The sequence below is a fragment of the Canis lupus genome, chromosome 7, assembly GCF_048164855.1.
Source record: "Canis lupus baileyi chromosome 7, mCanLup2.hap1, whole genome shotgun sequence".
NCBI lineage: Eukaryota > Metazoa > Chordata > Mammalia > Carnivora > Canidae > Canis > Canis lupus.
Genome location: NC_132844.1, coordinates 69,408,983 through 69,477,961, shown reverse-complemented (window position 1 = coordinate 69,477,961; position 68,979 = coordinate 69,408,983). Strand labels below are relative to the sequence as shown.

General features: G+C 53.0%; 2 protein-coding genes and 1 long non-coding RNA gene across 5 annotated transcripts; 1 reads left to right on the top strand and 2 right to left on the bottom strand.

Moving 5' to 3' along the window:
* Nucleotides 1-13,567: 13,567 nt before the first annotated feature.
* Nucleotides 13,568-31,180, bottom strand: LEMD2 (LEM domain nuclear envelope protein 2). 2 transcript variants are annotated; one of them, XM_072833412.1, is made up of 9 exons: nucleotides 30,397-31,180; nucleotides 28,763-28,803; nucleotides 25,656-25,731; nucleotides 22,328-22,404; nucleotides 21,253-21,332; nucleotides 19,497-19,642; nucleotides 18,313-18,414; nucleotides 18,128-18,230; nucleotides 13,568-15,134 (listed from the first exon to the last, which is right to left on the bottom strand). In XM_072833412.1, exons 1-9 carry the CDS (start codon nucleotides 31,142-31,144, stop codon nucleotides 14,984-14,986), a joined length of 1,524 nt encoding a protein of 507 aa, XP_072689513.1. In that variant the 5' UTR covers nucleotides 31,145-31,180; the 3' UTR covers nucleotides 13,568-14,983. The 2 variants fall into 2 exon arrangements, with proteins under 2 accessions (XP_072689513.1, XP_072689514.1); XM_072833413.1 differs by lacking the exons at nucleotides 28,763-28,803; nucleotides 30,397-31,180 and adding an exon at nucleotides 26,457-26,626.
* On the top strand, nucleotides 30,062-33,807 carry LOC140637190 (uncharacterized). Its single transcript, XR_012034438.1, has 2 exons — nucleotides 30,062-30,337; nucleotides 32,798-33,807. It is a non-coding gene; the product is annotated as an uncharacterized lncRNA (long non-coding RNA).
* A 2,990-nt stretch (nucleotides 33,808-36,797) lies between these two features.
* On the bottom strand, nucleotides 36,798-43,578 carry MLN (motilin). 2 transcript variants are annotated; one of them, XM_072833414.1, is made up of 4 exons: nucleotides 43,286-43,578; nucleotides 41,332-41,448; nucleotides 37,793-37,901; nucleotides 36,798-36,991 (listed from the first exon to the last, which is right to left on the bottom strand). In XM_072833414.1, the coding sequence occupies exons 1-4, from the start codon at nucleotides 43,400-43,402 to the stop codon at nucleotides 36,984-36,986; spliced, it is 351 nt and encodes a 116-aa protein (XP_072689515.1). In that variant the 5' UTR covers nucleotides 43,403-43,578; the 3' UTR covers nucleotides 36,798-36,983. The 2 variants fall into 2 exon arrangements, 1 of the variants encoding a protein (XP_072689515.1); XR_012034437.1 differs by lacking the exons at nucleotides 41,332-41,448; nucleotides 43,286-43,578 and adding an exon at nucleotides 37,972-39,615 and having other exon boundaries at nucleotides 36,808-36,991.
* Between the last annotated feature and the right edge of the window lie 25,401 nt (nucleotides 43,579-68,979).

The following is a 68,979-nucleotide window of genomic DNA, read 5'->3' as shown; positions in this document are numbered from 1 at the left end:
TAGGTCACACAGCTGTAACAGTGGCACATAGTGGCAGAGCTAGGATTTGAACCCAGAGCCCCCACTCCTAACGACTATTTTATTTCCCGGGCAGCCCCATAGGTGCACTTGGTTGCAAGGACACAGCCCAACACCAAGGGGAGAAGCACAAGGTGATCCCTCCACTCCCCCAGTCAAGCCCATGGGCCAGCTATAGGGAGGGGAGGCCTCTGGAGGGAGGTGTCAGCTTGTCTGTGAGTGTGGACACAGCTGGGGAACTGGGCCCAGGCCTGGTGTGCCCTGCAGCACGGGGTTACTGGCTGTGTCCCCCTGCCCACATCTGGCTGAGGCACAAAGGGTTCCTTCCCCACACAGCTCTTGGGAGAGGCAGCTGGTGTGTGGCACAGATTGCCCAGCTACAGGCGATTGGTTCTGCTGGGTGTGGTTCCTCTGCCCTGAACAGTCGTGGTCCCATTTAGCAGCCGCCATCAAAGGCCATCAGAGAAAGGACCTGCCCTGCCTGAGAATGCCCAGAGCACTTTGCCACCATTGCTAGATTCAGGAGCTGCCCTCCTTGAGAGGATGGGCTGCCACCTGCCTTCCTGGCCCATGGGAGGAGCCCTGGCAGTGCCCTGCCCCAGAGCAAACCCCAGGGGATGAGCCTACCATCCCAGCTGTGTTGGTTCACCAGTGTGGCCGCAGCAGGTGCTTTCCAGAAAGAAATAGAATCCCAGAAGATCAGGGCTGGAAGGTCCCCCCAAGGCCACCCATTACAATCTTTTCATTTTACTGCAGGAGAGGGACAAGGAGAGGCCGCAGAGAGATGCCCGGGTCGCACAGAGGCCAGTGAAGAGCTACACCTGAACCCGAGTCCTGAGACTGCTGGTTCTGTGGGCCTCCTGGGGAGAGGGCCGGCAAAGAGCCTGGCCTGTGGTGTGGACGCACCCAGGTCTGAGTCCCAGCCCCACCATTTCCCGGGGATGTGAGCTTGGGCCAGCATCCTAAACTCACTGAGTCTCTGTTTCCTCATCTGTAAAGCCAGGATAGTTTTCTTAGGGTGGTTGTGATGGTGTAATGACATAATGCAGGTGAGAACCATTTAGCACAGTGTGACACCAGGCCTCCAAGGTCCTGGCTAATTGTATGAATGGCTATAATTATAGATGGCTGGCAAGTCCTCATGCGGACGGCACTCAGGGAGGCGGACTGTGTACCTACCCTTCCCAACCCTGAATTGAGATTCGTGCCCTGACATGGTTATGGGGACATCGGCCCAGAATATTTGATCCTGGGACTGGCTCCCAAATCAGAACCCGTATGTACCACAGAGGCACACAGGGTGCTGTGGGAGCCTGAGGAGGGAGACGTTAATACACTTGCCATGGGGGCAGATGTCAGGCCTCCCAGGGGAGCTGGCATCCAAGCTGGGCCTTATGGGGTGCTAGAGGCCCCAGGCTGAGAAGTGACTGAAGGGAACAGGAAGGGGAACAGCATCCACAAAGGCATGCAGGCTGGAAGAGCAGGGCATTTCTGGAAGCCTGGAGCAGAGGTGCCTGGAATGGAGGTGGGGGTACAGGCAGGTAGAGAGGACACCTTGTCTTGCCTTTGACTGTGCCTACATTCTGACTGTGAAGCCAGGCCCATAGCCTCTTAGAAGGGCAACACTTAACGACTCACACAGACTGTTCAGTCATCTCACAGATTGGAGGGACCAGAGGCCTGCAGGATGAAGCGGCCCCCCAGAGATACACGATGGGGCAACTAGAGCCAGGAAGGGCCCCCATCAGCCAGCTCTCAGGCGAGGGCTTGACATTCTGAGGTGGGCCGTGGGAGCTGGGGTGGATTGATTTGGGGCAGGGGACACACGTGGCGATGGTCCTGCACTTGCAGGAGAGTCTGGCCTGGGCCAGTGAGAGATGCACCCGGATGACAGACTGGGGGGACAGTGGCTGATGCGGGTTATTTATGGCTGTTTTTCTGTGAGTCCTTCAGGGCCGCAGAGGTAATTGAATAAGTGAGCATGAGCAAACTCGAGCAATCATTTAATTGTGACAGAAAATGAAGTTGGTTGCAGCTGGGGGGCACCAGCCCATTACCGCTGGCCCTGGTTTCTGCTGAGTTGGGCAGGCAGGGCTGGAGTGGCCATCCGTCCTTGGTCTGCCCTCACCCTGTCGCCCCGCAGCCGTCCCCACGCAGGCAGGGCCTGGGGGCGTTGGCGGTCAGGGAGTTTATTTTCCCGGTAGGCCTCTCCCCGAGTCCCCTTCTCTGCCCCAGGCTGCTGTAGACAGTGGGGGGCTGGGAGGTCCTCAGAGCTCTGGGGGAGGCTTTTGGCTTGGGGGTGAGAGAAGGGGCTCAAATCTTGAGGTTTGGAACGGCAATGTCAGCAGATGCACAGGAAGCTGAGATGGAAGCACCATTAACATCCCCATTTCACGGATGAGGGAACTGAGGCACTGACTCCTCACAAGATGCGCTTCTCCTAGAGAAGCCCCTGGGAGGCACTGAGATCCTGGGGGGACAGCAATGATGCAGGTGAGATGCAGTGAGGTCATATGGATCCCACAAGTCCTGCAAGCTTTCTCTCTCACCTCTTTTTCAGCCCAGCTGGCCACCCACTGCCTGTTCCCCCAGGAAAGATGAGGTTGGAAGCCTGGCCCCCAGGTTCTGGGGCTGAAGGAAACTGTTGGAGCCCTGGACGGGCTTAGCCCCCAAAGCTCTGGCCTCTGGCCTTGCATCCTCTGGCATCCAGTCCAGCCCTTCTGAAGAAGCAGATAAAATTAGGCCTGCAACGTGAGAAGCCAGTTCACCTTCCCAGGCTGGAGCAGCCACAGTGGCCGTCGGGCAGTGCTGGGATGACAGGCAGCCCCCCGCTCCCTGGCAGTGGAGCAGGGGTGGGGTTAGGCCTAGACCCAAACTGCAGCTGACCTCAGGCAAGTTCCTGGGATGCTGCATTTTATCTAATAACACTAACTGCAGCTCTGAGCCTGTTTTCTTCCCAGTGAAGCAAGTGAATGCTCCCTGCCACTCTCACTGGGTGATACTGTTGTAAGGAGCTGGAGAGACATCAAGAAGGGCTCCTCTTTCTTTCTCTTTCTTTCTTTCTTTCTTTCTTTCTTTCTTTCTTTCTTTCATTCATTCATTCATTCATTCATTCATTCAGCTATGGGACACCTGCTATGTACCACCCATGAAATCTATTTGATTTTTAAAATGATGACCCTGTGTTATTTTTGTAAAACTTAAACTTACTTTAAAAAGAAGGGGAGGGGGATCCCTGGGTGGCGCAGCGGTTTAGCGCCTGCCTTTGGCCCAGGGCGCGATCCTAGAGACCCGGGATCGAATCCCACATCGGGCTCCCGGTGCATGGGGCCTGCTTCTCCCTCTGCCTATGTCTCTGCCTCTCTCTCTCTCTCTCTCTCTCTCTGTGTGACTATCATAAATAAATAAAAATTAAAAAAAAAGGGGAGGGTATTTTACCACTATTAGAAAAAAGAAGGAAAGGAAGAGGAGTTCAGTATAGTGGCCCAGTGCACCAAAGTGGACCCCCCCACCTTGCCTGGCTGAAGCCCACAAAGAAATACCTGTGGTGCAGAGGGTCTGTGCAGGTGGACAGCACTGAGCACTCCGAGAGGTCAGGAGGCGTGTCGTGGGAGGTCCGAGGCACCTGATTATTATGAGAAACTCACACTCGATAATGGGTTAATCTGATGGGTCAATCGCTGTGCTTCTCGGATGTCACAGAGGACTTTAGCAGCTTCCTGCAAACTCGGGCTGCAAGCTTTGACCCTAAACCAGAAAGCAACTCCTGGCGGGGTGCAGTGGGAAGCAACCACCCTGGAGAGGTGTTGGGAGGGGACGGAGGTGTCTTTAGAGCTGGCCCTTGGCCAAGGCTGAGCAGCAGGCAGAGTAAATCCTGGGAAACCCACCCCCACTGCTTCACTCTCCATTGGCCTCCCTACCAGTGTTTCTTCACGAGGATGCTATGTATTCTCTCTTTCCTTTCCTTTGACAAAGCTATTTGTAGGTGGGGCTCTGATAGGTTTGCATTTTTAAAAAGGACAAAGTGTTCAGCTAAAAGAATGAATCTTTAATGGTGGAATTTCAGACCTCTTCCTCTTAGGAGAGGTTTTATTTGTTTTGGTTTTGTCAGGGACTCTTCCCTGTGTCTCTGGAGCCACGCTGCCATCCCAGGCTCCCTCCTAGACACTGTTGGTCAAGTCCCTTTCTCCATCACTTGCCAGAGCATTTTGGGGGGTGGGGGTGGGGAACAACAGCATCCTCTGGTTCCAAAATGAGCCCCCAGCCAGGGCAAATGCACTCTCTGCTCTTGCATTCAGCCGTGCTCTGCCCTGGCACACCTTCCCCAGAGAGAGGTGGGGGGGCCTCTGGGAGCCAGGAGTGACCTGCACCCCCCCGCCCCACCATGGGGCTGGGCAGAGGACCCCAGCCACATCTGAGTCCAGCTGGCAGCATTATGCAATGTCAGCTCCTACCTGGACTAGCTCCTCTGACCTCAGCACAAGTGAAGGAATGAACCCCTCACACACCCTCTGTCCCAGGTGGGGGAGGCGTTAGGCACCAGCTGCAGGGACCTATCAGGCTCTTCCCCTCTTGCCCGCCCCTTGCCTCACTCTACCCCTTTTCTCCCAGAGCAGCCTTATCACAGACCCTGCTCTTCAGTTCTGGAGGGGAAAGAGGGACAAGCGCAGTCTTTTTCTTATTATTATCATTAAAAGATTGATTGATTTGGTGGGAGGAGGGGCAGAGGGAGAGGAAGAGAAAATCCCAAGCAGACTCTCCACTGAGCATGAGCCAGGGCTTGATCTCACAACCTGGAGATCATGACCTGAGCCAAAATCCAGAATTCGGTCGTAGAATTCGGTCATGATCCTCCCAGGCACCCCGAGAAGCGCCCTCTTTAGGGATCTGGCTGTAGCAGCCAGTTCAGGATCTGGGGAGATAGTTGAGGCCCTGGCCTGCCCTGCCCTGCCTCAGCCTCAGTGTCCGGGCTCTGAGAAGCCCCCAGTGGAGCCGAGGGAGGGCTCTGCCCTGGCGTGGGGGTGCCATGGACCTTGCCAGCCCCCACTGCGGAGATCAGGAGGGAAGAAGGCCTTGTCCCTCGGACCGAGTGCTAAGGAGCCTGGGGTGCAGACAGCTTGGTGAGCAAGTCCCAGCTCTGGCCCCAAGTGACCCTTCTGAAGACCTTACCTAGGGCTTCGATCCTGGGGTGCCAGCACCCTGCCCCGTCCTCCCCAGTCTGCCCAGACCCCACACACACACACTGCCCAGCTGCACTGTGCGTTCAGCCTCAGGGCTCCTCGTTGGAAATCTCAGAGCTCCCCTTCCCATCACCCCAGCCCAGGCTGCTGGGTGTAAGGACTCTGACCTGACCCTGCAGGACACACCACAGCCTGAGCCAGATCCTGTGGATCCTGTTTGCCTGGAAGCAAGGCAGCCTGGTCCAGTTGTCACTGCTGTCCCCAGCGCTGGGGTTGGGGAAGGGGAGGGGAGGTTGACTGGTCACACCTCCCTTCTGACCTGCTGCGTTGCTGACCCCTGCTGGCCATCTCCACACACACCCCTCCCCGCACAGGCATCTCTCCACAGAGCCCTGGTGCTTGAATGCTTCCAGGGCCAGGGAGCTCACCACCTCATGCAGCATACAGTAGCCTCTTCCAGGTGGAGGTGCTCTGCTTCTTAGGAAGGTTCTTTGTATTCGCTGAAGTCTCAATACTGGTGACTGCCATCTGTTTACTTACAGTCATTACCCTCTGGAGTAGATTTTCATCATCATCATCATCATGTACTATCTATGTGCCAGGCTCAGTACAACATGCCATTTAACCCTTTCAACACCTGTGAGGCTGGTGCCTGTGTCATCCCCATTATATAGATGGGAAACCTGAGGTCCAGAGGAAACGTGTTGCCTAAGTGTGTCTCAAAGCCAAGAAGTCACAGAACCTGGGTTTCAAATCCAGAGCCCATGCCCTTGCCAGCTAGGGATGTCCCCATCTCACCGCCCCCCCCCACCCCTTCTGCTTGGCTCTGGCTTATTCTTTCTTTTCTACCAAGCCCTGCTGTCCCACATAAGCTCCCACCTTCCCCCCAGAATCTGCAGTGGATTCACTCCTCCTCCAGGAAGCCCTTCTGGACAGCTAAAGGGTAAGGAAAGAGCTTTCTTCCCCAAGTATCTTTTCAGAGTGAGAGGAGAGGAGTGGAGGACATAAGGAGCCCACATCTATGATGTGGGTGAATCCTTGGTAACACAGTGGCGGTGGGGGGAGGGGTCTGTTCCTTCTGCTCCTCTCCCCTCCAGACTAGATTTTGGTCAAGGACCTGATGCTCCTACTTGGTGCCTGTCAGGACCTCAGGAGTCAGCATTTGTGGGGTCTGCGCTGGCCTAGTCTCATGCTGACCATTGGCAGGATGGCAGCATCTGTAGCATTGGGGGTGGCATCTTCCTGCAGGCCTGTGGCCCCACCCTGCCTGGTACACCAGCTTCCGTGGGGGGATCAGGAGTGCTTGAGGGCAGAGCTGGGGGTACAAACTTCATTGCCCCTCAAAGGGCAAGGAGCAGGAAGGGGGCCCAGAGAGGCTTTATGGTTCAGGCCAGCCCCTGCAGGGCAAGAAACTGCATGGGTGTGGGGGGGGGCGGGGGGGACCCAGGACACTCTGGTTACCAGGGGTCTGGGATCTCCCGCTTCCTTCAGTGACCTCCGGCCACCTTCCGTAGCCACAATGCCCTCAGTCATGCTCAGGTACCCTCATCCCTGGCTGTCACCTTAAGCTCCTTCCATTTTGCAGTCTAACTGTTGAGACCTCAGGGAGCAGGCCTGCATTCAGAAGGATTGCCATGGATGAAAATCTCTATCAGGCTTGAACCAAAAGCATCTCAGTGTAGGGCAAGACTTTCAGACCCACCTAGTCCCATCCATTCATTCTGTGCTAGCCTCTCTGCTGAGTGCCAAGGCAGCCTCTGCTTACATGCTTCCAATGACATGAGGCTCACTACCTTTTGAGGCAGCCTAAGGCTCAAAATAGTGGGGACCGTCTTTCTCCTGCAGAGCTGAGAGCTGAGTTCACAAAGGCTCAGAATCCCCCTAGCCCTTCCCCTGATGAAGTTTGGAGCAACTGACCATCTTATTGCCGCATCTTCTCCCCAGCCAAAGTGAAGAGAAGAGGCCTGCTCTGAGAATTGGGGCGGGGGGGGGGGGCGCCTGCCACAGGGGAGAGGCATCTCACACCCAACCCTCAGCTGAGCTGCTGAAACTCCAAGCCCAGCCCTGCCAGCTTTGGGTGGAGAGTGGAGAGAGTTTTGACAGAACCCACATATGCCCACCCAACTTTGGGGTTCTCAGAGGTTCAGGCCTGACTCTTGGTGGCACACGTTTGAAGGGAGAGGCTGCCCTAGGGGTGTCCTGGCTATTGGAAAGGAGAGAGAGGGACACCTGGGTGGCTCAGTCAGTTAAGTGTCTGCCTTCAGCTTAGGTTATGATCCCAGGGTCGTGGGAGAGAGCCCTGTGTCGGGCTCCTTGCTTCTCCCTCTGCCCCTCCTATGTTTTCCTATGGCCCCTTCTGCCCGCTTATGCTCTCTCTCAAATAAATAAAACTCATAAAAAAGAAAAGAAAAGGAAAGAAAGGCGAGATGGACATGGGGGCCTGATTCCCAGGTGGATGGCACAGAAGGAGGCCAGGCTTGAGCTGCCTGAAAGGCCCCTGCCCAACAGGACATCCTGACCATCCTGGAATTCAGACTCAGGTTCTCTGGCTCCCTAGTCCCCGCTGCCCTCCTCAGCCTGGATGCTATACTTTTTTTTTTTTTTAAGATTTTATTTATTTCTTTATTCATGATAGACACACACACAGAGAGAGAGAGAGAGAGAGAGAGAGAGAGAGAGAGGCAGAGACAGGCAGAGGGAGAAGCAGGCTCCATGCAGGGAGCCCGACATGGGACTCGATCCCAGGATTCCAGGATCATGCCCTGGGATAAAGGCAGGCGCTTAAGCCGCTGAGCCACCCAGGCTGCCCATGGATGCTATACTTTTACTGATGCAGCCACAGACCCCCCACCCTCACCCCTGTTGCTGCCTATAGAACTGACCATCATCACGAGCCCCCCAAACCCTCACTGGAGTTCAGTCCCCGCCCCACAGGTCTGCGCAGTCAGGCCTGTGGCCCTGCGTGCAGTAGTGTTACCTCCTTCCTCCAGTGAGTCACTGTTCCTCCCCCATTCCTCTGCACGTGGAGACGGGGCACAAATAGATAAATAAAACGAAATAAACACGTTCGTCCCTGTTAAGTTTCATCTTGTTAGATCCACCCCATTGCTCCGGCCTGTCAGCTTCTATTTAGATCCCAGCTCTGTCATCTGGTGTATTTGCCATCATCTCCCCCTCCCCCAGCTGTGTGGCATCTGCAAATTTGATAAAGTACACGGAGCATGTTTGTCTCAGAGGAAGTCCCCTCCTCCCTGCATTGGGTGGCTGGAGCACAGGTGTGCGCAGGCGTGTGTGTGTGTACACACACACACACACACACACACAGCTTTCCTCTTCCATTTTTGGCAGAGGCTTGTCAGCCCTGTCGAGTCACTTGGATCCTGGTGGGGACCCTGGGCACCCGTGTTCCACAGAGGGTTTGGCCCTCAGCAGCCACTTGCTGTGTACGTGTCCCTGTGAGGACGGGATGCTCTGGGTACATCCACACATCCTCACCTCCGTTGGCTGCTATTTAAAGAGCCTCTGACCAGGCAATGCCTCACTGGCCCTTTCCACCGCGCTCGAGGCATGGCTGGCCAGCCAGCATGGGCCTTGGGTCTCCCGGACAGCTGCGTCTCACCTCCCATGCTGCTAGACACACAAGGCACAGCGCCTGGATGTGTAGCTCATCCTCCTTTTGGTCGTGGCTGTTGATAGTGGAGTCAGCACGACTGCATGGGGTGAGAACTCCTCCTTGCCCATGCACCTGCTGCGTGCTGTTTCTCTGATCCTTCTCTTCAGGGGACCCCAGCTCTTCTCTTTGCAGTAATTGCATAGCGAGGATAGCCAGCTTGGAAAGATCCAGATCTTTACTGCAGAGCCTGCCAGACATCATCTTAGTGGAATGGAAAAGAACTCAGGGCCTAGACAGACTTTCCAGAATCTTCTAGTCCATTCCCCAGCCTCCAGGCACTGCATATTGGAACACAGAGGACTTGGGCATATTCCTATTGCTCCCCTCCTGCAATGGGAGCTGTTTGTTCTTCCCGCAGGGAAGGTGGCAAAAGCCGGTTACCTGCATCAGGTAGCTGATGGTGGTAACAAACCACCCCAGGTTCTTGGTAGTGGCTTCTACCAACATTCATTGATTTCTTGCTCCTTCTACTACACTGCAGGTCAGCAGGGGATTTGGTCTAAGCCATCATCACCTGGGACCCAGGCTGAGGGCCTGCCCCAGCTGTAGCATCACCCCGTGGCCGAAGGAGGAGGTCACAGATCCCGTACCAGCTCCTAGCGGCCCTGCCTCCATGTGTCATTTGTTGCTTCCATTCAGCATTTCACTGGCCAAGCAAGTCCTGTGGCTAGGCCTGATTTCAAAGGGGAAGAGGCAATCTCATCTCTTTGGTGCCAGGAATCCTGGCGAATGGACTCTGCATACTGGCTGCTCCTGTCCCCCATCGTGGTCCCGAGTTCCCGTCGTACCGTGTGGGTGCGCATTCTCTGAGTCTAGGGTGGAATGTCTTCCACTCTACCCCAAAAGCCTGTGTAATACACACTTCTGGGGGATTTTGTTCACATCTGGACCTGTTATCCATATGAGCAACAGACCACCCCAAAACTTAGTGGTTTCATGTGACAAAATTCCATAGAACTACACCCACCCACCCACCCCCCCACACACACAAGAAGTGCCTTAATGAGGTCTGGGTCTGAGTTAGTGTATCAGGATCAATTTCCTGGTTTTGACACGATGCCACAGTTATGTGGGGTATTATTCTTGGGGGGAGCTGGGTGAAGGATACATGAGAAGTCTTTGGGCTATTTTTGCATCTTCTTGTGGATCTTAGACTATTTCAAATTAAAAAGTTATAATAGTAATACAGAGTTAGTGGCTGAACACAGCAACAGTGCAGTGACTCATGACTGCCATTTGGGCAGTGCTGGGTGGGAACAGCTTATCCCTGCTCACGTGGGACTGGCAAGAGTGGCTTCACTCATGCGTCTGGCGTGCCAACTGGGCTGCTGGAACAGCTGGGGACAGGCAGGCATCTGTCCCCACAAAGTCTCTCCAGCAGGGCAGCTGGGCACTTTACATGGTGGCTCTGAGCCCAAGGGGTGCAAAGCAGAAACGAGCAGGCCTGGGCTGGCTCCGGCCAGCATCCCTCTGACCATTGCCCTGTGGTCAAAGCAGTCGCAGAATCAGCCCAGATCCAAAGGAGGAAGAGGCAGATGCCGCCTCCTGATGGGAGGGTGGCAGAGCATGTGTGGCATCTTCAGCTCACTGCTGTGTCAGAGGCTTCTCGATTTGCCACCCTGGCTCCAGTCCAAGTCCCTCACCTGTGCCGTCGTGGGTGGAGGCTGGAGAAGTGAATGGAAGGAACTGGCATCAGCCCTGCCGAGAGAGAGTGCTCCAGAGAGTGCCCCAGACTCCGGGGCAGTGCTGGACTCCCACCCAGGGCTCAGCCCATTTCACCCCTTCGAAGCCCCCACTCCCGCCCCCTTGGCAGCAGCGGGACGCACTTCCCCAGCCCAGCCCGGCCTGCTGGGGAGTCTGTTTTGCACATGCTGGTGTTTGCAATCAAAAAGTTCAGCGGCCCTTCCAGTCTGCTTAAATTAGTCCCTGTGAAAACCAAATCATTTCATTTGCAGAGAAGGGCTTAATTGCAAGGGGAAGGAGGCAAAGGGAATTCTGTTGCCTGTTTTCATTGAAGAAAATTGCTGTACTTTCCCCTGTCTCCTTCCTTAAACAGAAGCGGCTCAGAAATTGGGCTGTAATCACCAGTGATACCTCTGCTCCCTTTCTTCTCAGAACTTGCTCAGTTCCTCTGTTCCTGAGACACTGCTCCGGACTGTCCCCCCAGCTTGCAGCCTGGTACCTGCAGGAGGCAGCCCCTCCACAGTGGCCTGCAGCCTCCACACCCCACTGCCCCGGTTAGGGTTCGTCCTTCAGGTCACGGGGCCTCAGCCCTGGACTGGCTCCGACTCTTGGCAGGAGGAAACGTCCTGTCACTTCCATTAGAAATCTTGGCCAATCTGCTCCAAGCTCTCCCTCCAGGAGGGGAAGGAGAGAGCCATGTGGAGACTTGGGAAAAGAGCAGACAGGTGGAACAGCCAGTGTGGAGGCTTGGAGGCAGCAGTGGGCCTGGTCAGGGTGAGGGCAGCAAGGTGTATGGCCTGAGCAGAGTGGGGGCGAGCATGAGGGCAGGCCAGGGGAGCCTCCTAGAGCCTCTCTGAGGTCCTGGCTCAGCGGTGGCTTTACTGTCCTGGCGAACCCAAGGCAACTCGACAAATCATGAGTGGCTCCCCTTACTATGGTGAAGGGAAGAGAGCAGGGCCGAGAACACAGGCTCTGGAGCTGGTCTGTCTGGGTTCAAACCGCAGTTCCACTACTTGCCCGAACGACCTGTGCCTCAGTTTCCCCCACCCCATATAAAGGAAAGAACAGCTACGGCATGGGGACGTTGTGTCATTCAGTGGGCTGCAGCTCACTATGAGCATGCCATGATGCTATCATGTTCATTTTACCATTTCTTCCTTAATAACGTCCCCTGTACAGGGATAAAGGGATTGGTCAGCCCAAGGTTCCAGCCAGTAAAGGACAGAGCCGTCCCGGTCCCGAGGATGCTGAGTCCCCACCTCCACACCACCACTCGCTCCCTGGGGTGCAGCACCAGGTGGCATGCTCCCCCCCCCACTCATCCCCTCGGCCTCTCTTTTTCTGACTGCACCATGGGGCCCCTCTGCCCAGATTCTCTCCTTGTCTCTAGAGCTTTCTCCAGACGGGGTGGAGAAGCTGGCCTGTCTGCCTGAGAGGGCTGGTCGGAGCAGTTGGTGGTTGCCGCCTGACCGCTCCTCTGCCCCTTCCCTTTGGTGGAGGCCCAGGAAATAAAGGATTTGAAGGCCGCACACCTGCCTCCACGAAGGGATTTGTGTGTGTGTGTGTGTGTGTGTGTGTGGCTCAAAGTCAATGGTGTATTAATTAAGGGGAACAGCTGCTACTGCAGTTTTTCTGATAAGTCAGTGACAAATGGCCGTGTTTACCTTTCTCCTGAGCAGAGGCTCCGGGAGATGGCCTGGAGCTCCTGGGTGGATGTCCAGGGCTGAGATTTGTGGGGTAGAGCCTCTCCCTCCCTTACCCGCCTCCAGCTTCTGTCTCTGTGCCACCAAGCCCAAGAGGGCTGTTTGTCACTGAGGAAAGACAGGCAGGTGGACTGGGGAGCCGTGGAGGGGACTGGGCCGGGCAACGGAAACTTCTCAACGATGGCTCCTACTCGAAAAGAGGCCCTTGGACCCCCTCCTCAGCCGATCCCACCATCCTGCCCTTCCCCTTGTGCACTTAGAGCTGCTTGAAAGAGAGACTTGGCCCTTCAAAGGGGAGGAAGGCTGCAGGGCCGGATCTGAGGCTCTGCGGCAGAGGATGCGGATGCACCCCGGGGCTTTGTGCGCTGCAGGAAGGCCGGGGCTGGCTGCCCAGGTTGGGGGGGTGGCGCGGCCTTTTGTTATTTCACTTATTTTGATCTCGCTCCTGCTCTCCAAACAGCCTCACAGAAATAGAGCCCTGCATTAGCTCCCTTCCCAGCTTAAGACAAAACAAGGCAGAGGGAAAGCCTTTCCCTGAAAAACAGAAAAGGGCAAGAGAGGTGGGCTCAAGTTTGTCTGGGTCGTGTTTTCTGGGGGCTTCAACTCCATTTCTCCACCAGATCTCCCACAGTGCGAAGGAAGGGCTGGATCTCCGAGCCAACCCCAGTGTCTCCGCTGGTCCCCAGGCCCACTGTGCCCTCAGGGTAGTGGCTACCCTGGTGGAGATCAGTCCACCTGGAGGCCCAGACCCTGCGGAGTCCTGGAGTCCTGCCCATCCTGCGCCCCCCCAGATGGCACCTGGGCCTCTGCAGCCGTGGCGAGGGCAGGTGCAGAGACTAGGCTGCAGGGGACACGGATCTCCGCCTCCTCGGAAGGCACCACCAGCTGCCAAGGAGCCTCATCCAACCTTTCCCTGCTCTTCGTCCCCCTCCCAGGGCTGAGCACGCCCACCCCGGGAGCCTCTGGGGCCCCCAGGGGAGGCAGAAATGGGGCCAGAAAGAAGTTCTACTGACCCTCACCCTTTGCCACCACTCACTGCGACCAGGCTGGTGTTCTGAGTCCACCCTGCCGGGTATGATAGCCACGCTGTGTTGTAATAGGGAAACTGAGGCTGAGAAGTTATGAGGCTTGCCCAAAAACCTGCTCATGGAAAGGCTGGGGCCGCGTGGGCAGCCTTGGGCGAAGACTTGGGAGAAGACACCCAGCCAACCCGCCCTGGCCTCCTCTTCCCACTGACCTCTTGGCAAGCTGCCGCTCCTCACAACGTTGCTCTGTGGGGGAAAGGGAAAGAATCGTGGACGAGAAACACATCCATTTTTAATAGTTTATTTATCCAACAGTTTCAACCCTGAAGTGAAGCCTGTTGCCGCGTCCGAATTCCGGCTGGGGCCTGATTAGACCATTGCTTTGCCGTGGGGCGGGCGCTCCGAGCCAGCCCCGCGCTCATCCAGACATCAGAGGAAATGAGAGTATTGCTCAAATGAGGGAGATGGAGCTTTATTAAGGAAACAAAAAATACCAGTAAGACCGACAAGGGGTGGCTGATGTCTTCTGGAGGCGCTGTTGTGGGCGCCCTGGCTCGCCCCTCTCCCGCCTGCCTCGGAGGAGAGCACAGGGGGACGAGGCTCTGCTCGAGGGGCTCCTCGCGTTGAGTTAATAGGGCCCCCGGCAGGGCGCTTCTGGAGCCGGGCCGGGTGGGGGTGGGGGTGGGGGTGCAGGAGGAAGGTCTGTGGCGGCGCTGGCACGCTCCCGGCGGCCGGCAGCCATGTGACCCCGCACCCCGCGCCCCCCAGGTCGGCCTCAAGTTCTGGCCCTACGGCCCCGCAGCCCTGCAGGGGGCCGCCCGTGGTTGCCCTGGAGAGGGGTGATCGTTGCACAACGGAGACGTGGCACTCCCAAGCTCCCGGAATCCGCATCCTCCTCGACGCAGTGTCGCAGTGTGGCACTGTGAGAAGCACCACTGAAGAGGCCCAGCTCTGACCCTGCGGGTGGCACGGGGCGGCCCTGCCCTCTGGCCGCCCCCGCTCCGGGCTCCTCTCAGGAGGCCGCCCCCGCAGCTCACCCCTCCTGACCGGAGGGTCCCGTGTGCCAGGACCTGGCATTTCTAGATCTTCTACAGTACTTGTTCTACTTTCTAGCACCTTACCCCTTCAGGATAAAAGAGGCCCAACCCAGCTAGAGGACAGGCTTTCTCCCCTCACCCTTGAGCTCCCGGTAACACCCTCTGAAGGCACATGGACCAAACCGCTCCCAACCCCTGCTGCCCCAGCCTGCCAGCCCGACCCACCTCCCACAGGCTCCACGCCCACCCTGCTGAGTGCTCCCGCGGTGGAAGAGCTCCAGCCCACCTGACTGCATACTTGCTCTGCAGGGTCTCCCAGCTGCTGCTCTTTCATCTTCTCTAAGCATCAGAAACAAACCCTTCTCCCCCTTCCTGCCAGCCACCGGGCAGAGAGGACTGGACCAATGCAGAGGACGAGCTACCCACCTGGCCTCTGGCTTTGCCACCCACCCCCACCCCGCCGCTGCCCCTCAAGGAAGCCCAAGCTTTCCTACAAGCTAATCTCTCAAGAGTCTTACAGAGAGACCTTTGGAACCAGAGTGGGAAGGAGGGTGAAAGTCAAGGCAAGCGTGAATTCAGCACTGGCAGGTCTGGTGGCCTTCTCACGCCCCTGGAGGGGACTGGCCTGGGACAGGCTGACTGGGAAAAGGTCCCCGCCCAGGATTTATCGCTCTGAGTCGGAGAAGGAGGAGGGCTTAGTCCATCTCCACACCAGCATATCTTCCCCAGCCACGCGGTGGGACTCTGTCTGGATCCGGGATTCATTGGATGCTAGGAATTCCACAGCCCGGTCCCAGACACGCTTCATGCGCCTCCTGCAATGAGAGGGACCAGGTTCAGCAGCAAGGCAGCAGCCCCCTGCCCCCCGCAAGCTCTGTCTGGTACTGCCCAGAGAAGCGAGCTGGCCTGTGCACGCCCTGGGGACAAGACCCCAGGAGCCCACGCAGAATTTATCTGTGGGAGGAAACTGCGTCAAGTACTAGCAGAACTCCTGCAGAGACAAATTTCTTGAGCCACAGAAAAAAATTATCCCTCAACCTTCTCTGCTCTAAAAGCGCTCAATTAAAGGGAGCCGAAGGGGACCAGAGGTGCCGGAGGACCCCCTGGTGTGTCTGAGTGGGACTGGGCCGTGCTGACCTTGGCCAGCTCTTGCCAGGACCTGTTACTGCAGCAGCCCCAGCCAGGCGGCCCCATCACCAGCACTGGCTGCATTTTAATGCCCCATGTGGGCCAATTAAAGAGTGGCCACTGGGCTGTGGAATCCAAACTTGACAGTGCTTTGGAGCATGGGAATGAGCTCAGCATCTGACGGGGGAGGCCAAGAAGCCGGAGCTGCTCCCCTCTTCTGCTCTGCTGGGTCCCCGGGGCCTGGCATCCCCTTGGACCGCCCCTATAACCTCCTCCCCCTCCAGACTAGACAGGAAGATTCCAGGGCAGTCAGGTTGCTCTGACATCTTCTCTTTGATGAGTTCCTGTCTTTTGGCAGTTCCGCAGCCTGCCTCTCCATGACGTGGAGAGTGACTGTGGACATGGGCATGTGTGAGCAGGAAAGGCTCCACCAGGGCTCAGGACAACAAATGAGGGAAGTTCCTGAGGTGGCCTCTGGGTCGGGAGTAAGAATGGGGGTGCTGGGGCTTTCTTCCTCGGAGTTCGGGTCCTGTCACGAGCGACCCCTCAGCCTGTTTGGCAGTCCCCACTTGCCTGGTGTCACCCAGCCCTCCCTCCCTGGCTGCCCATTAATAGGTGAATAAGCCAGCTGCTTTTAGCCCCCCTGCTTTCCTCACCAGCCAGGCTCTTCAGCCCTCCCTCAGTCTCACAGGCAGACCCTCATCTGCAGGGCAAACCTGAGGGGGCCCACGGCAGCGGATGTGTCCTCACAACTGGAGGGCTTGGCTGCACAGATGAGGGGTAGCAATCAAGAGGCTGAGAGCCAACAGTGTGAGTCTCCCGGGTTTCACTGCTAGGGCTCAGTCCCGAGACAAGCCGAGACGGCACTTTTGCACTTACTTCAGTACATGTGTGGGTTGCACATAACCCTAGCTGGAGCAATAAGGGCTGCCCTGGGATGAGCTGTGAGGCCACCTCCGACACCCCCACTCCCCTTTTCCTGAGGCCTTGTCAATACCTAACAGCACAGTTTCCTTATGCATTTGTTACCTCTCTTCCTCCTGAGAAGCAACACTCCAGCACGGTGGGGATTTGGGCTTCTTCCCCACACCCCAACACACCCCACCCCCATGACTCAGGAGAGTATGGCCCATAGCCAAGTGCTCACTAAACATCTACTGAATAAAGGAGGGCTTCAAAGCAACCCTCTGCAAGGTGGTGGTATTGTCTCTGTGTCTTGGATGAGGAAAGGGCTCAAGGAGGCTGTTCCCCAAGGCCACATGAGACTCCTGGCCGGGCCAGGAATTTGGTGGGAGTCTGGATGCACCAAGTAGCCTCCCCCTGGGAGCAGGACGGCCACACGGCTGCCTCATGCTGGACAACAACAGCAAGCACAAGCCAAGGCCATGATCCCAGCTCTCCCTAAGCTTCCTGCCTGCACCTTCCCAAGGAGTAGGGAAAGTTCTTGAGCATCTTCACATTTAAAAATGGCCTTAAATTCACATTTAAAAGCAGTTTTACTCTTCCACTTCCTCTTGGGTTGCACAGAAATGCCACCAGCGGTGGGCTTTGAGCAAATTCCTTAGCCTCCACGTGCCTCAGTTCCCTCATCTGTAAGATGGGATACTCACTGTTCTCACCTCCCAGGGCCACAGTGAGGGTCAACCAAGTGGGACTGTGCTGGGGAAGGCCCAGAGCAGGATGGCTCACAGCGAGCACTCGGCAAATGTGAGTGCTTGTCACTCTCCGAGGGGATGGCATCCAGCCGGAGACCGTACCAAACTGCTGACAAGGGCCCCCAGTCTGAGCCCACGCCATGCCAGGGCCCTGCTGGTTGGGCCCTGGGCCCTCCTCCTACAAAGCTTCCCCACGTTTGGTTTTGTCAGGGGCCACCTAGCATCTGCAGCCCATGTGGAAGGCCCCCTGGAACCATGCGTGACAATGGCCTGCTACCCCTGCCCATGCAGCCGTGCACCTGACCACATCCATTGCCATGAAACCCCGCGTTCAACTACATGCATGCATGTGTAGGTGTGCCTGCGACTGTGGGAAGCAAACCATGATGTTTTAGGGGACGTGTCATGGGTCATGGTTAAAAATGTCTGAAAGGCAATCTCATCCTTGCTAGTGACTGATTCAAGAACACAAGTAACCAGTTCTGGCCAGCGAGGCCTCAAGGAGTGTGTCACCGGCAGCTTCTGGGCATGTTTTCTCCTGCCCATGAGAGTGACTGGAGGCCCATCTCTCCCCAGTTGGCAGTGACAAGGCAGACGACGATCCAGCTGCCGCTGGCTACCACTTGTGTCTGGGAGGAACTCCAACCAGCCCACAACATCCGGAGGCCAGGGCCACAAGCATCACAGAGAAATGGCACTAGAGTCTCGACTATTCTGTGCCCGGAGCCCAAGGGACTCTGGACTTCCACTAATAGAAACCCACTAGGTCCCTCCCAACTTGAGCCACTGGGGGGAAGGCACGAGCACCTGCCACCCACAGCTCTCCAGTTGGTATCGACGCTGACAGAGTGGGGTCATGCTTCCGTACTTCGGCTGTGCATTCTGCCAAAGATCCGAGCACTGGGGCAGCGGCGGGAGGTGTGCCTGGCCCCCTCATCTGTGATCCTCAGGGCCGACTCGCAGCCCCTTAACTGATGCTCTAGGCCCTCTCCTATGGCACCAGGCTGGGTCAGCCCAGGACTCACCGGCTCTGTGGAGGGATCAGGGTGTCTCGCACATGCAGGATGCCCACGTATGGGTAGCGCTCCATGTCCTGCTCCCAGTCCACGTAGTGGTCCTGGACCACATCTGCAAGGTAGGACAGAGGACACCATATAGGGGAAGGACGTTCTGGCAGGTGCCAGTGGTCCTTTCCCCAGGGGCCACGCACCTATAATCTTCTTCACCATCTCATACATAGCTTGTTCCTCTTCTTCCAGCTTCCGCCACCGATATTTCAGGAGGATCAGGAGCCCCCACAAAAAGGCCAAACCTATGAAGGAACAAAGGCCCCGTTAATCCATCTCATCACTTGTGGCCATTCAGCTGCATGCTGGGTCTCAGTGCAGGCCAGTCGCTGTGCTGGAGGCTGTCAGTGAGCTGCGTTAGGTGTCCTGAGAACCTGCTATGTGTCAGGCCGGGGCTGGCATGCAGCTTACGCAGGATGGGGAGATGGCGGAGGGGAGACAGGCTACAAAGTGATCATCTTCCTCTGCCGGTTGTCACCACGGAGGCATCCCCAGCTGTCCAGATTGAGGCTCCTCCCAACCCCATTCCGGGCTTTCATCTCCTCCCTTGTGAACCAGACCACGGGGTTTCATACATATACACACGCAGGGCCCTTTGTATTCCAAGATGCTGCTGCCGATAATGACGACTCTGCCTGATGGCGTGGGTGAGGGAGCTGTGTGCACGCCCAAATGGCTGGTGATTTGTCTCTCTGCCACGTCTGCAGAGCTGGCAGTTTCTGTGACTCGGCCTTTCACCTTCCAAAACACCCTGAGGTCTCTGTTCAAAGGCAGCCCCTGATGCCAGGCCACAAGATGCTAAGCTCTGCTTTGCAGCTCAGCCCCCTGGGTCCTTCCTGCTTTCCTTGGGTACCCAGAGCTCCAAGGAGGTGTTTACATCGTTCAGGGAGTAAAATTAAGCCAAGCTCCTGCTGCACCTCCTCCTCCTCCGAGAGGCATGTGCCCTGGAGCTCTGGGGGTGACGATGCTGGGCTCCAGCCAAGGCCCAGCTCCCCCCTCGGGGACAATGATAGTCTCTGACCCCGATCAAGGATATTTTCCAGTTCCCCTCATGCTCCTGCCACCAATCTCTAAAGGTAAGATGACCCAGGGCAGAGGCTGACTTGTTCATCTCCTCTGTTTTATTAGACCTCAGGTTCACGAGACAGAAATGAACTCTCTGGGCCTGGGTTTCTATAGCTCATCACTCATGCCTAGGAGTGTCACTGAGCTGGGCTCCCGGGAGGTGCTGTGTGAGCAGTCCCTATGGCAAGGGCGGGGGAGGGGCTGGTCACGGGGGTGGGGGGGGTGGGGGTGTGTGAGGGGAGAAGGGCAGCCAAGGACTTACACCAGAAGAAGATGAGCAGGTTGGTGATCGCGGTGAACAGGGCACGGCTCAGGCGGCAGCCCACACCCATGCGGGGGCGGGCGGATTCCAAGCAGACCACTTTGTCCACAGTTGTCACCAATTCCGATGGGTCTTCCCCTTTCAACCTGAAACAGGACACAGCGCTGCAAATGCATTCAGGAGCTCCCAGGAACCATAGGATCAGCCCCAATTTGAAGCAAGGGGAGATGAAAGGAGGGGCTTTGAGGCCTCTACTTGCTTATAAAATAGACTTGGTATCCTGGTCGCATACTTTCCAGAAATTTCCCACATTGGCTACTTAGAAAGAATAAAGCTTTAAAGATGGCAGCAGGCTCGAACCCCTACTGCTAAAGTGACGTCTCCCTCTGTCGAGTCTTCTGACAACTCCTCTCAGCGTGTGGAAGATTAAACTGTAAATTGGATTCCCACCTCCCAGCATATAGAAATGGAAATGTTTACTGAATCACATTGTTTGCACTGCATAGCAAGAACTGAAAGAGTCTGGGGTGTGCTTTTCCTCGTTGATGGTGACAAGGAGGCACATAAGCTGTTTAAGTATAAAGATTGGGGTGTCGTGAGGCTCGGGGAAGGATAACCACTGGGCTCTCTGAGGCTAGGCTCCCAGCCACAGCGCCTCCACTCTGGCCTCTGAGAGGTGTCAGGACACATGGGGATGCCCACGCCTGCACCTTCTTCTGGCTAGGTGACAGTCTCATGTATGGGAATGCCCAGTGTCTGAAGTGTTCCGATTTCTCGTGACCCGCTTTGAACACTGGTCGTCTGAGCTGGGCTGGGCCACCCTCCGACTGTCTTCCCACAGTGTGAAAAGGCGAGTGCCATCATTCTTCTGTGCTAGCAGCTTTGGTGAGCACTGCTGAGGATAAAATCCATATTCTCTTCCGCCTATCCTAACACACAACAGGAAAATCGCTCAGCCACTCAGGGAAGCTTTATTTATTTTTTTTAAGCCAACGCATTTTAATCGCATTTTAATCGTGTCCTGCATCCAGTTATCAAGCTTTAGGCTGAACAGCCTGAGGGGCTTCTGGTGGAGGCACTGCTGATGGAATTAGTAGTCTGAGTGGATTAGAGACGGAGGTAACAAAACCCTAGAGTGTACTTGAGTATCAGGAGCTGTGGCCTGAACAGAGACCCTAACAAACCCTGGGAAATGGGAGGGAGTCCCAGCATGAAGAACCTTGGTGGTGGCAAGGGGTGGGGGTGTGGGTGGGGGGGCATACTGGTGTATGCAGCCAGATGGGGCTTTTCAGAAGGCTGAGAGGGCTCACCATCCTGGCTAACAGTGCTCCCCGGGGGTAGAAATGAGGTCAAATGCCCAGTCAGAATAAAATCCAGTATGTCCTTTTTCAATTTCCGTCCTGAGCGAAACCGACAGAAACATTTCAGCTAGGAATGAAGACCAGCACCAGACAAAAGGAAATACAGAATGACTTCTCTATGTGGGACCAGCGAGTTCAAAGGGCACAGAGTGAGTTACTTGAAACTCAAAGGTGTAGGTAGAAAACTAGGCTAACCTGGATTTTGTGTCTTATCGTGAAGTGGCTCCTTCCGCTGCACCCTGACCACCTTTTCCTTCTGTTGCCTGGCTGTAGGCTTAGCCCACAAGGACTCGGCAGGGAGACCTGGCTCTACCTTCAGACACCTCTGTGAGCTGACCGTGGCCGCAGGTGCCCGTGGTAGTGCCCCCACCCTGTGATGCCTCGCCCACACTCACCAGATGCCCACATCCTTGTTACTGCTCAGTATCCAGGTCAGCGCAGCTTCAAACTTGGCAGGGGAGTTGCCGGTCACATTCTGTGGGAGGGGGCGGGAGATTAGTGCTGTGGCTGGGCGGACCAGCTAGAACATTGTTCTCCTGCTGGATTAGGGAAGACCTCTCCCGTGTCCTCCAGCGGGCCCCAGAGCCCCATTCCGCTAAATGCACGACAAAGTGGAAGGTGGAAATGTGGGTTGATGAGAGCCAAGAAGGGGCTCTACCAGGAGGAGTCGAGGTGGGAGCACACAAGAAAGTGATGCAGGTCTGAGGTAGCCAAAAACAATTTTCTCAAGTACCAAAGCGTCAAGGGCTAGCAGCTCATCTTGGGGAAAATAAAAACACGTGTGGGGCTGGGGGCCCCAGGGGCCAGTCCCTGCCCCTCTCTGGGCCTCAGTCTCCTCATCTGGGAAATGAAAATAGGCTAGGGGACCCCTAGGTTTCTGCTGGCTCTAAGGTTCCAGAATTCTGTCAAACTGGGGCCAGGCCAACGGCCACACAGACCCGGAGCAATCTACACAGTGAACATAAAGGAGAGAATGGACAGGTGAAATGTAGGTCTGTAAAGCTGCTGGGAAGGGGAGAAAAGCGGGGGGTAAGTAATGGGGCTGCTTCAAGAAGAGGCGGCCTGCAGTGGCCATACCAGCTGCTCAGGAGACCCCCACCTACCTGTGGCAGGCAGGGCTCCGGCTCACAGCTCAGCTGGGACCAGGCACCTCTCCTGCTGCCTAAACTGAAAGTAGCCTAACACTCAACTAAGTTAGAAAGAAAGAAAAGAAAGAAAAGAAAGAAAAGAAAGAAAAGAAAGAAAAGAAAGAAAGAAAGAAAAAAGAAAAGAAAAGGAAAGAAAGAAAGAAAAGAAAAGAAAAGAAAAGAAAAGAAAAGAAAAGAAAAGAAAGAAACAACAAAAAAGGGAAAACAAAAATAGCCAAAAAGCAAACACAAAATGGAAACAGAAAAAAAAGGCAGGGTCTGAAAGATCAGAACAAAAGCACCAGGACCTCCTGGGAGTGGGTGAGCGCTGCAGCCTACTTACTGCTAGGTATTCCTGGGCTTCCACTACAGGGATGCATTTGCTTTTTAGCTTCTCTGGATTTCCACATTCAAAATTACCTAGGAGGAAAAAACACATTCAAACAAAAGGAAGAGGTGGGGAAAAAAATACTCTGAAATGGACTAAAAAAAAAAAAAAATGCAGCAAGAATCAAGCCATCAGCTTTAATGGGGAGCATGTGGCCCCATGACTCTGGTGAGGCATCCTCAGTCTGCACCAAGATCAAAACCCACTTGGCTTGGATCGATTCCAGATCATTAAAACCTGACCTGCAAAGGAGTGCAGTGATTTGCATTAAATGACTAAAAAGCTACCCAATCCTAAGGTCTGTTCTCAATTGATCCCTAAGAGGATCAGACAGGTAGCTTTGGAAGGTACCAGAATGGCACTATAAATAAACGCGACCCGGGAAAAAAAAAGAAAGGCAGGGCGGCTGCAGGCACTGCAGGGATTCTGGCCATGGCACAGGCAGGGGGCTAGGAACTCCAGGCCCACTGTTTTGAGGGGTTCTGGGGAGGGAAGGCCAAAATGCCCCACAGAGAAAGAGGGCATCCCTGTGCTGGGCAGTGGGGCCTCAGTGTGGTGCCCCAAGGGGCCACCCCCTTCTGATTAGGTCCCACCTAGGATGAAGCTGGGAGCCTCCCCTTAGGCCCACCCAGGGCCACCTCCTCTGAAAACTCCCGAGCCCATGGGGAAATCTTGTCGGACCAAATCACTCTGGACTTGGGGGCCTGCCACAGCCAGTGGCTCTCAACAGCCCACTATGGTCCACCCACCATTGTTCTGCTTCCTGTGGGTCACTAGATGCCTTGAGAGCAGGCACAGCACAGGCTGGGGGCATGTACAAGATCCTTAACCCACACAGAGCCTCACTGCTCTTAACCTGGCGCAGCCTGGGGTCTGGGGAGGGAGTGGCTGAGAATGAACTTTAAAAATCTTGAGACCAAACTAAAGGTTATCCCTCCTGTGCCAAGTTGAGCTTGCCCTTATGGGACCCCTGAGATCAAGCTGGCTTTTCCCGACAGGCCCCAGAATGCCCTGCCCCGCTTAAGCTGGCCTGGACCACAGCCATGGTCTCCTGATTAGTTTCGTCCTCTCTCCTTTCTCATCCACGTTTGATCAACAAAAGTTTAAAATGATTCTGCTTAAATCGCACTACTACACTCAAGCTGCCGTCACCCTTGCCTTCCTAGCTCCTGGCTCTCAACATATCACTCTGCTGCTCAAAAGCCTCCTTGGCATTCACCGCCTGCAGTGATCAAAGCCCTGGTGGCCTGACATCTATGGCCATCCATGGTGGGGCCCAACCAACCTTTCCAAACTCCATTCCTTCCCCTATGAAGCCAAGAGCTTCCATCCCTGACTCTGTCATTTCCCGCCTCTTGGCTCTGCCCTGCCCCCCACATATACAGAATCAATCCTCCTTGGGCTTCAGGGTCTGGCACAGACACCACCTCCCCTGTGATGCTTTCCTGACTGCTCCAGCTGAAAGGTAACATGCCTACTGGAACTTCTGGCCTCTCGGTTCTCATCTAATCACACCTTTTAACAGCCATTGGTCAGGGAGGTAGGTGGCCTGTCCCTTCTACTAGATCATAAGCACCCTGTGGACTGCAAGGGAAGCACAATGCCCTGCCCATAGGTGACCTCCCAGGTGGGGTTGGGGTTGGGCAGAGTATGGCCTAGCAGAGCCCTCATTCCCCTGCAGTGAGACCCTCAGGCTCGCCGTTGGCCAGGCTTGTCAGAGGACAGGAGGCACTAGGCCCCCTGATGGCATAAGCCAGGACCACAAATGGAGGGCAGGATGGAGGAGAAATGTCTACCAGCATCTCTGGTTTAAGACAGAGCTTCCCTACTTTATACCCTAGGGCTTTTCAAAAATGCAGACTTTGATTCATAGGTTTGGAATGGGTCCTCAGATTCTGGATTTCCAATAGGTTCTGGGGTGATCCTAATGCTGCTTGTCCCTGGACCACAACTGAGTTACTAAGGTCTGGAACACTCTCTTAAAGGGCCAGAATTTGGGCAGCCTGGGTGGCTCGGCGGTTTAGTGCCTGCCTTCAGCCCAGGGGGTGATCCTGGAGACCTGGGATCGAGGCCCACATCGGGCTCCCTGCACGGAGCCTGCTTCTCACTCTGCCTTGTGTCTCTGCCTCTCTCTCTCTCTCTCTCTCTGTGTGTGTCTCTCATGAATAAATAAATAATATCTTGAAAAAAATAAAGGGCCAGAATTTATAGTCCAAGGACCCAGGCCATGCAGAAAGGCCCCTGGGGCCTGTGATGCTGTGAGCTCCCATGCCTACTGCTCCTCCTCCGAGCTCACAGATGCCTTCCTGACCGCCACTAGTCTCCTGCCAGTCAGGGGAAGGTGGTGGCAGAGCTATGGCCCATAAGACCTGCCCCAAGGGCTGAGGGCCCAGTACAAGCCCATCCAGCCTGGATTCCCTAGCAATGACTTTAGACAAGGGTTGGCCCCACAGGTAAGAGGCGCCTCTTGAACATTCCATAAGACTGAATAGTTCTGTCTGGTTCTGGTGCACCAAGCTTGGGGCACAAGCTCAGGTCACACTATGCCCTAAGCAAGTGATTCTGAGAGGTGTGGGGAGGTGATATATCTGGCCTCAAAGAATAATTTTCTAAATAAAATAGTAGGGAAGCCTTCTGGATGGATTACTTTTTAGAGGTACTTCATGGGGGTACTGAAAATGTCCTCCTCTAGAGTAAAACAATTTTCATTTGTTAAAAAAAAAAAAAAAAAAAAAAGACCAAGGACCACTTGGCTAGAGAGGGAGACAGTTTCTGAGAGGTTAAGGGACTTATCCGAGGTCCTGCAGCTAGATGGGGAGATCAGGACCAGATGTGACACGGGGGCCCTGGCAAGCTGGGTGGACCTGAGTGTGACCAGCCCACCGGGCAGGCCCCTGCCACTTGCATAGGCCTCTCCTCCTGGCCTGACCGACCATCTGGTACAGGAGGCTCTCCAGGTCAGAAGATCCAGACTCTGAGGAGACCTGGGGCCTGGCTCCTGCGAGTGCAACATGAAAGCATCGAGTGGTGGGCATCCAGAGAAAACAGGCTTGTGCAGGGGCCAGGACCCCTGAGACCCTTAAAGGGGATATGAAAACCAACTATAGGCTTAAGAAAGCTGTGTCTAAGTGGAGAATTGGGGCAAGACTTGGTTTCTGAGTGTGTCTTCTGGGAGATCACCAGCAAGCATCTCGGCCTCCTGCCAGCCAGCCCCAGCCAGGCTGATGAGGGGAAGAGCCCACAGCCCCCACGAGGAATCTCAGGCCCAGAGATATCCACTCACCGGCTTGGACGGCCAGGAAGTTGTAGAGTTCATGCAGCAGCTCCAGCAAGGCCGCCTTCTGCTTGGCCTGACAGAACTGGAAGGGCACAGGACAAGCAGTCAGCAAGCAGTGGTGGGGGCAGGGGGCTCCGTCCAGCTGGTTTTACCTCCTTGGCTGCACTGCCAAGTGCTAGGCAGCAAGGCACAACTCCTAACCCAAATTCTGTAAAGTGGTGGGCCCAGGGACGGGGTCGATAAATACCGGGTTAACTGAGCACCATGAAAACAGAGGCAGAACTAAAAGCAGACATAGTAACTAAGGAATTGCCATCCTGAAGGCTCCCAGCCTCTGTCCTGCAGTTCCCACGGGAATAAAGGCCATTAAGTAGGGCGGTGGAGCAGAGGTGACTAGGCTGTGGGGAGATGCAGCAGCCCAGCTTCCCTGGTGGGCCAGGCAAATGCTACTACTGCAGCCTTGTCTTCCCTTGGGCCGCTCCTGTCTGTTTTTGGAGAGTCAGGTGCCTACATTCTGCCTATAAATTGTCTGCCCGGTGGATTAGCTGCAGCAACTGCTTCATCTTAGACTGGATTCCTGACTAGAAGTGGGAAATTTCTAGAAATCTTAAAACTATAGAGGACAAAAGTCATCTGTATGAGAAAACAGGAACACGAATACACCTAGATCTCCTCCACTTATAACAGAATTGAAACCATTTTGCTAGACTTGCTAGATTTAGAATATTTAAAAGAAAAACTGCTCTTCCTTGAGAGTGAATGACGGGCTGTCATGAGTCTGCACTGAATCCTCACCACAATCCTTACCACACCCCAATTTCTCAGATGAGGAGTCCGAGGTTTAGAGTCCATAGCTAGGCCACCAAGATCCCACAGCTAACAAGTGCTGAAGATGGTCAACTCCAAGCCTACCGCCCCCTTCAGACCTCCTCTGGGGTGTCACTGGGGTGTCCTGGGCTCCGGGCCTGGCTTGACAACTGTGGAAAGAACCACAGTCACTTTCCTTCTTGGGCTTGCTTGATGCCCTCATCTGCAACGTTGAGGGACTTGGTTTCTGAAAGTCTCAGAGGCCAAGATATGTTCCCTTGTGTTGCCTAAAGACCCAAAAGCCTTTCCAAGTACAAAATGGGGTTACCAAGATTTACACACATGACTGTTAACGTTCAGAAACAACGCACAAATCTGTAAGTAGAATCAGATACCCAAACTACCTTTTAAAGATGAATGTGATGGAAAATGTTGATAATAAGAAATATAACTGAATATACATGGAGATCCCAATTCTATAAACATACATACACAAACAAATGAGAAGGGAAGGAAATACCCCCAAATGTCACCAAAATTATTTCTTGGTGGCAGAATCATGGCTGATTTTGGCACATTTTTTTTTACACTAAACATCTATTACTGTCACAACCAGGAAAAAAAGAGAGGTGGTCACAATTAACTCCATTTCAAACTCACCGACGTTTAGGCAAAGCGGGGCTGATCCCACCTAAAGGGAACAGAAGGACGGAAGGCACTAGACCACGAGATGGCCTGAGACAGCACACCCACTCCCAGCCTATCCACGCGTTTTCAGCAGCACAAAGGCAGAGAGAAAAATGCTAAGTGTCATAGTTGGCTGAGAAGGGAAAGAACACATATCTCTCAAACTCCAATGCCCATCTGGATTCTGGGGGAGCCTGAGCCACACAAAGAATAAGACTTTTCAGCAAGAGCCTCACCAAAGCCAAGAGCATCTCCCAAACTGCCTATTCCTGTGTCCACCCTTCATGACGGCCAAGAACACCCCATGAGATCTCAGCTCATTGGGGCCTGTGATGAGGCCCAGACTCTGCCTTTTGATGCCCTGATGTTACGAGTACCCACGCTGCTCACCGAGCACATCTTTAGCAAGATCCCGGGATGGGCCCGTTGGGGCTCACTCAGCTGGGGAGATGAACCAAGAGATAGAAACCAGAGAAACAAACAAACAAAAAAAAGATACCAGAGAAATCTTACAGAAAAGTTCCTTGCTTTCGGGTTCAAAATTCTAGTTTTCCCTCTGGCCACTACCTATTTTTCTGGGCCACTTCCTGTAATCATCAACTGTGGTTTCCATGACAGAAGGCACTTTCAACTTAATATGAATCTGTTTTCACAAAACAACTGAGAGGCAAAGATACTTGGTGGATGAATGCAACAAGTGAATGTAATAAAACATCCCCAAAGATGACATAGCGGAAGCCAGAGAAGAAATAAAGGCTATTATTTACACCAGGCCACCCCTTCTGTTAACATGGATAAGAGAGTGAACTCTTGACTGTGTGCACTTTCCTAGGCCCCGGGGCTGCCAGACGTGGAGACTGAGGCCTTGGGAGAGGCCTGGCATTGCACACTTAATAATTAGACTACTAAGTCATGCCCTCTAGCAGGAAAAGGCTCCTGACCTGGTAGGATTTATGACCTGAAAATTTACTGCCTCCTATCTTCCCCAGACTATCACCTGTGCCAGCATCCCAGCTCCTAGTTAATGCCGCGTGCATGACTCATAAATGGATGGGGCTGCTCGCCTTCCCCAAATATTATTTGTAGGGAACATTAAAGCCTCATAAAACAAATCTATAGGCAAGAGGCCTAATTCCACTTCAGATATATTTAAAACAACCCCACCCGCTCCCTGATGTTTCAAATCCGAACAGCACTGTCAGCCACAGACACCGGAGCAGAGGGAACGTGGACCTGAGAACTCGGCCTCCAGAAGCTTAAAAACTGCCAGCCCTTCCTCTGGAAGCCAGGGAGCTTGAGAGGTCCTTTAGCCCAACCTACTGCATCCGCCTAGATTGACTTAGGCAGATCAAAGTCCCCGGCGCTGTGAGTGATGGGAGAGGTACCATAACAAGCCAGGGTTGGATCTTGGGAGTTCTATTCTTTCTATTTCAAGTACTCTGTCGCCTGCCACAATTGAGTCTGACACAAACATCACAGAACACGATGTGATTCTGGTACATTACAGGAAGCACTCCTGAAAATGATCCTATTATGATCCTTTTCTGGGGAAGTTTACCTCCTGATGGAGGCTAACATCCTTGGGGGGAATAACAAAAGCTAGAGAAACTCAGACTCACCTTATCTGTTTTGCTGTCACAGTCCACTGGCAATAATTTCACTGAGACCAAGAAAAGAAACACAGAGGAAATTAAAAGTGTGGGTTCAGGAAAAGATTACAAAAGAGAACCATTCCCAAAATTCAGGGTAAGTAAAACATTCCCATTAAGGGTGGGGACCAGAAAGATGTCCTCTAAATATGGCACTTGTAAAATGTCGATAGTAACATGTAAGGGTTTCCCAAGCCCGGATGAGGAATCAGGACTAGGACCACTGGTCCAAATGGTAGCTGGAAATGATTAGCCATGGGCTCTTGGGCAACTCAACCACTCTGAACCTCCACCTCCTCATTTGTAGAATGGGATCAATAAAGCTTCCGCTGCTTAACTCAAGGAGTAAACCTCAAACAAGTCAATATACATGATTGTTTTGTAAACTGCCAAGTGATATGTTGAATAGGGATTTGTACCACCACGGGAGGGGAGCTCCAGCTAAATCCCAAGATATACCCAAGAGCTGTTGTCTTAAAGTATCTCAGCAGGGACTATGAAAATTGTACTGTTTGACTGCTGTGGTATCATATAGTCCCACGACCCTCCCAGGTCTGCTTACTTTCTTTAGCAAGTGGATAGACTGCTCTCATAGCCAAGAAGTTATTTGGGTGTGTGAGTCTGGGATCCCCATGCCCACAGACTTGTTCATATACCCAAACACCCATCTGCTGCAACAGCTAAGGTACAATTTGGCCTCTCCCTGCATTTTGGCTGTTCCTGCTAGGCATGGAAAGAAAGATGTGGCGGCCTTGGCTTGAGGCTGGGAACAGTATTCATCACAATGCTTTGCAAAGAATATCAAAGGCTAGTGAACTCACTTTATACTTTAGATTTATACACTTTACCCTTTACATTTTCATGTTGAGACTAAAGCCCAGTTACCCAAGAAGCAGATTCCCCTTTTAAGAAACATACCAATCCTCAACTAGTCAGGATACCCACTGTATCCTGCAGACCTCTTATTGGCATGTCCAATCACTAACTAAAATGTGGACAGAAGCATGGCCGGGAATGTCCTTGACTCACAGAACTCTCTCTTAACACACTCCAGGAGGATAATGCTAGCAAGGATAAACACCTCCATGTATATCAGTTTAAACGCTTTTGGTGATGCAAAGCTGGGAACCCAACCAGATCCGATCTGTGGGCAGTCAAACCTGGGGTGTCTTCAAATGGGCACTAATGTGTGAATGAGCCAGAGATCCAAGTTAAGAAAGAACTAAAAAGGAATGGGGGTGGACCTGCCTGTTGGAGAGGGGTGTGGTTTTCTCTGGAGAGGGAAAACCAGAGGTTGGGGTGGAAATGACTAGGAATGAAGACTGCTTCCAGCACGTGGTTGAAAGGGAGACTGGTAGGGAGGGCGAGGGCAGAAATGGAGAACAGAACAGGAGAGTGAGGACAGAGATGGCTGCAGGAACTCCAGGCCTCTTCTCCCGCGGCGGCGGGGAGCAGAGGCAAGGTCTGGAGGGGAGAAGACGGCCAGAAGCAGCTGGCAAGGCCCGGGCGGGGCAGCCTGGCGCCGAGAGGAACCGGTGGCCTCAGGTGGGCGCTCACTCGCGCGCCCGGGGCCCTCCCCTGCGCCGGCCCGGCCCGGGACGTACTGTTGTCCTCCGCCTCCTGCGGCGCCGAGGGCTTGCCCATCTTCACCCAGAGGATGCCCAGGAAGACGAGCAGCAGCCCCAGGCTGGCCCAGAACAGGAGCCGGGACAGGCAGCGCTCCAGCCGCCGCCCCGCCTCGGGCCGGGCCCGCGCCGCACCCGCAGGGCCAGTGCGCGTGGCCCGCAGGCCCGGGCGCGGGGCGGCGCCGAGGAGGGCGGAGGGCGGCCGGGCCGGGGCCGGGGCCGGGGCCGGGGCCGGGGTCGCGGCCCACCAGCGACGGACTCCGTGGCCCGGCGCGGCCCTGTCGAGCGGCCGGGCGTCCTCGTCCTCCTCGGAGCTGCCCCGGGCCGAGGCGCGGCGCCGGGGCGGCGCGGGGCGGGCGGGGTAGGCGAGGCCGCGGCTCCCGGCCCAGGACGCCGCGGAGGCCCCGCCGTCGCCGTAGGCCCCGGAGGTCGCGTAGGCCAAGCCCGAGGCCGGCGGGGAGAGCCAGGGCTCCGCTCGCAGGGGGGCCGCGGCGGGCCGGGCTCGCAGCGGCGCCTCCTCGCGCAGCCGGGCCTCCCCGCGCAGCCGCTCCTCGCCCCGCAGCCCGGCCTCCTCCCGCAGCCGCTCCTCGCCGCGCAGCCGGGCCTCGCCCCGCAGGCGGCGCAGCTTGTTGCGGTACACGTCCCGGGTGGTGTCGGTGATGGGTCCTGGCTGGAAGCCCAGGGCCTGTAGCTCCCGCCGCAGCTCCAGGTCCGACAGGCCGGCCATGGCCAGGACGCCGCCCCCCGCCCGCCCCCGGCGCGCACCGCACCCGGAACTGCTCCCGCCGGCGGCCGCGGCGGAGCGGGCGGGGCCCCGCGCCATGATGGGAAGGTCTGTCCGCGCCCTCCCGGGTGGCGGCCATGTTGGGGAGGTCAGACTCGGCCCTTGATGCCGCCATGTTGGGGAGGTCCGAGAATTTTAAAAATGTTTTTCTTCTTCCTTTTTCTCTCCTTCCCCTCCCCTCCTTGCCCAGTCCTTGTCTGTAAGACCGATCGGTGTTTCTTTACGAATACTCCTCCCCATGCGCGGTCCCGGGCACGCGGTAGACACCTAGCAAAGTGTGGATTTAGTGGTGAAGGACGAGCCCCTGCGGACCCTTTGCATCTTTCTTTTTTTTTTTTTTTTTAATTTTTTAAAAATTTATTTATGATAGTCACAGAGAGAGAGAGAGAGGCAGAGACACAGGCAGAGGGAGAAGCAGGCTCCATGCACCGGGAGCCCGACGTGGGATTCGATCCCGGGTCCCCAGGATCGCGCCCTGGGCCAAAGGCAGGCGCCAAACCGCTGCGCCACCCAGGGATCCCCCTTTGCATCTTTCTGTGCTTGGGGAGGGCTGTGGGTCATGGACTAGGCCCGGCCTGGACCCCAGGTGGAGGGCGGCGGGCCTGTGTCCAGGCGCTCAGCGCAGCTCCGGACCGTGGGCCCCGCCCCAGGCACCTGCCCCAGAGCCAATGCCCCGGGCGCGAGTGGGCGAGTGGGCGGCACCCGCCTTGGGAGGAGGCCCTGTGGTGGGGTCTTCCTGGAGGTGGGTGGCCCAGCTCCGAGACCGTCCGCTGTCACTTGCGGATTTAGGTGGGGCCTCTCAAACGCCAGGGGCGCCGCTGTTAGATGTGTGATCACATCCAGTGAACATTTCTGGCCTCCCGGCCAGTAAAGTCCGAAACGAGAATTAGAACAGGGCTTGGGCACAGGGCCCGGTACGTGCTCCCACGTGTTTATACTTAACCCCTCCCGGCGGGCATCGGCAGTGCAGGGACACCTGACTACAGGACCTACAGGACGGCTCTTAGCTGAGAGGCCCCTGAGGGAAGCCTGGGGGCCGAGGCAAGTGCGAGCAGAGCTGTGGCTCAGGGTCCTTCCACCTCCCTCCCCTGTTTGTAAGCCTTCCACGGCCTTCTTCATCCCCACCCCCATCCCAAACGTTTATGGCCACCCTTGGCGTCTTGGGTTCCGGTCCACTGCGACTCCTCTAATTCGGTTCTCCCCTTGCCTGCCCATCGCCCACCCCCCCACCCTGCTTTCCCCTCTCCCTTCCCTGGGTCATGGGCAAGGCCCCTCTGCGGGTGGTTTGCATCCCTGCCACTTGCCGTACCACCACGGGGGTATTCCTACACTGGCCACGGTTGCTGGAAAAATTATAGCCTCTGCTCGGTCAGGCTTCCATTGTTAGCCTCCCCGTATCCCCCAACTTAGCTGTTCCCATGTGGTGCAATTTTTCTCACCAAGTGTTTTCCTCTTCTCTGCCTGTGTTTGCACGGAATGCCATGAATTTGATATAGTGATTGCCTAACACATATACCACATAATAGTATTTTATTTCTTTCTGAAGCGCTGTTTGCATGACAAATGAGTTGGTAACATTTGTGCAACTCCTTGCAGCTGTGCAGTTCAATATATAAGGAATGAGCCTTTCAGCATCAATACCGGCCCTGTGTATTCTAAGAGGGTTTGAATCTGACGCTTCAACAAAGTGAACGTTCTGACATTTCGCAGAGTTACGGTCTGTTTCATCACAATGGATCCCAGGATGATTTAAAAATATGTACTGAACTGGAGCCGCCCCCTGCAGTGGTCCCCAGTGTGGGCTTTGTCAGCCTGCCTTGTGTTTGGGGACGCTGCTGCTGCTACACATACCTAGGGCCAAATGACCCCCACCCGTCCAGCCTGCTGTCTTCCCTCCAGCCTGGAACCCATCATGTTGGCAGCCCTGGCTTTCTGCCCCCAGGTGGTCTACCCTCTGCCTCCATGGGACTCCTAACAGATGCTCAATTTGTCTCTCTGGGTCCAAGGAGCCTTTGGGGTAGTGCCGCCACCAGGCACAGCACGTTTGCCGATCAGGACTCCCAGCCCGCGTCCCTGCCACACCCGCCCCCAGGCAGAAGCCTCACCATCTGATTGAGAAAAGTCAACCAGAAAACCCCTCACAAGTCAGTCGTCCTTCTCAAGTCTGCGGCATCTCTGTTTTCCTCCTGAGCATCCTGTCCCAGTCCTGTTCCTCCGTGGATTGACAGTCCCTCTGAGGCCTGCCATCAACATTCTGTGCCAAGACTACTTTACCTGCTTGTTGCTGCTCATGTTCCCCCTGCATGACCACCACATGCTTTCTTCACTGACCCTCATGTTTTCCAGGCCCCGGCTGAGCCGTGCTGCTTCTTTGGTACCCCTGCGTCGTTTTGGGAGCTGCCCAGGAGGCTCTTCCTGGCACGTGCCTTTGCCTTCTGTGTTGAGTATGGGAACGCATATTTTAAAGAAAAAGGCACCATTGCAAAGTCAGTGGCTGCCCTGCAGGGCCCCCTCTCTCCTCACTTTCTTGTGGGTTTTTTTTAAAGGTGAGCAGCCGGGCTGTGGGCAGTCTTCCTGATTTATTAAAGGCAGAAGTGGAAAAACAAGCTGCAATGTCCAAATATACTTAGTAACCACATCCACGCATTTAGCAGAAGCGAGGGGCCTCCAGGAGGAGGAGGCTCTGGATTCCCAGAGGGCTGCCACGCTGCCTGCCGTCCTGCTGACCTCCCTCTGTCTCAGCAGAGCCTTATAATAACAACAGCCATAAATCTTTTAGTGGGTTCCATTCTCCTTCTTCTCCTGCAAAAAGCCCTGCACACATTTATCAGGTCCTTAAATATGCAGGGGGACCATGGACTCATCCTCCATCTACCCTCTCACCAGCCTCAAGCGTCCCTCTGGGCTTCCTTGGAACCATATTGTGAGTGGTGTCATGCTGTGCGGTGGTGGGGGCACTGGGAGAGTGTGGTTGAAAAGTAGGGGACAAAGCAGGTGCCATCTAGGCTCAGGTTTTGACTGGGAATGTTCCCAGCACTGCCCAACTTCTGGCTGCCCCATCTCAGGGCTCTGGTGAAGAGGAGAGCCACCTTTCATCTCTCCAGGTAGACGAAGGGGCAAATAGAGTCACAGGGAAATGCCAGAACAGGTATAATGGGCAGTTATGTTGGCTGCTTTTCATAATCGGCTGAAAATATAACAAAACTCTCATTCTTTTGGCCACACTTTGATATCTGTGGGTAAGAGTTCTTTCAGAAGCCTAGAATACATTCCCTGATGTCAATAACGAATTGTGTATGAAGAAAAATGTAACGCTTTCAGAACATTTTCTTTTGGGCTTTGTCCATGATTAGATTATACTAAATTACAGAGTACAGATATCAGGCAATTACTCTTTGCTTTTAACTATTCAATTTCATGGCAAATCCTCATAGCTTGGTAATTATAAAATCATACCGATGCAGTTACTGAGAAAATACCTCATCATCTCCATCTTGTGAAGCTGGGTTCAGGTTGCCCTCTAATTACCCATAGTCCTGTTAAGTGTAAAGTACATCCCAGATGAAGAGGGGGTAATCTGTAACTCGCTGTAACGGCCCAGTTTTCTGGAGAGATTCTTGCAGATTTTGCTGGATAGACCTCAGTAAGATGTGAGGAAGGTGGGTGTCTTCACCTGACTGGTTCCTCTGGGCACTTGCCCCCTCTCCCCTCCTGGCTGGGTCCTGGTCCTGGCCTTGGATAGCTTTAGCCAAGAGTGGATCTCTCTTTACTTCTGTTTTTTTGAAAACATGGTCATTTTGGTCTTGGCTCAGCTCACAGTATCCTCCCAGCCTCCCCCAGTTTTAATTTCTTCCAGGGCTGTGCCCGTCCTGTAAGCAATCGAGTCTGCTGTCCTGGAAACTGGAGGAACTCGTCAGAGAAAAAGAATTATTTGAGCCGATTGTGAGAAATTGAACAACGGCAGGAGGAGGAAAAGGAGAGAAGAAAGGAGCCGACACATCTAACCGGGCAGCTGGGGCACTGTGCATACAGATGCAGGTGGCAGCTGGGTCCCTGTTGCAGCTCATTACTGAGCAGCACATCAGAGGCCACTGGGTGAGGGTCACGGACAACCTGGCTGCAAGCACTGAGCTTTGAACAGGGCTGTTCTGCAGGACGAACAGCACCCTCCTGCCACCTGGGTACTGTGGCTGCGGAACCAATTCCCATTTTCAGAAATGCAGACTGCCTGGGGTACAACCACCTAGGGGCCTCATTTCCTCCTTGGCACCTATTTCAATGCTGCTATCCAACCCCAGGATCTTAAGGAAAACCTCCCAGCGGGGTGAGGGGTATGGGGGGCGGGGAATCCGAGCAAGCTTGCAAGCAGAGAGGCAGGGGTGGAGGGAGAGAGGAGCACCCCTCCTCTGGTGGTGGGGGAAGGTAGTCTCAGTGTAGGGACAGACCCCAGCAGAGTGAGGTAAAGACACAAAAGCTGTGTTTTCCACCTAGACAGAGACCGGGAGCATTTTGTTGGCCTGCGTTTTGGAGTGGGTTCCAGATAATGGTGTGAATAGCATGCATGGTGGAACTCTGAAGGGCAAGGAGTCCTGGATCAGTTCTTCCCAACCATGTACTTTGTAGATTCTCCTGCATTTCTTCCTCCTTGCTCCTCCCCTGCCCTGTGCAGCCCTCTCTCCGTTTATTACAGGGTGCCTTGGCAGCATTTCCCAGGAACCTGCCCCTGCCCTTGAGCTGATCAGTACGTACACAGGAAATCGTGTGACTGTGCAGCACGAAGGGTCTGGGTCCCATGTAAGGTTTGGGTGTCCCTCAGGAGCATTCAGAGCCCCCAAAGGAGCATCCTTTCTAAGGGTCAGAGTTATCTTGTCCTGATAACTATGATCTGTGGCTAAGCTCTCAAAATGGCTGGGGTGGGTGGAAATGTGAAAGGGGCAGCATGTCTAGTTGCTGGTAACCTATGGATAGAGGGAGCTGTGGTTCCTCTAAGGCCCCAGTTTATAAATAAATGAACATTCATTAATGTAAAATTAAATTAGAATGAAATTTCTCATCCAGTTTTGTTTAGAAGGCAGAAATAAGTGGGTTGGCTGTGGAATTTTGCTGTGGGTGCTGGAGCGTCTAGTCACAAGATGATGATAATAATGATAGTGATGTGCTCGTGCCTGTCCCCCCCCCCCAATCTCAGGGCACGCATTACCACCTTGCTTTTACAAAGGCTCATTGAGGTTAAAGGGCTAGCTGGAAGTTACTTGGCAAGGGGTTGAGTGCAGAAGACTGACAAGGTCTAGCCCATTAGACCTCGAGCTTGCCAATAAACAGAAAGTAGACCAGGATTCAGGAGACCTGGATTCCAGTCCTTGCTCTGCCACTGACTGGTGTGTGGGCAGAAACTGCTCTTTCCTCATTGGCACGAATCTTCCAGTTCTGTGGGTCTGACTTAATATTTGAACATAGAATTGATCGAAGGCAGATGTTTTGCTACTGTATGTACCGCCATTTATGGCCAACTCCCTCTGAGCTTTATTTCCGCCCCCCTTTATGGAGTGACTTAAAGCTGACCTTTAAAAATTAAAATATTAAATAAAAAGAGTCATTTCTGTATATTTCCTGCTTTATTTGCTGGAGGGGGGCTTGCTTGGGAGAGAATATTTTCCTTCGGAGCCTGGCTGTCGGGCATGCAGATTTTGGGGCCTGCCTCGGGTGGGAAGCAGGCTCCTGGTGTCATCCACCTTTTCTGGATCAGTTCTTCCCAACCATGCTCTGCTGGAGAAGCAGGTTGTCACTTGTCTGCTGGGGAAAAGAAGAGGAGGTTTGCAGCTCAGTGACAGCAGTTCCACTTATGAAACTGACTTCTAAACCTGCCTGCTGACCAAAGGGAGAAGGGGCCGAGGTGGGAGGGGTGGGGGGAGTGGGGGGATTGGTCAGGCATCTGGAAGCTCTGCAACTAGGTTTCTCTGTAGCCTGGGGCAAGTCATTTAACCTCGTTCTTCCACCTTGAACACTTTCTCCCCGCCTCTCTCCTCCCCTCCTGGAGACTAGGAGAAGTAATCAGTGGCTGTTTGTGAGACAAGTCCTAGCTTGACCCAAGTTACTTGGGCAGACCTTGACCTGGGCGAGGGCCAAGTGGAGCTCAGGACTTGCATCTGTAAAACAGATCAAGAAAATGCAGACCTTTGTGGTTGGCCAGTTCCAGAGTTTCTTTTAGAAAATGCAGACCTTTGTGGTTGGCCAGTTCCAGAGTTTCTTTTAGAGGAACGGCCCAGCCTTGGTAGTGTTTTGGGAAGGAGCGAACATTTCTGGAGCAGAGGGAGGGTTGGGTGTGTTGTGGTCTGCTCCGCCAGAGGGCATTTGGGAAAGGGGGCTGAGCCTTCAGGGCAGGACCTTGAAATGCCCCTGGCTGGGGAATTGCTCAATGATTAGGCTCTCCTCAGAGACGGGTGCCCTTTCCCCAGAAGACAGCTTCATATTCTCAAGTGCAAGGCACAAAAACAAATCGTCATCCGCACACCGTGCTCAGGTGCACTCCCAGAATATTGACACAGGATGGTTGAGGCCAGGTCCCAGGTGCAGGGCCCTGCCTTCCCGTACCGTTCTGGGGGGTCAGCAGCACCTCACTCAGCAGCTCTTCCAGGGCGGCCCAGTACTTTTCCAGCTGCCTGGAGTTCATCTTCATTCCAATTTCCACAGGAGCAGTCAACTGTGAAATAAGGTAGAGTTAACAAGGAGGAAGAGACGCGGAGAGCGCCATTAACCCCTGGGTGCCTTACAGGTGGCGGGAGGGACTGCTCAGCAGTGGCCCCGCTGTTCCTGATCCTCCTTGGACTTCCAGGCCGGCCAGGGAATTGTGGCACCTCCTCCCCTGCACTCGAGGTCGGGGGCTGGATCCTGGAAGTCGCACAAGACTTGGCTGGGAGGAGGATCCACAAAGTTCCCTACTGGGGAAGCTGGGATGGAGGGGAGCAGTGGGCAGGAAATGCCTTGGCTTTTCAGGTGGGAGGAAACTCTCCCTCCCCCTCTGCCTGAATAATGACAGCCAACGCCTGGAGCCTTAGAGCTGGGAGTCCTTCCGGAAGCTTTATGTAGAAGAAGCCTCTTAGTAACCCTATGAGGTAGGGACGATTAGGGTCTCCGTTTTGCAGATGAGGAAGCTGAGGAAAAAGACGTAGAGTAACTTGCTCAAAGCCACACAGGTGCTAAGTGGCAGAGGGAAAAGGTGTCAATCCCAGGGGGCCTGATTCTAGCCAGCAGGCGAGACTTTCTCTAGCCCTATGGGGACACAATAGAGACCCCAGAGGAGCCGAGGAGCCGTCAGGAGAGGCTCCCCACCAAGAGAGGTGGGTGTGGCCCAGCTGGGGGGGGAGGGGGTGTGTGCTGACCAATCTTGCCGTCACCCCAGAGCTTCCTGGCTCAGTGATCTTGGTTCCCACGCCAGCCGGCAGACGGGCAGAAGACCGGGGACTCCCTGCCTGTCTGGAGAGCTGTACGCAGGATTTCCCAGGGGCTCCCTGGCGGTGGAAAACAGGCTGGGGCCTCCCGAAGGGCCACACGGAGGGAAGGTCACTGTGGGTCCGGCTCCAGCCCGACCCACGCCATCCCCTTGCCGTGCTACGCCTTTCTCTCCGACATCAGTGTCCTTAAAGTCAGGAGGCTGGACAGAATGATCCAGAAAGGACCTCCTGACCCATGTGTCCTGGTCTAGGCAGCTGGGAACAGCCTCCCCAAGATGTCCCACAGGATGTAACTCGTGCCTTACACTGCCAGGGGTGCCGGCATTGGGCAGCTCCGACTGAGCTCCCCTTTGCCACCTGAACCAGTCACTCCCAGTTCCTCCTGAGAGCCCAAGGAGCATGTGGGAGAGGAAGGCACACTGCCCTAACCCCGTCGCCCGGTGTGGTGACAGCCCCGAGGTCCCTCTCTGGGCCGTGATTGGCCTCCCTGTTTGTGGTCACAGGCTGTGACAACCGGCCAGGGTGGAAGGATCCGTGGCCGGTGGCTGGCGGGAGGCGGAAGACCTGGAGTGCAGCAGCTCAGTTTCACCCTGACTACTGTGTGACCTTGGCGAGGCCCTCACTCACTCTACTTATCAGTCTCCCCACCTCCCAGGCCCCTGGGAGTGTCCCCCGCTCAGGTCCAGCAGCGCCTTCCTTCTCCATCCACACTCACCTCTTCTAGGATCTCACCCAGTCCTGGCTTGAAATTCCAGCAAATTGCTGATGCCTCCCACGTGGATGTGTCCAGCCCTGAGCTCTCCTATATCCACCTGCCCGTCCCATGCCTCCACCTGGAGGCATCTTACAGTTCACAGATCCTGTTCCACTCGACCTTCCTCCCGGCCTCCTGTGGCCAATCATAGGGTTAACCGTCTCCATGAGTGGCAAATCCATCCTTCTAGGTCTTCTGGCCCATGAAGTCCATGTTTCTTTTCTTTTTCTCTATAGCCTAAATTCATAGCAAACCCTGAGGGCCTCTAACTCTAAAATATTTCCGGAACCTGACCACTCTGCTCTGCCTCCACCATGACCACCCTGGGCTGTTGGATGCTGCAGCAGCTCCTTAGGGGTCCCCCTAATCCTGCCTTTGCCCCTTCAGGCTGTTCTCAACACAGAAGCTAGCGAGACCTTTTTTTTTCTCCGTAAAGTAGGCTCCATGACCAGCATGGAGCCCAATGTGGGGCTTGAACTCACCACCCTGAAATCAAGACCTGAGCTGAGATCAAGAGTCAGATGCTTAATCGACTGAGCCACCCAGATCAGATGCCCCTGGGGAAACTCTTTTAAAATATAAATCTGATCATGTCCCTTCTCTGCTCCAAAGCCCTCAATGGCTCCCACGTCAGCAGAATGAACGCAAAGTCCAAACAATAGCCTACAGAGTCCACTGTCTGGTCTCACCTCCCACTTTTTCTGACTCCCTCTGCTCCAGCCACTCCAACCTCCTCACTGTTCCTTCCTCACTGTTCCTGGGATGCACCAGGTCTACCCCTGCCTCAGGGCCTTTGCACTGGCTGTTCCTGCTGCCTGGAATGCTCTTCCCCCAGACATTTTTATGGTTCAGTGCCTCACTGTCTCCAGGCCTCTGTGCTAATGCCATGCACTCATGAAGCCTGCTCTGACCACCCTATTTAAATCACAACTCATCCATCTCCATTCTCTGCTTTACTCTCTTCCATGGCACTACTGGCCACACCATGAAGGTTGCTTATTTATCCTGTGTGTAGTCTGTTGCCGGTCCTTCTGGTATCTCATTTCCAGTCCCCCACTCGAGTGTGAGCTCCACGAGCTTGGAGGATTTACCTGTTTTGTTCACCACTTTATTCCCAGGGCCCAGAACCATGCTTTGCACTTAGAGCTTGGGAACTATTTGTCGCCTGAATAAGTGAGTTTGTGAAATTAAAGAGGTGCCCTGGACAAACTCAAGGCTCACTCTGACCGCTGCAATCTGTGCTATCAGCACTCAGCACTGACCCGGGGGCTGGGGGCTGACCCTGTAGTTGTCTCCTAGGTTCCTTGCTAGGGGGAGGAACTGGCACCCTCGTCATCTGTCCCCTGAGGACGACAGCTGCATCCTGACTGATCTCCTGCCTCCACTTGTGCTGTCCAGGATCTTTCAAAGTCAGATCCGGTGACTTCCCTGCTTTGAACCCCAGGTGACCTTCCAGACATCTAGCCTGGACACCAGGCCCTGCCAACCTCTTGTTCTCTCCCGGTGCACCCTCGCCTCGAGGACCTTGCACCTTCAGTGTGCTTCCTGAGCAGGGCCTTTGCACTCACCTTTCCTTCCTTCTGGAATGTTCTTGCTCTAGCTCTTTAGCTCTTTGTATGAGAGGCTCCTTCTCATCATTCTGGTTTCAAATCAAATAAGTGTCACCTCTTCTGAAAGGCCTTCCCCGACCCCTCCCCCAGCCAAAGGAATGGCCCCGAGGCCCATCCCATCATGCTCTATCCTACCTCCTATGTGGTGCCTGAAATGGTTCCTTGTCTCATTGTTGGTGTCTGTCTCCCTTTCTTCTAGGATGGAGCTTGTTGCCAGAATGTCTAGTTCGCTGCCGTATCCTAGCATAATCTGTGGCTGGCCGGGGGAGCCATTCCCCAGCGAGGTTTCTCTGCATCGCCCCCCTGCCTGCTCACCTTGATAACTTGGTTTTCTTCTTCCTCTGTGGGCTCCACAGAGTCCAGAGGCCCCACTTCCTCAGACTTCTTCTGTAAGATCAAGGACTTCTTTTGCCCTTTGTTGCGCTCCTTTTCCTAAGGGCAGAGCACAAAGTCGCACAAAACCAAGGTCTCTCCACTGCCTGTCTGTGCCCAGGGTGCCAAGCAGCCTGGCTTCCCACAGGCCAAAAGAATCCCTCCTCCCCAGGTGCCTCTACACAAGGGGTCCCCCAAACCCAAAGGCTCACAGAACCATCCACCAACAGATCAACTCGCAGAAGATTCCATTCCTTTGTCGCTCAAACACTGCACCCAGATTGTTACTGTTAATTAAGTTAAAATATTGAAAATAATGGTTGCCCTTCATACATATTAAGTGTGGAAATATGTTTTTCTTAGCAGAGAGCCTATAAAAGCAGTGGCAAGACAGCCTAGCCTGCGAGGGCACCATGGGGTGGCCCAGAAACCGGAGTCTCTGGGAGGTGATTTATAAGAGGCGAGACAGGGAGATGAATTATGGTGGAAGGAGTTTGCAGCTTCTTCATAAAAATCCTGGTGCTTGGCAATTATGAGGCGCAAAACCAGAGGGCGGATTAATGCAAAGTGTCCTTTGGTTGCCATTTTGCTAGTTTATGTTCTATCAAGTTTGACTGTTTCTGCCCAGCCCCAAATCTTATGTGGCGTCCTGCTTGCCGGGTCCCAGGGCACTGAAATCAGAGGCACCTCAGTCCTTTGGTTTCTTTAATGGCACCCTTGGGATTCAGCTCCAGGCCTTGCCTGAGACATGGTGATTCTAGAGCAATCAGCTGTCTCTTCTGGGGAGGAAGCCAGTGGTGGAGAAAGTGTGTTTAGGGAGCCTGCCGCATCTCTTCTGGATTTCCATGGGTACCCCTGAAGAAGGGGGGCTGGGGCCAGCCTTGGCTCTGCAAAGGACCCGGGCCACTGGGCCTGTGGCAGCCTGCCCCAGACAGAGCATGTGGGTCCAGAGGCCACGTGACCAACCAGAGAACCGATTCATGTCTCTCTGTCCCTATTAGAGCCTTGATCTCAGACTGGAGGGATGTGGAAGTCCCATTTCATCATCTCCTTGGGTTAGAGAGAAACGAATGACTGCACAAGATACTCAGAACCCCTTGACATCTAAAGTAAAGGGCACGAGGAGCCAGGTCTGGCGGCCCACTTTTCCGGAGGCCCCACCGCCTGGGTTCTGTTAAGCCTGCCCTGTTTTCTTCTGGGTTCTTAAGTGGCAACAGCTCGGGTGAGCCTTCCACGAGCAGCATCTTCTTTCCCACTCTGGGCATTTGCTCCCACAGCATCCCCTCCTTCTCTCTGAAGACCCCCAGCTCGGCTCACCCTTCCCCTGTAGGCTTCTGACCCATGCCAGCCCGTGAAGACCTCGCCCTCCATGGAGCTCAGCACTCACCATCAGTGGCGCTTGCTGGGCAATTAATCATGTCCTGTCTCGTGCCATCTCCCTTGTTTTCTATCTTAGTGAATTTTTCATATGTTTGTACCTTGGCTCCTAAGCCTCCTCCTTGAAGACAGAGGTTCCTCAGATCTCCTTGTATGCCTGGCCTCTCACCCAGGGTGGCCCTTTGTACTGCAGAGATGCTCAGCAAATGTTTATTGGTTTGTTAATTGAAAATCTCTCCCGAAGGCCAGGCAGGGGTGGGAAAAGGTGTCGCTTGTGGGAGCCGCTGTCACTTTTGAGTGGTGTTAGGGAGGAGTGAAGGTAGAGGAGCGGCAGCTGGAGTTTGGGGTGAGCTTGGGTCCAGGTCTTCCATGCTGTCCTCAACATGGCTGGCATAGCTGATTAAATGTGGGCTTATCGAAGGGACACTTGTCCCTTAGACTGAGGCCACCTCAGTGCTGAATAAGGTTCTGAGTCACCTGGGCTACACGGGGGAACCAGGCAGCCTGGGGGATTTCCTACCCGAATCTTCTGGAGCTCACTGTGGGTGAAGATGGGAACGAAGGCTTCTGTCTGGGAGGCCAGCATGGCAGCCACGTGCACCACCAGCAGAGCAGCCACGGCCTTTCGGGACACCATCCTAGGGCTGGACAGTGACAAGAAGCTCCGTCATTGGGTTCAGGTGCACACCCTGCCTGCAGCTGTGACCTGGAGCGAGCCGCCGAGCCTCTCCTGATGTGGATAGGCTGCGGGGCTTTACTGGAGTTCAGAGCCCCTTCTGTGCCAGAGCCAGGGGAGGTGAGCGAGCACCCGGGAGAGGCGGCCTGGGCCCTGCCACTGGCTGGGTGAGAAGTGTTCTACATGTTGGGCCCCCTCTTTGTTACAGGTCAGGTCTTCCAAGGCCAGCAGGGCTCCTGAAGTGGGAAGGACTCCATGTTTCAGAAGAAAGACTAGATTATCCACAGAATTGTGCCCCAATTGAGCCCTTCTGCTCCCTGGGCTGATCGGGATGACAAAAGAGATGGACGCAGGCTCAGATGACCCTGGCTGTCCCCAAGAGCACCAGATAAGGACACTGGGTCTGGAAAGAAAGGGGCTGGAAACTTCTCCCCAGATGGAGGCAGAGTCAAATGGAAAGTTCCAGGAGGAAACAGCACCCAAGAGCTGGAAGCAGGGTCTCTACCCCTATGGGGGCCAGCCCTGGGTCTGGAACAAGATTCTCCTGAGCTCCAGCTAGCTGCATGTTGGTCTAGAAAGAGGGAGTGCATCCTTTCCCTGCGCCCACTCCCTGCACAGCTGAGAATGCCACCAGTGCTGGGGGTGCCTGCGTGCATGCATGGGGCCTCCTGTGTCTCAGGAAGTGGGAATGTCTGGAATGTGGATAGAAAGGTGGGCTGTGGACCCCTGCCGGGGAACAGAAGGGGGTGGTGACCCCAGGAGTGCAAAAGCTTAAAAAATAGGCTCAGTTGGGCCGAATTTGGGCTGGTCAGGATGGTCCTGTGGTGGGGGTTGGGGGAGGAGGGTACTGCCCACTGGGTGCCTGTCTCAGTTGATTCCTTACCCTGGTGCATGGAGTCCTCTTCCAAGCCCTGTCCCACACCATCCTTGCCCTCACCTGGGAGCAGGTGCAATCTGGGGAGGGGAGGAGACCTAGATAGGCGAAGGGGACTCATTCAGAGGTGGTAGGGGCTGGAAGTCTGGCCTTCTGAGGCCTGCTGCTCGGCCCTGCACCCCACTCTGCATTGCCTCTGCACGCAGAAGGCGGGGAAGGGCATGGCTGGGGCAGCCTGTTGAATACTATTGGAGCACCCACATTCCTGTGGCGAGTGGGCTGCTGAGCACAGGGCCAGGCACCAGAGCAAGGAGGGGAGGCCAGGGGCAGCCCTGCCGTGGCAGGAGTGGGGTGACTAAAAGGTTGCAGAGGAAGAGCTTCAGAGGAGTCAGCTCGGGGCTCCCACAGCCATGGGGCAGCCTGGATTCTGTTAATAGGAGAGGGTCCTGCCCTGGACTAGCCTCCAAGCTTCTCATAGGTCCAACCCCAGTTACCCCTGTGGAGAGAATCTTCCAAGGCTGTGGGCTTGCAATCGGCCTCTCCTCTGAGACCCTTCTCCTGGGTCATCTGAAGCCACCTCTACTAAGCACCTCCCTAAGTCCCCTCCCTTTGCCTTCTTTCGATCCTTCCATCCCCATCCTACTTTTTCTCTCCATCTGGCTAATACTCCATGAGAAAGCATATGAGAGCATGACAGCCAAAGCTTCTCATGCCAGCTACATACGATTTCCTAGTAAGGTCAGAAGACTGCCCTCCCTCTGAAGACCACCTCTCGGGAAGCCAAGACCCTGTCCAGGAGCCCAGGAGGATCTGGAACAGAACAGAGGATGGGCGGAGTGGAGGGCTCCCGATCATGATTCCCCCTCCTGTTCCTGTCTTTTCCTTGTGGAGTCTGTGGGGCCCCGATTTCCCTCCCAGTGGAGATGGATGTGTCACATTTATGGCATCCCATTTCCTTCATGGAGATGCTATAGAGCCCTTTTCATTCTGATGTTCAGATTTAATTCACTTCATAAGAATCAATAAAAACTTTAAATAAAAAAAAGGCAAAATCCAATTGCTGCTCATTTTCTTGATCCAACTGGCAGTTGGCATGTCACCTACATTCATTTGTGTGCCTGGGAGCTCGGAGTGGGAGAGCTTTTCACTGTACGATGAGATACTGACTTCCTTTTCTATCTCCAGGGATGGGGCTCCAGCCTTCAAGCCATCAGCTCTGGATGGGGGGGCGCCTGCCCCCTCCCTCCTCTCCCACAGTAGCACAGGCTCCCTAGGCACCAGCTTAACTGCTAACTTCCCAGAGAGAAGCCTCCGTGCCGAATAGGGTCCTGTGTCCATGCTGGGCTCTGGCTTGGGTTCCTGGCCTGTAGTCAATGGCACCATGCACCCCAGACAGCCTCTCCTTTGCCAGAATTGTACCCACCGCTCCTCCATCCAGCTTCTGTGCCCAGGGAAGTCCTGCTTTTGCTCACACTCTGTGTGGCTTTAACCTGCTCCTCTGGAAATCAGCTCAGCACTTTCAGCCTTAGCCTAGCTAAGTATTTGAAGGTGGCTGAGGGGCATAGATGTGATCTCTGGACTGGGCTGGGCTGGCTCTGGCCACATCACTGTTCTGTCCTGGGTCTTATGCTAACCGCCCCCTCACCCCCTTCTGTGGCTACTCACAGCAGCACGTCGGAGCAGGGCTGGCGGAGGTGGTCTCTGCTGTCCTCTGCTCTCTGGCAGATCTGACCGGTCTTTATATCTGGTGACTGGCTGGTCTGATGGGCCCTCGGGCCCTCCCTTAGGAGCCCGTTAACCTTTGGCCACCCCTTGGGGGCTTTGGGTGGAGAGCCTGGATTCTTGAAGCTCATGGAAACAACGGGCAGGACCTGCCACGCCGTGGACTTCTGGGGCTTTCCTGGAAGGCCTCTGCCTCGGACAACAGTCCAGGTTTGGTGGAGGCCAACTCCCACCCAGATGGCACTTTGTGGGCCACTTAGAACTCAGCTGCCACTCAGAGGGTCATTTTAACAAAAGCCCTTTCTTTTTTGTTACTTAAATATATGATGTTGTTGAGCGGCTCTGGACCAGCTCTTTAGTGATCAGGTTCTCAGTTAGCATGTCAGGGAGAGTGCTGTATTAGAAAGATAGCTTGTCTTCACCCTCACCCCCACCCTAAAGCCCCTCACAAAAGAAAGAAAGGGCTCAGGGGTGTGTGGCAGTTTCAATCAACTACTGAAAAGAAAATGCAGTCCAGACTCAAGGCTGTGGAGCACCAGAGGCTCTGTGGGAGCCAAGGAACAGTGTAAGGTGTGTGAGACAGAAGGTTTATGGGTTTGTAGCCCAATGGGGAAGAGGAGCCGCCAATCTGGGAACATCTCATGGTATTGCGTAATTCAAATGACCAACTGAAAAATTTTAAGAGGGAAGGGGTGGGACGCCTGGGTTGCTCAGTGGATGAGCATCTGCCTTTGGCTCAGGTCGAAATCCCAAGGTCCTGGGATCAAGTCCTGCATTGGGTTCCCTGCATGGAGCCTGCTTCTCCCTCTGCCTATGTCTCTGCCTCTCTTTCCGTGTCTCTCATGAATAAATAAGTAAAATATTAAAAAAAATAAAGAGGGAAGGGGTGAATGTAATCAGGAGTCAGGCAGGGCTTGCAGCTGCAGCCGGCCAGTGCCATTTCTGGAACATGGTTGTGTCTCTGGCACCACTCAGGGAATGCTTGACATGCATGTTCTAATTAAGCCTCAACAGTGCCATGACATTGGTGCTCCTGTATCTCCCATTTTACAGATAAGGAAACTGAGGCACAATTAAATAGCTCCTCTGTGACTCAACTGCAAGATCACTCTTTCTCTTTTTTTTAAAGTAAGTTCCAACCACTATGTGGGTCTCAAATTCACTACCCTGAGAGTTGCATGCTCTACCAACTGAGCCAACCAGGCACTCCCAAGGTCTCTTTACACAAGAGTCAAGGCTGGATATGGCCAAATGTGGCAGTGGGTGGGAGTGGGGGCTTCTGGGATGCAGGGCACATACAGATGTGCAAAGGATGGCACAGGGTGGGGCCATCCCTGGAAGTCCCCTGTGTGGGTTGGGAGAGGGTCGTTCCAGGGTCTGAATGTGGGGGGTTTAATGAGGGGAGAAATTGGGGCCCTCATGGTGCCTGGAAGGGGCTTTTCATGATAATTGTGTCATGCTGGAAGGTCACGCAGTGACTGTACTAGGGTACAGTCACGGGGGCAAGGTGAATGGAGGCTGGGAGGTGTCTCAGACAGACCGCGAGGTCCAGAGGGTCTGGGCTAGCAGAGGCTATTTCCCCAGGTGAACCTTGCTGGCCATTAGCACCTTTCACAGAGGCTGCTCCAGACATCCAGGTGGGGACTGCTTCTGGTCCAGGAACCCCTCCCCTGTCAGTCCTTCAGTCGGCTGTGGCTTTTCTTTCAGAAAAAAAACAAATGTTTGCAGTGCTTCAAACCCAACCCACATAACCTCTAAATACCCTGCTCATCAAGGCTTCTTGCCAGCAGGGTCTCTGCATTCCACTCCAACACCAGGTCAAAGCTCCCCCAGCACTCTGGACCGCCAACTGTTGTTGGGCATGTGCCCTGGGTCTCTGCAGTCTTTGAGATTTATCTCAGAGGAATTAGAGCCTGAAATGCCGGGACTTGGAACTGAGATGCCATCCCCACTCTGCCCCAGGTTGCAAGAGTGGCTTTTAAGATGTCGTCACAGACCTTGGTGGGGACAAGGTGGTGTGAGGGCTGTGAAGGAGCCCACTGCCTTCCCAGGCTCCAGGAGGCTCCATCTGCACCACGGATTTCTAGGGGCAGGCGTGGGAGGGAAAAGGGTCGATATCTGTACCTCTAACACATAGACCAGGGACCAAATCCAGCTTGTGAGCTAAGAGTTGTTTATACATTTTTTAATAATTTAAAAAATTAGAAAGAGAAGAATATTTGGTGACATGTGAATTTAGAAGACATTCAAATTCTTGTGGCCATAAACAAAGTTCATTGGAATATGGCCACTCTCATTCATTTGTTTGTTGTCTGCGGCTGCTTCTGGGCTACAAGCAAGGGAGTTGAATAGTTGGACCGAAACATTAAGACCCACAAAGCTGAAAATACTTATTATTTGGGACTTAAAAATATATATATATATATATTCATTCATTCATTCATTCATTCATTCATGAGAGAGACAGACACAGGCAGAGGGAGAAGTAGGCTCCCTGCGGGGAGCCGGATGTGAGACTTGATCCCAAGACTTGGGATCCCAGCCTGAGCCAAAGGCAGATGCTCAACTGCTGAACCACCCACTGACCCCTTATTTGGGTCTTCTAGAGAAAATTTGCTTACCCCTGGCCTCAACAGTATCTGGAGTGTGGAAGGTGCTTGTTATGTAAAAAATAACAGCCAGACATCCTACGGATCAGCTTTTTAAAATCTCACAACAGGGATCCCTGGGTGGCGCAGCGGTTTAGCGCCTGCCTTTGGCCCAGGGCGCGATCCTGGAGACCCGGGATCGAATCCCACGTCAGGCTCCCGGTGCATGGAGCCTGCTTCTCCCTCTGCCTGTGTCTCTGCCTCTCTCTCTCTCTCACTGTGTGCCTATCATAAATAAATAAAAAAATAAAATAAAATAAAATAAAATCTCACAACACCATTGAGGCTGGTGTGATATCATCCTATTCTACAGGTGGGAAGACTGAGGTGAAACAATGAGCCCAAGGTCACAGTGATTAAAATGGCAGGGCCAAGATTCAAAGAATCCAGATTCAGAGTCCCCTGTGCTTTTTTTTGCCACTTGGTGTTTGTTGCATGACTACATGGATGTCTATGGCAGGGGAAGGCCCTTTTAATAGTACCCCATGGAAATTCTGCAAACCTGCCACTTTCTCATAAGCCAGCCCCCCACAAGGCATCTGAGCATGACCCATTCGAGCTGACCGACTGGATGACAACACAGGTTGTTTTTGTTCTCAGAGGAGGACTGCTGATGGTGGACCAGGCCGCCTGCCAAGCACAAAGGGAAAGTCGAATCCTCTCCCTGTCACCCCTCTATCCCAGGTTCTGAGACCAGTACCCTGTCTGTTGGGCCAGTCCAGGCTCTAGTCCAGAGACACTCTGTCTGAGAAATGATAAGAATCTCGGTACCCGAGACAGGCCTGTGATGAGAGATGGGAAGAAGGGAGGGGCTGGGAACAGTAAATAATCCGGGATCAATTTTCTGGGCGAGAATAGCATTATCCTGGAGCTTTCCTGTGATTCAGTACTTTTGATCCAAGCAATGTGCCATATTTCAGTCTGATATCTGCAGTTTGGTCCAGAAGGAAGGCAAATCAGGGTTCACAGTGAGCTGCTCCTTGTAACTCAGAGGAAAACGTGGAGCAGAGGGGTGCTCTGCTGTGGCCTCTGCTCTGGAGTCACGAGCTGCAAGGATGAAGGGGCCTCTCCCTTGTGCCCCTCTTGGCTGTGGGTCTTGAGGCCCAGCCCTTTAGGAAACATCTCACCAGAAGAATATCCTGTCTCCTCTCTGTCAGGTGCCTTGATCCTCGAGGTACATTTTCTTCTGTCACAGATAGTGCTTCAGAAAAGGAGAGATGGGTGCATAACAAGCCTAATAACGGTTACTTTGCCTTTACCATGTACACTGTCTCGCCCTACAAATGCTCAATTAGTGGCTATTTCTCCTGCGAGGAATAAATAATTGGCCAAAAATAAAAGGAAGGCATAATCTGATGTTCTCCATTCTCCAAAAGGGAACCGCTATGGATGTGCAATGGCTTAAGCAGAGGGGAGGCAAAAAACCTAACCCAAGTCTGAGAAAGGAAGTTCACAAAACTCAGAGGAAATGACTCAAACCACATGTGGCCACTTGATTGCCTCTCTCCCCCATGTTGGGCAGAAGTATTAGCAGTTTAGCTCTCCTCTCTTCATGACCTTGAAAATATTGTTTGCTGGGCACTGCCATAACATCTTCATTAATGGCCTGGAACAGGGAGGCAACGGCATGTTAATTAAATTTGCAGATGATACTAAATTGGGAGATGTAGCAAACATCAGGGAGGACAGAGCCCTAATACAAGAAGACGTCGGGAGGTTAGAACTACAAGCTGGAAAAGTCCAGATGAACTGCTGGACATATGTCATCCAGGCCCCGAGGACACGAGATGAGGATGTGGGTCGTGGGGAGAGGCCAGCAAAGAAGGAAAGCGGCAACTGGGGTGACCTGGGGTGGGGTGGGGGACATGGTGGTGCACACATCACCCTGTTTACCAGATGATTCCCTCAAAGAGGCAGAGGACGGTGGCTAGAAGAAGGCAGAGCTCAGATGAGTCAAAATTGCCCCAAAGTTGCTGGGAATGCCAAAACTTGAGGTATAAAAATGAAAAATGAAAGGTTTCAAAAGACCGGCTTGTCCAGAATGCTGGTAAGGTTTAATTGTGCGATTGCTAATGTTGAGCAGAGGCCAAGGAGAAGCAAAGAACACCGCCCTGCCTGAGTGTCAAGTGCAGGAGCAGCGGAGGGAGAGGGGCGGGGTAGCCGTGGCTCCTCCTCCAGGCGGCCTTCCTGGAGCTAGAGGTGTGTAACCCCACCCCTTACCAGCAGAAATATTAGTTGATGGTGATGGCGTTTAAAACTAGAGCAAGCAAAGCACTGAGAGATGTATTTTAGGCAACAACATGCCCCGGCCCATCGGACACATGCTTTGGTGACCTGTGGGGTATTTTTATTCTTATCCTTCAATTGCTCAGGATTTTTTTCAAAAGCCACAAATGATTTGTGGAGAAATGATACACAGCAGATGCCATACACCAAGAGCCCCCTGGTATGGAAATAGTGTGAGTGGAAAGGAAAACACGAACTCTGAGAGAGTCTGTCCAGAATTAATTTCCAATTTGTTGAGCTTCCTGTGTGTTGCATCTGATACTCGAATTAACGCTCCCACATCTCTGACTTCCTGTTGAGTCCATTCAATGTGCACTGACAACCCTGGACCCCAAACAATCCAATAAAATGCTTTCCTGTTCAGCTCAGCATCGTGGACTATTGACAGTGTGCACAGAATTTGGGGACTCGGTTGAGTTTTACAATAGCATTCCTGCTGACTTCCCAGTCAATACCTCTCTGGGTGGTTAATATACTCCTAGAAATGTCCCAGTCACTAACTTGCTTCTGGGTTCCCTTTCTATTTATGGGGGTTTATCACAAAAGCTGCTGTTATAAAACTTCAAAAAGAGGTCACATAACTTTTTTTCCAGGGACAAGGATGCAGGTGCTAAGAGCTGAAACTATGGGCTGGACTCTCTGGTGGGATCTGTTTTTTTCTATTCTTACTGTTAATTGAGCTGGTGACACCAAGTCTCCTTTTAGTTGAATTTTAAATATATGTATTTATAGTTTTATAGAGATGATGGATGTGTGTGAAGAGAAAGCAGATGGCTTTGGAAGTGACGAATTAATTATGAGGGAAGCCAAAGCCTCTCCTTTCTCCTCAACGCTTCAGGGCTGGTGGCTCCCAGCGCCCTGATCCGAGGGCATGAGGCATTAGAACAAGGAGGCAGAGACAGCTGACACATTTTCATAAATGATTAAGGGAGTCTGTGGTTGGGAAAAGTTTGTGCTTTCATGTTTAAGGAGGAAAGAAGTCTTGGTGGAGGTTTTACACCATGTGGATGGGAAGGCAAAATCATTTCGAATGTCAGCCCAATCCAGGGTAGATTCAGGTAAAAGGAGCTAGCTGTCCAAACTTTTTCTCTTCCATTGCATCAATGAACCGCATCTGTTGACTTCCCCATGCCCACTGGGCTGACAGGTTTTGGAACTGGGAGGCTGTCAGGCGCTGCTAATGGGAACAGTGGGCCACACGCAGCTTCTGCCATTGACAACTGTGGCAGTCACACAGACCTCCTTCCCACCAGCCCACTCTGGAGGCAAGTGGCAGGGCAAAGACAAGATTCTGTTTCCTCTGTGGTCCATGGCTGGGGCTGGGTGGCCAGGGAGGGTCTGGGCAAGTGTGGAAGACAGTGGAGGAGGGCGAGTTTACCCAGGAATTGAGCAGAAATTGTTTGATGCTCAGGTCTGGTGCTCAGGAGCCATTCCCAGCTCCAGCCACCTTCGTAGATGTCTGGCTGAGCAGAGACCTGATCTGTCACCACAGCGAGCATGCTTCCGAGGTCCTGAACCCTTGTGATCTCTTGTGCGGCACCTCTAAGTGAGGTATGGGCCAAATGAGCAGGTCCTAAATTCTCGAATGGGTTGGTAGGGCAAGCCAGAGGCACCATGGGAGCCAGGCCAGGGCAACATGGGCTTGGAGAGAGTGATGTAGACAGTGCAAGTCTTGGCTACTCCGACCAGGGTCCTACACAATAACAGCCCTGGGCAGCTCTGAAGACAGGGATGATAGAGCTCATCTTCAACCCCTTGGCAGCACCTGGTCCTCCTTTTTTCATTTTCTGCTTCCTAGAATAATATTTCTCTTGGAAAAACAACCAAGTTACTGAGAAACTGCAGCCAAACAACACTGCGGGACTTTGAGAGAATGCCCCCAGGTCCCAGGCAAGACCCAATCATGGTGATAATTCATCTAATTATTATTCACCCAGGGCTCATCTCTTGAGTGTTTGACTGTCAGATCTGAATTCCACCCCAAAGAAAAGCTATGCTCAGAGAAGATTTGCAGTTGTTCTTTGTAAAAAGGACAGAAAAAAGGGAGAATTTATTTAAAATAGGCACGTGTAAACTCCCAAGGGACAGGAGGCATAAATTGCAAGAACAGCTCCAATCAAACTTGAATCCTCCTGGTTTAGAATTTTACTGAGGGGGATGGAATATGAAAGAGAACCGAGTATCCCCACTCACTTCCAAGTCACATCAAGGCAGTCAGCTTGTGACAGAAAGATTACCTGCAGGAGGGCTTTATTTGATGTGAAAAGGGTTAACGTCATTTTAGCAGATTAGAAATTCTCTGGGTCTTTTAGGAATGAAAAGCAAATTCAAAGCTTTTACATGAAGGAATGTGCCTAAACCCCTTTTTAGACACTAGAAACAAAAGGGGGGAGTGGCCGGGCTTGCTTTGTGCATGAAGATCATGAGTTTTTTGATTCTCATTTTAAGGATGGCCTTGTTGGGCTGTGAGTAAGTAATGGGGGGTGAGGGGTTGAGACTATGTTAAAAGCCTCAGCCTTTGAACCAATGAATGAATAACAGTAACTGATCACCCATGCAGGGTTCAGCTCTGTGCTAGGCACTGGGTGGGGTGGGGCAGTGGACACGGATGACACAAGCACAGCCTATCCCTGCAGGAGCATATATTCTGGTTGAAAAGGAAAGCTGACAGCAAGGAACCAATCAATGCTGAGCACCCTGAGATGGCAGTAAGCTCTGGAAGACTCCAGAGGGGAGAACTTCCTTAAGGCCAGAGTCATCAGAGAGCCCTTCCAATGCCATTGGGATGGGCGAGCGGCGTGGTGGGAAAGCATCCAAGCCTCAGAAACCTCCACTGCCGTGTCACCATCTCTCCCTTTCCCTTTTTTCTCTCCCCTTGTTGCTGCATCCTTCTGGCCTCAGCACCTCCCCACACCCCACCTCCACCCTCTCCAGAGACTGAAGACACATTTCAGGCCAGCCGTGTTATTGGATTTAAATGATGCTATGGCTTTTTAATTCTTGCTTTAATTGCCTTTCCATGCAGGGCACTGAGGATGGTTGATTACCAGGCAACTGGGCCTGGCCGTGACATTCTTTATCCGATGTTCCTTCAAGCTGCAGTGAAAGGGACATCCTCCAGGGCCTCAAGTGTGGACTTTTCTTTGGCCTCGCCCTCAGCATCCTCCAGCCTCCAGCCTGTGGCAGCTCGGGCCCAGGGCTCTGTCCGTGGTGCTAAGGATCCCAGGCTGCCCCACTTAATCAGGCTCCCCCGCCACCCCACGGCACTCTTTGCTCCAGCTTTGGAACTTGGAGGGCTGAATAATTTTTTTTTATTAAAAAAGTTTTTTTTGTTTTTTTTGTTTTTTTTTTGAGAGAGAGAAAAGGAGGCAGGGGTTGGGGCAGAGGGACAGGGAGGGAGAGAATCCCAGGCAGGCTCCAAGCTCAGTGCCCAATCTGACATGGCAATGGATGCCACGACCCTGAGACCATTACCTGAACCAAAATAAAGAACTGGATGCTTAACCAACTGAGCCACCCAGACAGCCCTGGAGGACCTAATAATTTAAACAAATGGATATATTTCCCTTTCCCTTATGGGCAGCAAAACATTCCCTGCTGCATCTCTGGAACAATTACCCCTCATTCAGTGTACTCAGCAACCCTGCTGGGAGCTAGGAGAGCAAGAGAGGAGTGTGGGCAGCCTCTGCTGTGGTGTTCCCACTGTGGGTGGGGCCTGCCATTAGTACACAAGAGAGAGGAGCCCCGAGAAGAAGAGCCAGCTCTGGTGGTCATGCTCAGCCCTCTTTCCCCCAGCCTCTGGCTTTGTCAAGCTCTTTGGGAGACAGTAGGTCCAATTTGTCCCCTATCATTGATGACAGGCCCAGCACTGTGCCAAGAAGAAGATCTTACTTTGTCCTAAAACACAGCTGCTTAGCGAGGCCAGGCTGTCACAGAGAGCAGCACCACACAGACCCACGCAGGCAGATGCTGCGTGGGGATGAGAGGGCTCATTAAAGGATGAAACAATCTGGGTGTGGTGCTAACTATGCTGGTGGGCAGCAGACCTTTCCTTCACCCTCCAACTCACAAGCTGCTGTCTCCAAGGTCCTGTAGGACCCCTTCAGGCCTGAGTCCAGCTTGAAGCTGTAGTCCAACTTGTCAATTGAGATGAAAGAATGAACACTAGGGGTAATATCACTCCCAGTCAGGGCTGGACCAGCCAAAAAACCTGTAGAAGGGCAACCCCACTAGTTCACAAGTAGTTAATTAGCACACCCTAAAGGTAAAACCTTTATGTTCCTGATGAATCAGATGTACTCGATGAAATCTCTAACATAAAGAATAAAGATATGTTTCAGATTCCAAGTTTCTTGAGATGGAGAAGACCTCTGGGGAACAAGATGAAGCTCCACTAGAGCACCTGCTAGCATGGCCTCATGGGGCTCCAATCAATGGCATCTCCCTTCTCAGGAGACCCCAGGCCCCTATTTTTCCCTTAAAAACCCTCACTGACAAGCCCCTGGAGGAGTTTGGGACTTTTGAGCACTAGTTTCCCGTTCCTCTGAGTGGCACCACACCAATAAATAGCCTGTATTTCTTCACTGCAGTGGAGTATCAGTTTTATTGACTTACTGTGCACTGGGTGGACAAATTCTTACTTGATTCAGTTATAAGCTTAGGTTCCCGGAGGGGTGCCCATGCCCCACCTCCACTTGGCCCCTGTTCTATCCTGCTGGCTGACTCTCTGGGTTTCTGTCTTGTCTCCAAATGTTCTTCACTTCCTCTCTCTTCTGTTGTACAGCTTCTCATTGAGTAGCTACGTCTGATGAACCCCTGTCCACAGTTGTCAGCCACTTCTTTCTCCTCTTTTCAGCCCCCTCTCCCCACCAACTTAATCCACTTGAAATCCTTCTGTAGTCATTTGATCCATGGTCACAGTCAATGACGAAGGGACTGAGAGTCCATAAGGAACAGGAATGTAGTCCATCTCCTTGGGGGCTCAACTCTCTCTGGGACAGAGGTGGGCAGGAGGACCAGGTCCAGGCCGGGGGTGGGGGGCAGGAGAGACTGTTTCTAGAGAGCCAAGGAGGCCACTATCTCTTCACCAAGCTTGTGGAGGCCATCTCTAATGTGTGTCTTCTCTAACTGCACCAAGAAATTCTGTGACACCAGCTGGTGTCCTTCAATTTAACTCAATTCTGACACTATCTACCTAGAGGGCTCAGTCCCACAAGACTGCCTTCATTTCAGATACTAATCAGAAGTCCAGGTTGTGACTTGTGCTTCTGACTGGCTGGCAATAAATTGTAGATTCCCCATGAGCCTCTCCTAAGGTTTGTTTACGTTGTTCATAGAAGTCAGCTTCTGTGACTGGTAAGCTTATGTTTACCAGTTTATTATGAAGGATACAGATAAACAGCCAAATAAAGAGATGTGCAGGATGGGATCTGGAAGGGTCCCAAGCACAGAACCTTCTCTTTCCATGGACCTGGGGGTACATCACCCTTTTGGCATGTGGATGTGTTCCCAACTCAGAAGCTCTCTGAACCCCGTCCTTCTGCATTTTTTATAGGAGTTTCAGTGGCACCATTGATTAAATCATTGGCCAGTAGGGACTGAACTCAATCTCCAGCAACCTCTCCCTTTCCTTGGAGGTGGAGGAAGGGGGCTGAATATTCCAATCATCTTAGTCAAGTGATTGGTTCACTTTGGCAACAAGCCACCACCCTTAGGTGCTTTTCAAAAGTCACCTTATTAACGTAAACCCAGGTGCATTAGAAAGGGGCTTGTTGTCAATAACAAGACACTCCTTTTATTTTCATTGCTCAGGAGCTATTTCAGGAACCAGAAAACAAACATTAACAAAAGATGCCCCAGTTGCTCTCCTCACTTGGGAAATTCCAAGGATTTAGGAGCTCTAAGCCAGGAAAGAGGAAGACCAACTATGTATTTCTTATTATAAATTCCATTATCACTCCACCATTAGGGAGCACTCTCCTAAGGACAATTTGGTGGTGTGGAGGGGCAGAGACAAGAGCTCCCTCCAACCCAGACTATCTAAGCTGGAGAGGAAGATGAGGAGGCCTAGAGACTGGAGGGAAGCCACAGCAAGAGGGAACTCAGGAGCCAGCAGAATGGGAGTACTGACATTAAGCCTCACAACCTGACACTGCCTGTGTCCCCCCTACCATCACTACACTGTCATTGTCAGAGTGTGGGTGTGACAGGCTCCACCTGGCAGTCCCACTTTCATTGTCATCATTTTTTAAAAAGATTTTGTTTATTTATTCATGAGAGACACAGAGAGAGGCAGAGACACAGGCAGAGGGAGAAGCAGGCTCCCTGTGGGGAGTCCGTGTGGTACTGGATCCCTGGACTGGGATCACACCTTGAGCTGAAGGCAGATGCTCAACCACTGAGCCACCTAGGCATTCCATCATCCCCAGCATTTTAATTAGCTGATGTAACATTTCCCCCAGAACATAGGGTTGATTTTTTCCCCCACTTGATTTCCTAGGGTTTGTCTCTTCATTGTTTTTCTTCTTAAAAGAATAAAGCCAAAGATAAGCACCTCTTTTATGCTTTTGCTGAAATATTGCTGCTGTTGGTGAAGGGGGTGGGTGGTGATAGAGAAGGTGCATTTGGGTGAAGGGATACAGAGGGACCAGATTCCTGTGCCCAGTGAGGGTGAGCCCTGCTTCTAGAAGAAGCACCCCCTGGAAGATGCTAAGTCTGGGTGGGGTATGACTGGCTTTGGAGGGTGCACCCTTGGGGAAAGCAGGCCTGTTCCATAAGCTACCTTGACAACACTGTAGCTCTGAGACTGTGCTGACCCTGAAGGCTGGATTTAGGGTCACCTATCTCAGTTGACTAGAGCATGACCTGGGCACCTACTAGACACAAGATTAACTCTCTTACCCCATCCTTCCCTCCAGCATCGAAAGTGAATTGAGTAAGGACTGTGGGTAGCAGGGATCATGAGACATCTCTCCTATGACAGGAAAGAGCTTGACCATGTTCTAATGTTCTAGAAACTGAGTAGGTCAGCATGTGTGGAGTGAACCCAGGAGGTAGCTGGTGGGAAGTGGATAAACTGGGGGTGAGGAGAAGGCAAGAGCTGGATCATGCAGTGCTTGAAGGCCACCTGGGGATATTTATCGTGATTTGGCTGTCCAGCATCCACCCCTTCCTCCCTGTTGGGGCAGTGAGAGGAATCTGGTCAGATTCTCTCTTGGCTGAATTTGCTTGGCCAATTTCTCCCTCCTGCCCTGGACTTTGAGTCTCAAGTAGCCAAAGATGGGAAGAAAGTCAGTCTCTCTCTGGGGTAGTGATGGGGAATGTGGGGCCTAGCAGCCTTGAGTGTGTTCTGTCCTGGCCATTGATACCAAAAATGTTTCTTGCCTGTTTTCCACACCTAGAGTCTTCCGTCATCAATTCTGAGGCCTGATATTCCCCAGAAGAGCCTTCTTTTCTCATACTAGACAGAAAAGGTGGTGTTACATATGGATGAGTACAACTTGACTGATCCTGGATGGGAGTCTGGATTCAAATGGCATGCCTTTGAGGGGTTTTAGGCAGGGATCTTTATTCTTTCTTTCTTTTTTTAAGACAAAAAGAGAGTGTGTACGTGCACATGAGGCAGGGAGGGGCAGAGGGGGAGAGAGAGAGAGAGAACTTTAAGCAGGCCCTTTGCACAACATGGTGCCTGGCATGGGTCTTCTATCTCACAATCCTGAGACCATGACCTGAGCCGAAATCAAGAGTCAGATGCTCAACCAACTGGGCAACCCAGTCACTCCAAGTAGGGATTTTATTTATTTATTCATTTTTAAAAAGATTTTTAATTTATTTATTTGAGAGAGAGAGTGCACACTTGAGAGAGAGCATGAGCAGGGGGAGGGCAGAAGGAAAGAGAGAAGCAGATTCCCCCCTGAGCAGGGATACCTATGTGGGGCCTGATCCCAGGACCCCAGGATCATGAACCAAGACAAAGGCAGACACCCAACTGACTGAGCCACTGAGGCACCCCGACAGGGAACTTTTAAAAGATCCTTCTGGATGCTGCATGGAGAGTGGGTTATGGGGAGGCAGGAAAAGAAGCAGGGATACCATCTTGGAAGCTATAGGCCAGATGGGAGATGATGGCAGCAGGGAAACCAAGAACTCAAGATCTATATACTTGGAGATGGCTTCAATGATGATGGATAGATGCTAAAAGGAATCAAGGATGCTGCTTAGATGCCTGGGTGGCTCAGTAGGTTAAGTGTCTACCTTCGACTCCCATCATGGTCCTGGAGTCCTGGGATCATGCCTGGCTTCCTGCTCAGTGGGGCGTCTGCTTCTCCTTCTGCCCCTCCCCCACTCATTCTCTTTCTCAGATAAATAAAATCTTTTTTTAAATAAAAGGATTGTGCTGAGGTTTCTGACTTGGATACTGTGTGGGCAGTCCTGAAGAGGACTGAGGACAGAGGAGATTCGTGTTGGGGCAGGTGGAATCAACAGTTTCATGTTGCACATTTTAAGTGTGAGCAGCTATGGTCAGTGACAGTCTAAGCAGGAAAACAGAACTTTTGCCAGGTAGTTCAATGGAGGGAACACAATATGCAGAATGAGCTAAAACAGGAAGTGGGAAACGGGGATCTGCTCCTTCTCCCCCACTCCTCCCACAGCCCCGCCCCCAGGATAGAGGTCCTGGGGTATGAGCCCAGGACCTGAGGCTGCCTGGTGGGAGCTAGGATGTGGGCAAGAGGCTGCCCAAAGGGTCTCCCAGGCTGGGGAGGCTGAGGCCACGGCAGAGATGTGGCCACTGCCAAATAAGCAGCCTCTGGCAGAGACACCACAAATCAGAGAGAGGAAAGAAATACCCTGGCTTCTCCTCTTCTCCCTCCTATGGGTCTCTAACTATTGGCTGAATCTGATTGGAAGCCAGCTGGCCAGGAGCCTTGGAAATGTCGCTTTCTGGGGGCAGCTGCTGTGATCCAGAGAGGAGCAGGAGTGCAGGCGAAGCAGGCAGGGGTCAGACAGATGTCTGCCAGAAATCACAGTGACAGGTTAACTAGTCTTCTCCCAGAAATTATCTGTATTTCTAACGTGCCTTTCTCAAAGGAATAAATCACTGGGGAGGGGATTCAAGCCCACAGGACAGGTGAGCTGGGGGACCCAAGAATCTCTCCTAGTTTCCCCACAGAGAGACTGAATGTGACCTATCCCATCTGGGATGGATCCACCTTGGAAGTCAGAACCAGCCTTGCTCACATTCTAAGAAAGCGCTTCTGCTCGCCGGCCGCTCCCAGCCTCCGTGTCCAACATCCTTCTGCTTTTCTGCAGGGACAAGGAAACAGCCGACTTGTCAGAAACCTGCCTCCAGGATAAAGGGAAGGAGGAGAAATGTGACTAGGAAAGTCATCAAATGGTGATGACAGCTGCTGCTTAATATGGAAAGGGGATCCTAATTATTGCTTGGACAAGCAGGGAAGTAAGAAGTCCATCAGCCAAGGTGGAGGGCAAACAGGCGAGTCAGGGCAGGCTGCCTCCTGCTAAGAACACTGGATCCCTTCACAAAGGTGGACAAATGAGTTGCTGGTGACCGAAGGCACCTGAGCCACTCACTCTCGACCTCTGGTTCCACCGAGGAGCACGGGTGGCGTGGAGGTGGGGCGGAAGGCCTAGAGCAGCATTCTGGCTGCAGCAGGAGAGTGGGGCTTTGGGACAGCCTTGTGCAAGCTGCCACACCTCTCCCTTTGGGCCTTCAGTTTTCTCCGCCTTGTTAACCAGATGTCCCCTGCTTCTCTGGTCTACAGAGACTGGACTTCCTGCAATGCCCAGACCACAGGCTCGGAGCCCTCCCGTTGTGTGCAGGAAGCCCAGTCTTGCCCAGGTTCCCCTCCAAATGCTCCAGCATCTCACTCCAGATGACAGCTCTTCCTGGGGTCTGCTGTCTCTGCCTCATGTGGGCATTTTCAGGCCAATTCCTTCCTTCTCAAACTCCTTCCCTCCAGCTGGGATACAGTTCTAATTCTCATAATTCCCAAAGCCTGGCTATGAGTAGGCTCTGGGATCTAAACAAGCTTTACTTGGGGCTTAGCCAGCCCCTCTCCCTCTCCCTCAGGGTGATTCTCGTCTTAGCTTGGATCTGATGCTACAGACCTGCTCATACCCTCAATGAGAATGCCATCGGCCACAGCCTGTGACCCAGAGCCGAGGACCCCAACCTCTGCTGGGCTCAGAGAGAGAGGTCACCTTGCTTCTGAAACCATGCACTTCTCATCAAATCCATCTTGTCTAGTCAAGAATAAGAGTTTGGCTGCACTTTGATACAAAAAGACTCTACCGAATTATTTTGCCCAGAACAAACGAGCTCTTTCTACAATATGGATCAGAGAATTGCTGACGGCTTTGATTGTAGAAGCTTGTTCCCACTTCTGGCCATCGAGGCTGCAGAAATATTGGGGTTTGGCCTGGTTAGAGCCCCTTTTCATGTGAATAATGGGGATCATCAGGTCTGCCTGGCTGGGACATTCTGAGTATTAAATACATATTGGATACAAAGAGTCCGGAAAATATGGTAGGTGTTCAATACATGCTGAGGTGTTCTCTCCATTTTGGCTCAGGTACTTCAACAGCATTACAAGGAGCTGGGGAAAAGAAGGGTGTACTGGAGGGTTTGAGTTGTCCCTCTCAACTCTCTGAATACCAGAGACTGGGAGAGGGAGGATTTTTCTGGGTGATGGCTGGCCTTGGAAGGGGCCAGACCAAGCATGGTGGATGTGGGTTCAGGTCTCTACTTACTGTGGTCCCTGGCGGTCAGCTGTGTGGACCACTGAGAGGCACGTAAAGAGCCGGGTTCATGCCCAGCTTCTCTCTCTCCCTGCCTTGCTGTGTGTCCCTTGGGCAAGGCACAACGTCTCTGTGTCTCATATTAACTGCCATTGCTGCTATAGATGGGCCTGTGTATCTTTTTTTTTTTTTAAGATTTTATTTATTTATTTATAAATAAATGTCTCTCTGTGAGAGACACAGAGACACAGGCAGAGGGAGAAGCAGACCCCCTACAGGGAGCCTGATGTGGGACTCGATCCTAGGACACCGGCATCATGACCTGAGCCGAAGGCAGATGTCCAACCGCTGAGCTGCCCACATGTCCCTGGGCCTGCGTATCTGATTCAGGTTTGAGTTGCCAACCTCTGCTTGTGGGGCAGAGCCAGGCCTATGGGGTTGTGTGAACCGAGGGCTGTGGGCCCTGATCTGTGCATGGAGGGTTTGGAGAAGCTGCCCGTGGTTATGTGTACAGATGTGTAACATCATCTTGGGCACTGTGTCCCTGCTGACCTCCTCTTGGAAGGAGTGACCTCACTTTCTCCTCTCCCTACACACCATGTGGCTTAATTAGAGTTCGCTGAATAAATGGGTTTATGGGTGAGAAGTCATGGTTTAAAAAATGAGAAGATGAGGGGCACCTGGGTGGGTTAGTTGGTTAAGTGTCTGCCTTCAGCCCAGGTCATGATCCTGGGGTCCTGGGATGAGCTCCGACTTGGGCTCCCTACTTGCAGGCAGTCTGTTTCTCCCTCTGCCTCTGCCTCTCTCCCACTCATGCTCTCTTTCTTTCTCTCTCTCTCAAACAAATAAATAAAATCTTTAAAAAAGAAAATGATTAAAGGTTAGAGAAAATTAGTGAGGGGGAATAGGGAGAAAGAAACTCTCAGGTAGAAAGATGGTCTGCTAGTCCTTAGCTGTAAAGTTACCTACATGGGGGAGAGGGAGATGGACAAGGCACAGCCCCTGCCCTTCAGAAGCTCACAGCAAATGATCCACAGTGAAGGGTGGGCTGGGCAAAGTCTGGTGGACAGAGAGGACAAAGTTGGTGGGCCTCCTGTGGTAGGTGGACTCCCTGGAGGAGGCACATTTAGATGCAGGGTGGGAGCAGGGTGCTCAAGGACAGGTTCTCTCAGGGCCTGATGAGCTGAGAATGAGGCCTGTCAGCAAAGTGTCTGGGAATGGGGACCCTGTTTTGGGCACCTAGAGAGGAAGCTGACTGTGTCCCCTGCCCCCCCACCCTCTCCTAGTGGGTCTGCTCCTGCTGCAGGGTGGGGTGCCCACTGTTTGTTACTGTTGTTGGAGCTTTGAGGTCTTAGATTTACAGCTGTGTTCAGCATAAGAGTGCAGCTCAATGCAACTGAATGAATGTTTCTGGAGCATCCACCATGGACCCCACAATTGGTGGTCCTGACCCGTTTGTCCCCTGGAGATGAGAAGAAGATTTTGACCCAGTTTCTGGCCTGAGATTGCTCCAATCTGTTGTGTTGGAGGGTGACTTGGGGTGGGGACTAAGAGGAAGGTTGCGATTAAAGGAAAGGGAGACATGAAGGCTGAGACAAGCTAGGCTCCCCGACTTTTCAAGTATCAGGATCCCTGTTTGATATAAAAAAACTTTCAACAGCTTTGAACATCAACTGGATATGACCGAGTTACCATTAAGTATTAAGTGTGACAACGGTATTTTGACTCCACTTTAAAGCGAAGTGGAGATGCATAGTGTAGTATGGACAGATGGACCCATAGGACATAGGGCGCTAGGATGTGTGCTTCCCAAGAACAGGGAGGGGCGTAGCTGGGGTGTGGCCACAAGGAACTTGCTCTGCACTTTCGGGTAGTCTTGAAATTCTCCAGAATGAAGAGTTAAAACAAAACAAAATCCAGCAATCCTTTGAAAACAAAGACTTTCAACTGTACTTGTGGTAGAAGTGCATCACTGTGTGGGGAAATCACAGTGGCAAAAATCCACCCTGGTTCAAGGAGGCTTTGGATGAATTTGCATTCTATTAGTCACAATAGGATCTTTTGATAAATGAAAAATGGACAAAACAGGACACAGGAGGAGGGCAAGATTTAGCCCCCCCCCATAACCTCCAGGGTGGGGGAGGGACAGGGAGAGGAGGTGGAAGGGGGAGGTGGGGGATGGGGTGGGGAGGCAGGGCTGGTGTGAGACAGATGGTAGAGAGTGCCCCTGGGTGGAGAACAGCTTTTGGTGCACTGGGAGTCAGGGACAGAGTTGTTTGCTGTCAGCGGTGGCTAGGGAAATGAGGTGGGGTCACATGATGCAGATCATAGGACTACCACCACAGTCCTAGGGCCAAGCCAGTCCTAGGGTCAAGCCGGGAACTTCAGAGCAGATCTGCTCCTCTCTCTCCCTCTCTCTTCCTGAGGCCTGTCATCACCATGGGGCATTCTCTGTGCTTACTTCCTGACTGCCCCCCAACCCGACTCCATCACCTGCCTGGTCTCCAGCTTCTCTTTGCTTCATCCCATTCAATCCACTCCCATGGCCACAAAGATGTCCTTCTGAAACTGCAGCAGGGTTGGGGGCTGGGGAACTCATCTTCCTGCTTCACAACTTGGAGGGCTCTCCATGGAGTCACAGCTACTTAGCTCCATAGATAGAGGCCATCACCTGCAGGCCACCTGCTTTGCCCTGCCTTCCATTCCTCCATCCCCCATCCCAGAGTCCTCCCTGCACCCCAGGCTTGGTCAGGTTCCTTAAACATGCAGATACTGCACTCCTGCAGGTTGGGCACACTGTTCCCCTTGTCTGGGGTCCTTCAAGGCTGAGCGAAAATGTTCCCTTCTCTCTGGCCGCTTTCCCTAACTCCTCAGGTGGAATAGATGGCCACCTGTGCTCCCATCATACCTGTAAACACCTCTGGTGCAGTCCCACCTTCTCTCTGTTACTTCCGCTTCACTCTCATCCCCCATTTGACTCTTCAGTGTCCGGACAATGGGGACTGTGTCTTATTCACTGAAAAATCTGCCCTGGACACAGTAGACACATAATAAATGCTTGTTACTTTGGAGAGATAATTGCCATTCACATCATACATGAATTGCTTGTTTTCTTTTAAAACTTTGAAAATCTATAAATAATAGTGAAAGGGAATATAAAGGAAGGGAGAAGAAATGTGTGGGAAATATCAGAAAGGGAGACAGAACGTAAAGACTCCTAACTCTGGGAAAGGAACTAGGGGTGGTGGAAGGGGAGGAGGGCGGGGGGTGGGGGTGAATGGGTGACGGGCACTGAGGGGGGCACTTGACGGGATGAGCACTGGGTGTTATTCTGTATGTTGGCAAATTGAACACCAATAAAAAATAAATTTATTATAAAAAAATAAAATAAAACTTTGAAAATCATTACAAAAATCATCCCCAGGGCTTTTACACATTCATAACCCTGTGGAAGTAGATAAATAAAAAGCAAGAGTCCCTCATACTTGTCTCCCAGTCTAATTCCCCAGAGTGGGCCTGTCAATCACAGGGAGTAGTTTCTCTAGGCCAGTGGTCCTGAAAGCTGGCGCCCCACCCCCCAGCCCTGCAACAGCATCAACCTCAGTTAGAAATGCAGGCCTGCGGGAGCCACAGCCACTTGAGGACCAGGCCTAGCACTCTCTCCAGGTGAGAGCCACGGAGAACCAGCTTAGTTAGGGCTGAAGCTCCGGGAGCCAGAGCCACCCCGAACCCCTCTGGCCCAGACAGGAGGGAGGTACAGCAGGTGCAGCCCCTATCACAGACCCTTGCATTTTATTTTGGAGCAAAACCCCAAAGTCAGCTAATTTCCTTGCCTTTGGTCTCCTTTAGTCTCAGTGGGTGGCAAAAGAGAGCCAGTGTGGGCTGATGGCCGGTCCCCTTCCCTGGTGTGGAAGGGGTGGTGGAAGTGCATCCCTGTGGCAGGGTGAGGCTCTGGCTCGGACACTAACGTGCTATGTGATATTTGGCAAGTTGCTGTACTGCTCTTGTCTCAAAGAGGCACTGGTTCTCTAGATATTCTCCCGTACATTAACAAACAAAAATCTGTGTTTTGAGCTCTCAGAGAGCTTGAAGTTCAGATAAGAGATTTTTTTTTAAGATTTATTATTTCTTTAAGATTTTATTTATTTATTTATTTATTTATTTATTTATTTATTTAGATTTTATTCATTTATTCATGAGAGACACACAGAGAGGCAGAGACACAGGCAGGGGGAGAGCAGGCTCCTCGCAGGAAGCCCGATGCGGGACTCGATCCCGGGACCCCAGGATCATGCCCTGAGCCAAAGACAGATGCTCAATCACTGAGCCCAGGTGTCCTAGATAAGGGAATTTTATGGGCATTTCCAAAGGGAAGAGGCAAGACGCCCAAATAGTATTAAAGGACTCATTTCTCTCCTGTGCTTTTCTGCTTTCCCAATGAAGTACAAACCACTGCCCACCAGTTGCCTGTGTGGCCTCTGTTTATGGATCAATTAGAAGAAAAGACCCATTGCATACATTCAATCTTCATAAAGAACGGGATATAACAAACATCATCCCCTCCCATATGCCAGGCGCTATTCCAGATGCCAGGGATCCAGCAGTGAGGAAAACAGGCAAAACCAGCCTGCCGGGATGGAGTTTACATTCTAGTCCGGAGAATTAGGCAATCAAGAAAGAACTCAGAGACAGTGTGGGAGAAGGGCCATGGGCTACAGCAGGTGCCGTGACCTTAGCGGGATCCAGAGTGGCAGCAGCTCAGAGTGCAGAGCCAACAGGCCAGGGCATGATCGGGCCTCTTCTGCACAGCAGGAGAAAGGGAATTTCCAATCGTTCTTCACATGAGCCAGGGGCTGGTGTCAGGCTCTGTCTTTAAGGGGCTCTGGTGTGTTTACAGAGAGAGACAAGACTGGCCTCAGGGTCACATATGATTCTTCCTTGGACAGGATTCCATTTATGAGCTGGCTTGGCCCGTCAGGGAAGGCTGGTCAGGAGGTTGGAGGATTCAGAGTGGGCTTCTCCCAGGAGGCGGCACCCTGGCTGGGCCATGAAGGATGAGAAAACTCCCAGCTGCACGGGAGGGAGAGTTATCCCTGGGTTCATGGAAAAACTGTTTGGGAAACTCCTTAAAAAATAGAAAAATGGAGGGACACCTGGGTGGCTCAGTTGGTTAAGTGTCTCCTTCAGCTTAGATCATGATCCCGGAGTCCTGGGACCGAGCCCTGCATCAAGCTCCCCACTGAGTGGGGAGTCTGCTTCTCCTTCCCCTTTGCTTTTCCCCTTGCTTGTGCTCTTTCTCTCTCTCTCTCTCTAATAAATAAATAAAATCTTTAAAAAAAAATAGAGAATGGGTATCTGTGCCTTTCTGTAGCCCACCCCCCACACAAAAACTTTCTCTTTAGATTTTTGCCCAGAAACAGTTCTTGGTTAGGTAAGGCTGGTGTGGGAAAGGGAAGGGGAGTAAGAGGGCCAAGGTACAGTCAGAGCCAAGGGCTGCTCAGCCCTCCCCCTGCCCCCACCCTGTGCAGGAGGGGATGGGCTGCCCCAGACCCCCTCCTTCTACTCAAAGCCCAGCCCCTGCCTGAACTTGGCAGGTGCTGTCAGCACACAGTGCTCACTAATTATACCCTGGACAGATGCTGAGCCCTCATGGCCCTGGCACCTTTCAGGGACCTGCGATGTAAGCCTCCACCCTGGGCAGTGCATTGATGGGATTCTTTTGTTTTTTTCCAAGGCCTCCCCTTCCCTTTCCCACACCAGCCTTACCTAACCAAGAACTGTTTCTGGGCAAAAATCTAAAGAGAAAGTTTTTGTGTGGAGGGTGGGCTACAGAAAGGCACAGATATCCATTCTCTATTTTTTTTTAAAGATTTTATTTATTTCTTAGAGAGAGAGAGAGAGAGAAAGAGCACAAGCAAGGGGAAAATCAAAGGGGTAGGAGAAGCAGACTCCCCACTCAGTGGGGAGCTTGATGCAGGGCTCGGTCCCAGGACTCCGGGATCATGATCTAAGCTGAAGGAGACACTTAACCAACTGAGCCACCCAGGTGTCCCTCCATTTTTCTATTTTTTAAGGAGTTTCCCAAACAGTTTTTCCATGAACCCAGGGATAACTCTAGTCCCATGCAGGCCCCACTGGGAAGGGGAAGCCAGTACAATGAGTAAGTCTGGTGGTCCAGAAAGGGGTCGGGAAGATCTGTGCCTCAGTTTCTGTACAGTTGTGTTATGGAACTGGGATGGGACAGTCAAGGCCTAGCAAGTTCTGAATCTTGCACTAGAAGGGCCTGGCTTGCCAGCGAGCTGACCAATAGTGAGCATTTTACATCTGTCCTGTGGCTCATTACAGGATCGAAGGCAAGTCTGGGCTGCGGAGCCCTGGGGTGAAATATGGCTCAGGAAAGGGGAGTCTGTGGGTGGCGGAGCTTGATGAAGGCCACTAGGCCATTACTTAACCATCCTGATGGGCTTTACACTCCCAGTGGTGACATTTTTGCTTTGATTGCTTAAAAAAACAGAGTGGTACCTCCCCCGGTCATTTTTCTGCTTTTTCCTCATAAATGAAAAGGCAGATGTTTCCCAGAAGAGTTGTAGCTAGAATCTCATTTCTCCTTAGTGCCTTGCAGCTCAGGAGGAGATGAGAGACACTGCCACCCCTTGGGCCTGCCCTCCCTCCCAGTCCCGGCCCCTCATCTCCACCTCAGCATGCTTTCTTGGTGGTCTCCCTGCTGACTCCTGCTCAGGGCTTCTGGCCTGTGTCTCTTTCTCTCTGCCTTCCCCTCGCCCTCCCCTTCCATCCTTCCCCTTTGTCTCCTCTGGGAGTGCTTCCCCATTCCCTCCCCACCTCCTTCCTCAACCCTTCCTCCTCTCTCCCACTTTCCAGCTCCCTCCCCATTTTGCAGATGAGCAAATGGAGACTCAAAGCCAAGGAGCACCTAGCTTATCCCTTGGGTGGTCAGGGCACCAAGGCTGCTGGTCGTGTCATCTGTAGCATGGGGAGGCTGGATGATCGTCCCCCCAGCTGGGTTGTCTGTGCTGTAGTGTTCACCTGGGAAGCCGCAGGTCTGGCTAGCGCAGGCCCTTGCTCTGTGGCTGAGCAGCATCGCCAGCTGGGAGCTGGTGAGAGATGCAGAACCCCCCATGCAGATTCAGCACTTTAACGCTATTCCCCCTGAGATTCATAGGCACATCAGAGTTTGCACTGAGCATTTTCAGGGGAGGGTCTAGATCCCCCCAGTCCTTCCTCCAGGGGCA

What these genes read in the sequence shown, in the direction of transcription:
- LEMD2 (XM_072833412.1), bottom strand. Translation starts at nt 31,144, where the DNA reads ATGGCCGGCCTGTCGGACCTGGAGCTGCGGCGGGAGCTACAGGCCCTG. An exon ending in GTGACAGCAAAACAGATAAG is followed by an intron (nt 25,732 to 28,762) that starts GTGAGTCTGAGT and finishes GTGCCCTTCCAG; the next exon opens with TTCTGTCAGGCCAAGCAGAA. An exon ending in CTGATCCCTCCACAGAGCCG is followed by an intron (nt 15,135 to 18,127) that starts GTGAGTCCTGGG and finishes CTCTCATTGCAG; the next exon opens with GAGGCGCATGAAGCGTGTCT.
- MLN (XM_072833414.1), bottom strand. Translation starts at nt 43,402, where the DNA reads ATGGTGTCCCGAAAGGCCGTGGCTGCTCTGCTGGTGGTGCACGTGGCT. An exon ending in GTGAGCTCCAGAAGATTCGG is followed by an intron (nt 41,449 to 43,285) that starts GTAGGAAATCCC and finishes CTCTGCCCTTAG; the next exon opens with GAAAAGGAGCGCAACAAAGG. An exon ending in AAGAAAACCAAGTTATCAAG is followed by an intron (nt 37,902 to 41,331) that starts GTGAGCAGGCAG and finishes CTTATTTCACAG; the next exon opens with TTGACTGCTCCTGTGGAAAT.